Source organism: Solanum dulcamara, chromosome 3, assembly GCF_947179165.1.
Source record: "Solanum dulcamara chromosome 3, daSolDulc1.2, whole genome shotgun sequence".
In the NCBI taxonomy this organism is placed as follows: domain Eukaryota; kingdom Viridiplantae; phylum Streptophyta; class Magnoliopsida; order Solanales; family Solanaceae; genus Solanum; species Solanum dulcamara.
This window is the reverse complement of record NC_077239.1, coordinates 3,620,398-3,692,486: the sequence shown is the minus strand read 5'-3', so window position 1 is coordinate 3,692,486 and position 72,089 is coordinate 3,620,398. Positions and strand designations below refer to the sequence as shown.

Genomic DNA, 72,089 nt, shown 5'->3' with positions numbered 1-72,089 from the left:
ATAAAAAATATTCGATTGACCATCCATTACTATATCTGGCTACGCCATTGGGCTTGATTTTTATCGAGATTTGTCAACCAAGAATCATAAATTGATTCATGAATTAGTTAGATATATAAACCACGCGTCCTAACATGGAATCTAATAACGTCACAAATATGGGATGTTGCTAGAAATTAAGAGCATTTATATGAAAGGTTATTTTATGGTTAGTTTGAAGGTGAGTTATGCAAATATAAAATTTCGTATAAGTAATATTTATGTTTGATAATTAGTCAGAAGCTAAGTTATATACTTAAGTATAAAATTAATATGGTGTATTGGTTTGCAAACACACAATTAATATATGAATAAGTTATGAGAGAATTATTATATTATTTTATGTAGAATAGAACGTGAAATAATTAATACATGATTTGCATCCTTGTCATGCCAAAATCTCTTTCAAGAGACATTTGCAAACATGCACCAAAAAAAAAAAAAGTCATGTCTAATAAAAACGATTTATCATGTATTCAAATATTTAATTAAAATATATTATAATTTAAGTATCTAAATAAAATTTATTGATAAATTTAAAAGATTATCAATATATTCTCTTTTGAGTGTAGTATATAGAAGGTGACTTGATACAAATAGAGTTTTGCATGTATATTGAACGAATTGCTAAACTTCATTTTTTGATTTAAAATTCGATGAATAATGAATCGATTCATTTATTCTTCCCCACGTAAATACATAACATTTGTTTCCAATAAAGTTTGAATTCTAATTAATTGTTAAACTATTTGAAATAATAATAATTTGATTGTTCAAATGAAGTAGGAATCTTTCCTAACTAGGAACGATAAGTAAGACTTCAATCTGGTAAAAAGTTCTAGAAGGGAGAAAAACTTTTAGACTTTGAAAAAAAAACTTACAAAAGGGATATATATTCAAAAAAAACAAAAACTTTCCTTTTCTTAACAACTCTTTAATTTAATTTTAATTTTATAAATAACATATTTAAGACAATATTTTTAAAGACATATGGTACATTTTATGCCGAAGATTTATCGGAAACAATTTTTATATTTTTGAATTAGAGATTAAATCTGTGCATACTATCAAACTTTGTGAAATTAAACTAAATATATTGTTATTGATACATTCGATATATTTTAAATTTAATATTATAAAATTCAATTTTATTTTATTTTTTAAAACTCCGTATCATATCGAAACGAAGAAAGTGCATATTAGACGCTATAGATAGAATGACCTCTTATTAATTAGAAAGAAAGTAGGCAAAAACATTTGGAGGAAAAAGTAAATAAAACGATGAAAAATCTTTTTTTTTCAATTACCAAAAAAGGTGAAAGTAAAATGGAAAATTATTGGGCACAGAGCATAGCAATGCTTATGCTTCACTTGTTTCGTCCTTTAAGCGTAAGCCACACATGCCCTTCTCCTTCTGTAGGTCGTTCTCCGTTTCATATTATTTGGCCTTTGTTGATTTAATTTATTTTTATAAAAAAATTAATTTAAAAAATATTTATTTAAAATAATTTTATTAATCATATTTTAAAATTTTAAATTTAACTATTATTATTTCATATAATTATGAGAAAAGTATTGAAAACAATCTTGAATACTGAACTTAGTACAAATTATTAGTTTCATTTCTGAATCATTGACAAACTTAAAAACACTCTTCTACTTGACTAACTAAACTTAGATCCACCCCCAATATACAACATGACATATCAAGTTGTCTCAAACTCTTGTAGGAGCATGAGACTCTTAATAAAAAGTCGAAAAAAGTGTTGAAAACACTCCTAAACTTGACGAGAATTTAGGAGTATGTTTCACTCATATTACAAGATCGGTGGTGTATTTAAGTTCAGGTAGTCAAATAAAAACGTGTTCTTAAGGCTGTCAATAATTCAAGAATAAAACTAATAATTCGTGTCGAGCTTAAAACAGTGTTTTCAAATACTTCTCTCTATAATTATTAATACTATGGATAGTGTAAGAAGAAGAAAAAAACTCTCTTAATTTACTGAAATAAACAAGTAAAATAAAATATTATCTATTTTTTTTTTATATAAAAGTCAAATAAAATAAAACCTAAAAGTAAGTCTACACGTAAAAAAAAAAAACAGAACGTTGAGTTTTGGTTTTCATATGCCTTTACTAGTGGCATATATAGCCAAAGGCTTTTTGTAAGAAAATTGTATAGAGTTTAGTAACATCACGAGTTTTTGTTTGATCTAAACAAGTGGTTGATGGGAAAACTTGTGTAGGACGTTCCTAAATAATGATGCTCAGGGGCTGATGGAGTATTGGGACGTAAGGGTATTCTGTCTGTCTAAATAGTAGACACAGATAATAAATAATAAGTATGATCTTAAATTTTAAAAATATAATGAGATTAATATTAAAATTCTTAAAAAATTGTGGATTGTTCGAGCTTTATAAAAACGTTCTACCCTTACTCTCGAACCCAAACATTCTTCTATTGGGGACGTTCATAAATAGGGGGGATTTTCACCCACACAATTGTCTGATTTTTTTCGTTCCTACATTGGGTCATACCATGTTAAATTAGGTTTTGAGCACTCACATCTCAAAAGTTAGTATAAAGTAGGAACGGGTCGACAAGTCTAAAAAAAAAGGCATTAGCCTTAGGTCCCCTAATTTGAGGAGCCTCATTTTTTAATCAATAATAGGTTATAATATACGTTTTTTTAAAATGTTGAGTATTATTTATAAAAAAAAATATAAACTTTTCATATAAGGGAGAAATAATCATTAGAAGATTGACAAATCTATAATATTATATGTCTCAAGAAAGATTAAATGGATCGACTATAATAAACTTCATTAAAAAAATTTAAATTTAAGACCTCCGACAAATTTGACTTTCGACCACTGATATGTTTGAGTCGCCCCTGATTCAAAGGGAAGAAAATTATTCAAGCCTTATAAGAAGGCTCCATAGACCCCCTTTTTACCGATATCAGAGTTTCTTCCCTTCATCATTTGACAGAATGTCTTAGAAAATATAATGCATGCATGCGTTAGTTTTGTGTATTACTAATAATTTCTTATTTTGTACATTTTTTTTTCCAAATAATGTATGACTAATGAGCACTTTGAGCCTGTTTGGATGGGCTTATTGCTTTTGACTTATAAGCCGAAACTCATAAGTTAGGATTTTTATGATATTAATAATGCAATGGCTTTAATGCTTCTTTTTTTTTTTTTGGGGGGGGGGGGGGGGTCATCCGGTGTCCGGAGCTCGTAGAGTCCTGACTAAATCTAGATCGCGATCATTCGGGGGTGACGCATCCAACAAATTTTTTTTCATATTCAGGGCTCGAACCCAGACCTTTGGTTAAGGAAGAAGTAGTCCCACCACTGCACTACAACCTATGTTGGTGGTTTTAATGCTTGCACGAACATGATCAAAGACACAATTGTTCCTTTAAACTTTTTTCACATTCTTTCAATCGTATTTTTGAAGGATATTTTCATAAACAAATATTTTTTAAATTTTTTTTATATATTAATAGATATTATTTTTATTACATCAAATAGAATAAAAAATAAAAAATTTATATAAAGGTCAAATTTCGATTTTGTTCCGAGAGTAATAATTTCGAGATAAAATATGGTATTATTACTCTGAGGCCTAATTAATAATAGTAGCTACATATAGTAGCTGAGGATACATTAAACTCTGATGTTACAAATCGATGGGGGTCTTTTTTATTTTTATTTTTTTTTACAGCAAAATAAATCGAATACTTTATTTATTTCCAAGTGATTAGTGGCGGAGCCATTTTGTAGTTAGGAGATTCGGATATAGAAAATTATACTATTTATATATGATTAAAATAATATTTTATATATATATAATAGATATCGAATTCCCTTCGACTAGTATTTACTTTTCAAATTTTGAACTTCCTTAATTAAAATTCTCGCCACGGCAAATGATGATTAAATATTATTGGCAAAGTATAACTGTAACTGCACTGCAGCCCCCATATATGCATCTCTATATAACTAGTATAGAGTACATCTCATAATAAATACCCACAGTTAATTTTTTTAAGTTTTAAACTAATTAAGTTTTTTTACCATGTTAATTTTACAGGTTATTAATTCATGTTTTTGCATGTTGCTCCTCCATTTATTTTTATTTGTCCACTTTACACTTTGATGTGAGAATTTCACATAATGCCTATATTAATTGATTTTTGATTAGTATTAAATTTTAAAAAATAATTTGAGGAATACGTAATTAATGTTAAGAATAAATATAAAAAAATAATTATTTTTTTAATGTACAAAAGGCAAAAATCTATTTGTAAAATAGTAGATAAGTAAAAATGAACGGAAGGGGAAGGAGTATAAACTTTTAAATACCCTAGGCGTCGTTTGGTTATAAGTAAATACACTAGCTTTTAATCAGTAACAATTTCAAGACAAAATATGACAAGTATTAAGTATTTTATTTCGTTGAATTTGATATTTAGGTATTATAAGAAATGTTGTAATTGTTTACATTATAATGTGATATTATTTAATTTATATTTTGGGCATCTTAGGAAAACAATTTTTAATGTTACTTATCTCATGTTAAAAAATTTTAAAAAATAAATGACAGTCTACTCTAAAGCTCTTCTCCCAAAGTTTTTTAAAATATTAAAATTAAAAACAATTATTGGGTATAGAAGTCAAACATGTTTTATAAATATTATAATTGCTTGTGTATCTCATTTTTTTGTCCCAATAAATTAAATATCTATTCATAAATATATATTCCGTCATTATCTAATCCTTGTACTATTATAATTCCACATTTATATGACTCTTTTGGGTAGGCTAACTAATCTATGCCTTGTTCTTAATTTCAATTGCCAAATTAGGCTAAATATTAAAACAAATAATTGCTCTAATTGTTGGGTAAATAGCTAGTTTGCCTTGATTTACTTCGTTTTTCATATTGGATTAATTGGATCGGGTATACATATCGGATCGGATAGAAGAATGATAAAGATATAAATATGTAGGTGTCAGCTTAAAATAATAACACCTTGTTCGGATGGTTGTTATCCATTGTATTATATTATAAGTTTAAATATATACAATGTTTGTTTTGATTGTTATTTAAATTTTATTTATCGTATTTTTGTAACGACGAAAAGTTCCGACGACTGATTTTGTGTGATCACGTTGTTATCTTAATGTTTTCTTCTCATTTTGTCTTAATTTATTATTTAATAATCATATTTTATCCTTTATCCTATATCTTTTTATAATAACTTTATCATATACCTTACTTTTCTTGTAGGCTTATCATTCAAATTGTAGATGTATGACATTATATATCGATGAAGAATGATATAATATATCCAAATATTGTATTCAATAAAATAATACAATATGATACATTATATATTTAAACGATATGTAACGACCATCCAAGCAGAGTGTAAGGGTGAGCATATGAGAATTACTAATATTTCAAGAGTAAATCTATGTTCAAAGTTGAATGATAAAAGTAAATATACCAAAATAATAATAATATAACAATCAGGGGCGGAACCAGAATATTTGATAAGGGGTTCAAAAAAATTAGAAAATAAGGGACTGGATGAAAAAAGTAAAAAAATATGTCATTGCCGAGAATCAAACCCGCAACCATGGACTCAATCATAAGCACCTTATCCACTAATCCACAATCTCCATTTGTTAAAGGGATGCAAAAATAATATTTGTACATGAATAAAAAAATTCGCAGTATATATATAGTGCAATTTTCCGACGAAGGGGGTTCGGTTGCCATCCCTCACACCCCTCGCACCCTGTAGCTCCGCCCCTGATAACAACAAATAAATATAACCTTATACTAGTATAAAAACAAATATGACCGAAACTCAACATACATTTTCTAATATTAATTACTTCAAAAGAGTTACATTGAGTTGTCTTTCAGATATAAACAAGTTATACCTACTTAGCTATTATAAGACAAAATATGGAATGTCATAAATATATAAGCCAAGAAAAACAATTGGTCAATTTCCTTCAAAAAGTATAATCTCTTACTTTATTAGACTCTCGTCGTATAATTTGTTGTATATTTTTTAGGAAACTTACGTAAATATATAATATTAAAAAAATATTTATCATTTATAGTAATAAAAAAATTCACTGAACACTTATAATATAGTTTTAATATATATTGCAGAGAACTATTTATAAAACATATAAAATAAAAGTTTTATAGATGGATAATACATTTATCACATACTTTAATAGACTTATAATACATTATGTCGGTTTCTTACTACACAAACATAATATATATTTTAAAACACTTATAATACATTTATATTGTATGCATAATTCACTTTTAATATAAGTGTAGATTTATCATAATATTGCTATGTATTGCTATAAACGATAATAAATAAAAAATATCGCTAAAATCAATAATTAATTTTTAAAAAGCACTCAATCAAGTAATTTTTCCTGATTTCATTTACTATTTTGTCCTCATTTACGTCTTAAAACATAATATTTTTTTATTAAATATTTACTTTATTAAGATGTTTGCAATCTTCAAGAAGAGTGGATAAAATAAAAAATAATTATTTTGTCTTGAATTTATAAGATGACAAATAATTTGAGGTAATAATTTTAAATCTACGATAATTAATTTGAAATGAAGGTCTAATTAAAATCAATAAAAGTGAAACCCCACCCCAATACCAAATATTTTGATCAAGAGGAGTTATCAAACTTTGAAAAAATATTTAATGCGCCAATACTTAGTTAAGAATTAACGTAAATGGCGTGGCCAATTTTGGTTGGTTGAAGGGATTCTACAAAATCATGCCAAAACTAACCTAACCCATTATTAGTGTTGACAATTGACTAGAGAAGTCTTTTAAAAAAAAAAGAAGAAAGAAAGATAGATTAATGTAAAATTAAGATATGTTATTAATTATTTATTTGGATTGACTTGGATTACATTACATAATAGCACTCATAACGTAGGGTGGAAACCCTTGTGACTGCAATAATACGTTTTCGTCTTAAGATAAATAACTTTTGAATACGATAAAGTAATACTTGGATTTTTTTTGAGTGTTTCATTATTTACCAACTTTATGTTCTTTTTTTATATATAAAATTAATTTCTTTCAAAAAAATAAAAAATAAAAACATTTTGTTGAACTTATCGAAAATCTTCGACTCAAAAGTGTATTTCAACTATACAAATATGTATGTATCATCTATATATGCTTCCATGTCCCCTTCCTCCTATTAAATATTTATTTGAAATTACAATTACCGTTATGGTGATAGACTCTAAAGAAGATATTCTTGCTCAAGTCCGATCGTTGATCGAAGGTGAATGATTTTAAGAATTTAATTAAAGGTGTTTTTTTGTTGTTCGTGATAATTTTCTGAATTTGTGTGAATAAATAAATAAATCATTAAGTGGGTGTGCTCATTGCTTACTCCAACATGAGCGAACCCTTCCGATTGACTCATGTTTGAACGTAATGAATCACTTTGTGTTGACCTGTTTGCAATGATTGGAATACAATATTTCGAAAACTCACGTGAACCATTATTGTAGATCCTCCTTTACTCGTTAGCAAGGGATTTCCGATGAAAAATCAGTAGAAACTAAACATTACCAACGAATTAAATTCCATTGAAAATTAGCAATTTTCTCATAGTAACCGCACATGAGAAGTCCAAAATTACTTGGGAGTTGTACGCTCGTACCACAGCCTTTTGGGGCTCATGAATATCTTTTCAATATATATATATATATATATATAACCATGTTTATGTTGTTTTTAGCTTATTAATAAAATGGGGATTACATTAATTTTTCTTTCTAAAGTCATTTTCTTGCTTTGACTTTTAAAAAGCACTACCTTAAACTTAAGGAATATCGAATGTTGCTTCAAACAGTGGGAAATAATCAAATAATAATAATTAAATTCCATGATAAGACTTTTTAGCACTTAATCAAGGAGTTTAGGATACACAAATCTCATGTCCTCCATATATTCCCTTAAATGACAAAAATTCCCCTAGTCCATCATCAAATGACTAAAGGAGTGACAACCAACTATAAATCACAATAATTAACAATTTAAAATATAATAATATGTATTTTAAGTATAGCAAAAAAAATATTCTTCATACTATAACTAATTTAACGATAATTTTAATTACTTTAAAAAAATAATCACTTTATGAAAATAATTTAAACGAAATACAATTTTAATTTATGTAAGTTAGATCTATTCTTTCAACACTAACTTAATTAACTCAGTCGAAAAAATAAAAGAATATAAACTAAAACATAAAAATAAAACTAAATCAAAGTAAAAACTATTTTATAAAAAATATTTTGAGGTTGGGATGTGGTGGGGGTGGAAAGAAGGAGCAGGGGCCCACAAGTTTTTAGGATAAGTCGCATGGCCCCATACGACTTGTAAGCGCATGGAGTTTGACTAACGAATCGGACGTTAAATGAATAAGGGCAAGTCGCATAAAGTCATACGTTTTTGCCCAATCCAAAATCATTTACCTTTTCTAGAATTTTTGCAAATAAAAAATTGTTCTTTTGGCTCCTGACTCACCTTCACAGGACTTTATACAATTCAAACCTCACTTGTGAGATGACACTGATTATGTTATTATTATTTTGTTCATTGGAATTTAATAATATTCATCTAACAAATGAGAAGATTTTATTTATTAGTATATTGGATCTTGAATGATGCATATCAAAGCACTATGTTAAAATTCATGAATGCCTTTCAACACGTATATAAAAGGAAATACAATATACAATGAAAAAATAATTAAATCCTCAAATATATATATCAAAAATTGAAATATTTTTTGTCTGATGCTTAGAGAGGACCCTCCAACATATAATGTGAATTAATATAATTGTTAGTGTTTATTAAATAGTCTAGTCCATGAGTTTAAACTTATTAGTCAGAAGGAACGAACCAATATTTTTTGGAAATCAATTCATGGCCCGCTTTGATTGGTTTTAGTTAATTTTAGTAGTCATGCTTAGAATAAACTAATCCATAATCACATATTTCTTGTCTACATTATATTGATTTATAATTAATTAATAAGCAATCATGTGTTAATTAAACTGCTTAATTACCAACTCAACTAAAATCAGTAATTAAAAATAAAATAAAGATAGTTAATTAACTTGAGAATTGTTCCCATGTGACAGGAAGAATTGTAATGTCTAAGTTGGTTCTCCACTTTTATCATAGACAAAATACTTTATTACTGAAAATTAGAAGGATAAGAGGAGAATTCATTAATTAATTAATTAACACATTGATTAATCCCCTTATTAGTGATAATATATTGTGATGATAATTGATTAACTTCCGTCTAAATTAATAAATGTTCATATAAAATTCATAATCGATCATTTTAAATGCTATATTTCGTGGATGGAAGCTAAGTGGATTAAATTATTGTTCTAGAATTTGTAATTATTAAAGGAAGCTTCTCGTTTAAAGATCTTAAGCAAATATGAACACTAGTGACATTAAAAACAATATATCATGTTTTCCACATAATGCTAGCAAAATATCTAAAGGTGAAAAAAAAACATTTAACGTGTGTTTTGTCCTTAGGGAGTGTTTGATATGAAGGAAAAGATTTTCCTCCAATTTTCTCATATTTGATTGGATTAAATGTTTTGGAAAATATTTTTCAAATAGACCTATTCTCCTCAAATTTAGGAAAAATTATTGCCCTATATAAAGGAAGGAAAATATTTTTCAAAATTCTCTTACAACCTCACCACCTAACCCCGATCTAGGACTTGGTGATCTAACTTTGATCAGGGACATGAATCTCGATGTTGAACTGGAACCCAAGATTCGACTTCAACCCTACACGGGTTAGGGTCGGGTCTCAAGTCGGGATTGGGGTTGGGAGTTAGGGTTAGGTCTCAAGTCCTAAGTCAGGATTGAGAGTTGGCACCTACATTGGGGTCGAGTTTTGGTCAGGGTCGAATCTTGAATTGAGGTCGAGAGTCGATCCCAAATCGAGGTTTAGAGTCGGGTCTCGGATCTCAAATCGAGTCCCAAAATGGATCGAGTCAAAATAGATAGTAGGTACTATATAGGAGTCAAGATTCACGTCCCGGGTCAGGGTTGGTGTTGGAATTGGGAGTCGGGTCGAGTTCAGATCCTAGGTCTAGGGTTAGGGGTCGAGGTCAATAGTTGGGTCTCGAGTTAGGATGGGACTCGAGTTTTGGGGTTGTATTTGGAGTTGGGACTTGATTCGGGGTAGAGGTTGAGAGCCAAGTTCAAGGGTCGGGTCTAGAATCTGAGTTGGGGTCAAGGTCGGGAGTCGAGTCCCTTATAGGGATCGAAAGTCTAGTTCGGAGGTGGGGGTTAGGAGTCAGGTCCTAGGTTAACTCATGAGTCGAGTTCGATGGTCAGGGCCAGGTACCGAATCGAGGTCGAGAGTTAGGACCCGAGTCGGGGTCCTGTTTAGAGATTAGAAGTCAAGTTCTGAGTTAGGGTCGGGAGCCAGGTCCTGAGTCTCGGGTCAATGATGGGAGTCTATCTCGTTGAAATCAGATTTGGGGTCGGGAGTTAGGGTATGAAGTCAGGGTCTCGGGTCAGGTTAGATCCCGTGTCGTATTATTTACCCATATTATACCTAAATGCTTTCGGGATAATATTTTCTTCTTATTAATCAAACACTAGAAAATAAGTACGAAAGAAAACCACTTATTTCCAAAGAAAATATTTTTGGGGAAACCAAACACATTCTTAATCTACAAACATTTGCTAAGCAAGACGTAAAGAGTGTTGTCCCTTTATATATTGAAAATCGAAGATCTACATAAGTTTATTTTGAAAGACGAAAGAAAAAATACAAAATTATGTTGGGATGATTGAATCATTTCACCCTAAAATGAGTAAGTGCACGATATTCAGTGATTACATTAAAAAAAGGAAATTATTTTCTTAAACTATGATTCCTAATGACGGGGCATTGATTTTAATTTAATTAATTAGTTAGTTAAACTGTAGTTAAGTGCCGAAAGAATTGGACAAAATAACTATTCTATATGATATTAGTATTACTCTTTTAATTGTCTACTAATTAAACTATGTTTAATTTATAAATATTAAAATCCCCAATGCATGTTTTTGCCACTATAAATTGGAAGGATGAATAATATGTGGGAAGTCTCCTTTCCTTTTATTGCTCTATGATCTGTCAATTTTAACTTTTCTCAAAAAAAATATTCATTGTCTGAAGCAGAAAAAGAATTAATTAGTTTAATTATTCATTAGTTAAATAATGCATGATTGTCATAGCAGTAAATTATTAGCTAATTAATTCCTTTAATTTGTCTTTGGTATATATGAGAACATGTTTCATGTGATCAAGAGCACTTTGTTGATGTAATGTCAAAATGCAACTAAAATTGTTATTTCTTTCTTTCTTTATTTATTAATGAAATTAGTTATAATTATTTGTCTCTAATAAATTAAGCTTTCACGACACTACCAAAAACTTACAAATATTTAATAATTAACTACAAGCTGAGAAAGGAATGTTGAATTGGTTTCTTTGTGTTTTTATTTTCTTCTTTTAAGGGAAGAAAAAGAAATGTTGAACCTTTTGGCTGCTTATTGGGAAGATAATTACGCTTAATGATTTGACTTATTGATTATAGTCTTATAGGCTTTTAAATATATTAGTCTGGTAGCCAACTGCATACCAAGTTATTGGTTGGTTTGATTTCAAGTTAGCAATTATCGGACTGTATATAGTATAAGCTAACATTCATTACAGAATCTAATTAATAATGTGTTTAAAATACTCTTGAGGTATGTATGGATCAACACGAGGGTGGTAAAGTATTTAGAACATAATAGTATATATGAAGGCCTAGCTTAGGACATCATTAGTTCCTCACCTGGTAGGGTTGTGTCATGAGAGAAGGCCTAGCAAAGCTAAAATTAATTTTGATGATTAACAACTTGTTTTATACTAATTCAGATTAATTCACCTTTTGAAAAAAAGGAACTTAAAAAGGTGAGATAGAAGCACAATTAATTATCGTATCCTCTTCCATCCGTTCTACCTTTTAGATAACTAATCCAATTAATTAACTACTTCAAATCATAGAAAGCATAACAAACTATTCCATTAATCATAATTAAGTTGAACCTAAACTTTATATGATAATCATTGTTCTCACTTCTCACAATGATTGGATGAAAGAGCCATAATCATTTCTCTCCAAAATAGTACTATAATGGAACCCCAATTTGTGTGAGTGACTGTTGGGCCTCTAACGTTCAATATATCCACAATCCGATATTAGTAGATCGGAAAAATTATTTAAATACATAATTTATTTTATTATATTTTTTAGAATTTCTTATTATTTAAAAAAATTATAAAAATATCTACTATTTTCTATTCTCGGATAAATCTGATGGGACACATCACTTTACGTGATGTATCGGAATACATCAGGACATCTGATACATCACTTTACGTGATGTATCAGTCGGATACATACTTACTTAATGTATCGAGACGTCGAATACATCACTTTATGCGATGTATCGGTCGGATACATTACTTTATATGATGTATCAAGACGTATAAGATGTAATTAGCTCTTAACATTATAAGATTTGTGTAATCTCTACTTACAATATGCGAATTAATGTTAAAGATAAATGTGCAATCATATAAAATTGGATAAAATAAAAAATGTGTATCATTTTCAAAAGGAGGATAAAAAGAGAGAACGTCGTTTGAAATGATATGGACACATCTTACATAAACATTTAGATGCACCGATTTTTAGCTATGAAAATTAATATTAAGATAAATGTTAATGTAATTTCTCTCAAAAGTCATTTTCATACTTGGACTTTTTGGGACAAATTAACCTTAAACTTGAGGATTATATTGCTTTAAAAATTAGGAAATGAAAAATAAATAAATTGGTAGCATTAAATAAAGGGGTTTTGGGTAGCCAAAATTTGTCATCAAATCTTGAAGTAACAAATCGACATCTTCCATATAATTAATAACTATCTAACACCTAGTCTTTCAATTGACTACTTGAGTAGCTCAACTAACTAACATGACTATAATTACAACAATATATCAATATGATCCCGCAATTGAGGTCTAAAAAAGGTGGATTAACTTTGACGAAGTAGAGAGACTCTTTTTAATAAATCCTCAGCTCACGACAGATTAACTCGATGACTAATTAAAGAAGGGAAAATGTCAAATTTACCTCCATATATCTCTTATTACTCCAAAATAAATGAATATTTAGCACTTTTTCTTTAGTCCAAAATATTCATCGACCAATTAACCTTTACAATGATATTTAAAAAAGAAAAGTTACCAATATGTACGGTTCAATCAAACTTATTTACCAATATGAACAAAATATATAAAATCGATACGTTGATTATGTATATTATATGTATAGGTATGTATATTATATATATATATATATATATAGATTATACTTGAATACGAATATACAAAGCTCATATATATATATTTATTGGTTATTTTGTAAACTAGATTACCCGAGACATTGAACTATAGTTATCCTTATTTAAAGTCACTAATAATTTATAATTTCTCAACTATAACATATAATATAGATTAATTTGTTCATAGAAAATTAGCACCACAAAATCCTCAAGTGATGTTTTAAAGGCAACATGGGTTGTCTTGAAATTCTTAGCTTTTGTGACAAATGTACGTTAAGAAATAGCCAAATTATTTTATATATATAGTTCACCTAAGAGACTATATATAGGCCGGTAAATTTCACCTCCTAGATTAAGATATAATGTTAATCATAGAGAATTCTAATACTAATCTTATCTGTATGTTTAATTAGTTGCTTAACACATGTTCCTGTTTCCTCTAATTATCAGATTTCAGTTTTTGATAATTACATTCAAGGCTTAATTCATTCCCTAAAAAAAACACTAGTCAATTCTTTATATATCTATATGTATTATAAAATAAATTAACTTAGCAAAATAAGAAGGAGAGAATAAGAGAAAGAGAGAAAGACTATGAGAGAAAATTTTAGTGTGCGTATCTCATCCGTTATTGCCAAAAAAATTGACAATTTATAACCAGAAGGAAGAGAAAACTAGTGGAAAACTTGCCCACTTTCAGTGGGCCCCACTTAAAGAAAAAGGACCATCCACTATTGTAAAGTGGATAGTCACTTGATTGATAACACTCCCCCTTGGATGTCCACGTGAAATGTGCCTCATTAAAATTTTTACAAGAAACAATATACATAGTTATTCTGAACACCGATTGATGTTGTGCCTCGTTAAAACCTTGCTAGAAAAAAATCAGTGGAAAAATCCCTAATGAAGGAAAAAGAGTACACACATCTGGTAATACGCCTTGAGTTCTTCCTCATTAAAAACCATACCAGGAAAACCCAGTGGGACAAAATCTTGATTAAGGAAAAAAGAGTGCAGCGCGTATTTTACTCCCCAGATGAAAACTTTATTTGATATTTCGAAGACGTCGCATCCCAATTTTGTATCTCATTTTCTCAAAAGTTGAAGTCGATAATGCCTTGGTAAATATATCTGCTAAATTGTCACTTGAATGAACTTGTTGGACATCTATTTCACCCTTCTTTTGAAGATCATGAGTAAAAATGAATTTTGGTGAAATATGTTTTGTTATGTCTCCTTTGATATATCCTCCCTTCAGTTGAGCTATACATGCAGCATTGTCTTCATACAAAATTGTTGGAACATCTCTTTTCAAAGAAAGGTCACATGTTTTTTGAATGTGTTGAGTTATTGACCTTAACCAAATTCATTCTCGACTTGCTTCATTGATGACTATTATCTCTGCATAATTTGAGGAAGTGGCAACCATAGTTTGCTTTGTTGAACGCCATGATATAGTTGTACCACCACATGTAAATAAATAGCCTGTCTGTGATCGATATTTGTGGGGATCAGACAAATATCCCACATCTGCATAACCAATCAATTGTGATGTGGATTCATTTGAGTAAAACAATCTCATATCAATGGTCCCTCAGAGGTATCAGAATATATGCTTAATTCCATTCCAGTGTCTTCATGTTGGAGAAGAACTAAATCTTGATAACAAGCTTATAGAAAAAGCTATATCTGGTCTAGAATTATTGGCAAGATACATTAATGCACCAATTGTACTAAGATATAGTATTTTAGCAACAATAAGCTCCTCATCATTTTCATGAGGTCTAAACGAATCTTTATTAATATCAAGAGATCTCACAATCATTGGGGTACTCAATGGATGTGTTTTATCTATATGAAACCTCTTTAAAATATTTTCAATATATGTTGACTGATGGACAAATATCCCATTTGCAAAATGTTCAATTTATAGATCAAGACAAAATTTTATCTTTCCGAAGTCTTTTATTTCAAACTCCTTTTTCAGACATTTTACTGCCTTTGAAAGCTCTTCTGAAGTTCCAATAATATTCAAATCATTAACATATATTGGTATTATGACAAATTCAGATCCAAACCTTTTCATAAAGACACAAGGGCAAATTGGATCATTTTTATATCCTTCTTTTAGAAAATATTCGCTAAGACGACTGTACCACATCGCCCTGATTGTTTCAACCCATATAAGAATTTTTGAAGCTTTATTGAGCAAATTTCTCAAGAATACTTGTATGCTTCGGGCACTTTGAACCCTTCGAAAATTTTCATAAAAATATCTTGGTCCAATGAGCCATATAAATAGGCAGTGATCACATCCATTAGGTGCATTTCAAGCTTTTCATGAACTGCCAAATTCATTAGATACCTGAAGGTAAATGCATCCACCACAGAGGAATATATTTCCACATAGTCAATGCCAGACCTTTGCAAAAAACTTTGGGCTACAAGTCGTATTTTATATCTTATAACTTTACTTTTTTTATTTCGTTTGCGCACAAAAACTCATTTGTACCCTACTAGCTTGACACCTTCAGGTGTTTGGATTATTGATCCGAAAACTTCACGTTTTTCAAGTGAAGTTAACTCTACTTGAATTGCATCCTTCCATTTTAGCCAATCATTTCTCTGTCTACATTCATCGACAGATTTTGGTTCAAGATCCTTATCTTGTTGCATTATTTCAATGGCAACATTATAAGCAAAAATATTATTGACCACAATATCATTTCGGCTCTATCGTTTTCTTGTCGAGACATAACTTATTGAGATTTCTTTATTCTCATTATTTTCAGGTACTTGGACCTCCTCGGTGGTATCATCATTTGTTGTGTCTCTAGGCTCTTCTTGAGCAATTGCCTCCAAATTATGATTATCTTAATCATTTATTCCTTTCCTTTTTCGAGGATTTTTATCTTTGGAATCAATTGGTCTTCCACATTTTAAGCGTGGCCTAGACTCATTTGTCTGAACAAGTTGTCCTACCAGGACATCAACTCGAACTTGAGTATTAACAGCTGGGATATGCGATTTAGTAACCCGTGGAAGGTTAGTAAATGCATCCAGCAGTTGATTTGCAATATTCTGCAAATAAATCATCTTTTGAACTTCTTGCTCATATTGATTTATTCGAGGATCTAAATGAGATAATGATAATGAATTTCAATCTATCTCATTTTCCAATTGCTTATGTTCTCCCCTAATGTTGGGTATACTGATTCATCAAAATGACAATCAGCGAATCTTACCGTAAATAAATTTCTAGTCATAGATTCCAAATATTTTATAATAGAAGGAGATTCATACCCAACATATATTCCCAGCCTTCTTTGGGGACCCATTTTTGTGCGGTGCGGTGGAGCAATTGGAACATATATCGCACACCCAAATATTCTAAGATGGGATATAGTTGGCTCCCTTTCAAAAGCCAACTATAATGGAAAAAATTCATGAAAATTTGTTGGTCTTATGCGCATAAGTGCTACTGCATGCAAAATAGCATGCCCCCATACCGAAAGAGGAAGGTTTTCCCTCATTAGCAATAGTCTAGCTATCAATTGAAGGCGTTTAATCAATGATTCTGCTAGACCATTTTCAGTATGAACATGAGCGACCGGATGCTCAACTTTTATTCTAACCGACATACAATAATCATTAAAGTATTGAGATGTACATTCACCAGCATTATCAAGACAAATTATCTTTATTGCATAATCTCGCAAAAATCATGCTGCGAGTTGATAATAAGCACATATATGACCATCTTGTAGATGCATCTATCAAGACCATATAATATTTAAATGGTCCACATGAAGGGTGAATTGACCCACATATATCACCCTGTATACATTTCAGAAATGCAGGGGTTTCAATCCCAACCTTAGTTGCTGATAGTTTAATAATCAGTTTTCCTTGGAAACAAGCAACACAAGAAAATTTTTTAGATTGAAGAATTTTTTGATTCTTCAAAGTGTGTCCATGTGAATTCTCAATAATTTTGCGAATCATATTATAACCGGGATGGTCCGATCAGTCATGCCAAATGATAAAATTATTAGAACCAGTAAATCTTTTTTTACTATGACATGTGATTCAATAGTACCAATATTCGTATGGTACAATCAAGAAGAAAGTGCAGGTAATTTTTTGTGCATAATTTTCTTCTTCATATTTATTGTAGTAATATAAAGGTATTCAATCTTTCCTTCATTCGCAGTCTCAATATGATAGCCATTTTGGAGAATAACCTTGAAACTTAACAAGTTTCTTTGAGACTTACTACAATATAATGCATTATCAATTATTAATATCATTCCTTCAGGTAGTAATAAGGTTGTTCTTCCAGAGCTTTCAATCAATTTTGTACTATCGGATATTGTATTGACATAGGTCATTTTCATAATCAAATAACAGAAATATTTCTTTCTTTTAATATCGTATGAGTTGTGATACTATTCAAAAGGCACATATCTCCATTACTTATCTTGGATCCAATTGAAGAATGAGAAATTTATTTATCTTCATAAAATAAAAATACATTATAAGATATAAAATAAGTAACAATATTGCTAGAAAAACACAAGTCATTTTTTCTTGTTTTCTTTTAAATAGATAAACGTAAAAATATGATAATAAAAAGTACATAAAAAATGAAAATATATTGTAAATCATATAATGAAATTAAACATCAATTATAATCCTTAAAGAAGTCTTCAACCTCCAAATGAGTAATATCATTGAGGTCATTAAAATCGTCATCCTTCAAAGCCAGATTTGCATCAATATTATCATTATGCAAAGGTCTTGCATCAACATTATTTTTAAACGTCAAATGTGATTCTATCCGAGCATTAGAAGATGAGGCATCACCTCTATTTGCCTTTTTTTTAAAGAAATTTTGATAAAGCCTTACAAAATGCTCAGCGTCCAACATTCATTTTTTCAGTGACTTTTCATGCTACAATGATGACAATTACTTCTTGAAGGGCAACTTTGAGAACTCATATTTGTCACGATTCGAATCCGGGCGTGATGGCACTCATCTCAACCCACCGAGACAAGTCAGCCTAATACCCATCATAAAGTAGATACGGGAGAAAAAGAAATGAATCAAAATTTAACTTAACCAGAAATACGTAAAACAAACTCAAACTTTTCCAAGATTGGTTGTCATGTGTACAAACCACTAATACATTACCGAAGTACGAAAAAAAATATAGTCACAACATCTTTGTCTCTAGAATAGGACTAAAACATATAAAAATAGTAACAGATGTCTGCTAGATGGATGTAACAGATACCTCAACATTCGAGATGATAGCCTCGAATATGGTAGAAAATATTAGGAGATCAAGAAGGTCGAGCTCACAACCTACACAAGTGTAGAATCAAGGGATGAGTACCAAACAATACAGTACTCAGCAAGTGGATAACTACAACTAAGCAAAGCTCAATAGATACAAGTACTCCTGTCATTCCAATCGAACCTCCTTAACTACAACCTGTATAAAACCAGCCCAATTCTACACTCTACACAATAATAATAATACAGTCCACGAATACTCATCAGTAGTCTCATCAAGTGAATCATATCAATTCAAGTTCAATATATATAGAGCAATAAGTGTTAAACACGAATTCACAAATGTCAATAAAATGTGATGCAATGCAATGAGTTGATGCATGTCTATTCTATCGGTACACATCCTCTGAATTATAGTCAAGAACCCATGGGGGACATTTCTGTCCATGTTACCTACCACGGAGCGTGTGGCCCATTTCCTCAATATATATATCCTGCCACGGAGCGTGTGGTCCGACCCTTTTATTTCATAATACTTGCCATGGAGTGTGTGGCCAGACTCCTTTATTTTATATCATTTTCAATTTCAACACAGTATGTCAAAATCAATAAAATCAATTCAGGTTCATATGATTCACGATAATAACATGAAAACAACAATAATTTTTCCTATCTCACACGTCCAAAATAAATTCATAATCTCATCACATCAATTTCACCAATACATGTCATTAGATCATCATTGTTTATCCCTCATCTCTATATTTATGGTCAGTCATACAGTCAATAACCCAGTTCAATTCTCATTACTCCCCAGTGCACATAACAAGGAAATAAATAAATATAATCTAAGCCTTCCCCTTTTGTCGGACTTCCAAATCAATGTAATCTAAGCAAATAAATAATCACCATGAGATTTTGAAACCAACAACACTTATATTTCTATAGATCTAGCCTAGTCTCAAAAAAAATATTTGAATTCAGATCCACAAGGACAAAACTTGAAATTTTATTAAAACTAAATTATCCATCTCGTAGACCCAAAATTTATATTACAGAAATAATTTATTGGAAGCAAATTGCTTGACACTGTCTTTGAAAACATACGATACGAAGAAAATTACACCAATTTATCATCTCTGACCTTGAGCATGTAAATTTCTAGATCCTAGCCTTGAAAAACTTAACAAGGAATGGACTATTATTTATTAGAATACGACAATTAAAAGAAAGAATCTGCCATTTCTTTCTTATCTACTCCACAAGAACAAAAAGAATTCTTTACAATAGAATTAATGATGGAAGTAACATCACAAAATTCTATACTATCCTAACTCTAAACAAACCCAACACTACTACCCAACATAGTTGATAATCTTTATATATATATATATATATCTTGTTAACCTTCATTTATCAACCAAATCAACATTACCACGTTAGAAACAATGATTATAAAAATTCAAGAAGAAATTATAGTTTTTCAAATTCACAATTTTTGTTTTCCATAAACAAAAATCCTTACCTCAATTACCCACGATGCCTCTTCGCAATTGTCTGCCCGCCGCAGTGGTTTTGTTTTCTTTCGCAACTCAAAATAATGTCAACCCTATTTAACTCTAATAATTTTTATACATGGACCAAGTGGTATATGGTGTTAAGTAAATTATCAATTTAGTCCACCAACTAATTAATTATCTAAAAATCACCCGTCAACTAATTAACTATAATTATCGAATAGTCAAAAATTTCCAATTTAAATATACGGAAGGAGTCTTTTATGAAGGAAAGATGACTATTTCTCAAAATGACCTAACGGGTCATTACATTATCCAACACTAAAAATCATGTTCGTCCTCAAACATAAAGTAAAAAAATATACCTAAAGCCTCAAAAAGATAGGGAAATCTAGCACGTATATCAGCCTCCATCTCATAAGTCGCCTCTCCGACTGAACAGTGCTTCCATTGTACCTTCACTGAAGCTATCTCCTTAATTCTAAGCTTACGGACCTTCCTATCTAGAATGGCTATAGGCTCCTCCTCAAATGTCAGGTCTGGACCCAACTCCACTGAATCAAGTGGTAACACATGGGACTCATCCGAAACATACTTCCGGAGCATAAAAATATGAAACACATTATGCACAGCCGATAAGCTAGGTGGTAAGGCCAATTTATAAGCTACCTCTCCCACTCGCGCCAAAATCTTAAATGGGCCAATGAATCGAGGGTTTAGCTTGACCTTTCTTCTGAACCGCATCACACCCTTCATGGGCGACACTCCAAGACAAACATGATCACCCACCATGAACTTCAATGGTCGAACTCTCCGGTCTGCATAACTCTTCTGCCTACTCTAGGTTGTCAAGAGTCTACCCTGAATCATACGAACCTGCTCTATAGCATCTCTAAGCAAGTTAGTGTCTAAAGAGTACATCTCAGCTAAATCAAACCATCCAATAGGAGATCGACACCGCCTACCATACAAAGCCTTAAATAGGGCCATCTGGATACTGGAGTGATAACTTTTGTTGTAGGCAAACTCCGCTAGGGGAAAGTACTGATCCCATCTAGCACCAGAATTAATAACACAAGATCGGAGCATGTCCTCCAATACCTGAATCATCCGCTCGTACTGAAAATCGGTCTATGGGTGAAAAGCTGGACTCATGTCAAGTCTAGTGTCAAAACCATGCTGTAATTCCTGTCAAAAGTGCAAAATAAATACTGAACCTCGATCCAAAATGATGGATATTTGGACACCATGAAGCCAAACGAGCTGACTAATATATAATTGGGGTAGCTTATCCGCTGTGTACCTTACCTTAACTGGAATAAAATGGACGGACTTTGTCAGTCTATCAACAACCACCCATATAGAATCATAACCACCCACGGTGGGAGGCAAACCCACAATGAAGTTCATGGTGATCATTTCCCAGTTTTAAATGGGAATAGGCATCCTCTGACTCACACCCCCAGGCCGCTGGTGCTCATACTTTACTTGCTGGCAAGTCAAATACTTGGACACGAACTTTGTAATATCCTTCTTCATCCTACACCACCAATAGTGCTGGCTCAGATCGTGATACATCTTGGATGCTCCCAGATGGATAGCATACCTTGAACAATGGGCCTCTTCCAAAATAAGTCTAGTCAAGTCACCCATCTTAAGCACATAAATTATGTCGCCAATCCTCAATACACCTTGCGAATCAAGTACTGCCTCCTCAGCTTTACCTCTTAATACCTTGTCTCGAATGATACATAACTTCTCATCCTCAAACTGCCTCTTCCGAATCTGCTCAACCAAGGAAGAACGTGCCTCCACAAAGGTAAGAACACTACCATCATCTAAAATCTGTAATCAGACAAGGCTATTGCCAGCCTCTAAACATCTCTAGCCAATGGTTGCTCCTCAACTAGGATCGCGGCAAGACTCCCCATACTAGAAGACTTCCTACTCAAGGCATCCTCCACAACATTGGCTCTTCCTAGGTGATACAAGATAGTCATGTCGTAGTCCTTCATCAACTCAAGCCATCTACATTACCTCAAGTTTAGATCCCTCTGACTGAATATATACCAAAGACTCATGTGATTGGTGAAGACCTCGCAATGCACACCGTATAGGTAATGACGCTACAACTTAAGCACGAAGACCACAGCCGTTAACTCTAAATCATGAGTAAGATAGTTTTTCTCATGGGCCTTCAACTATCTCGAAGCATAGGCAATTACTATCCCATTTTGCATCAACACACCGCTTAAACCAACACCGAAAGCATCACAATATATAGTAAGCCCACACCCTCCTCGGGTAGTGTCAAAATAGAAGCTGAAGTCAATAAGATCTTAAGCTTTTGGAAGCTCGCCTCACACTCCTTGGACCAATGAAAATCCATGGTCTTCTGAGTCAATCTAGTCAATGGAGATGCAATAGTAGAGAAGCCCTGCACGAACTGTCTGTAGTAACCGGCTAACCCCATAAAATTTCCAATTTAAATGTACGGAAGGAGTCTTTTATAAAAAGAAGATAACTATTTCTCAAAATGACCTAACAGGTCGTTACAATATTGTTCTCCCTTTTATGTTGACCACCACCACGACGATTATTATATTGTCTTCTACTATAGCCATGTCCACGCACATTATTGTGGCCTTGATTTTTATTTTATCTTTCTTTCAAATTGAGCATGTGCTTCTACTACATTTACTTTCGGTAAAGAAGCAGTTTCAGTGGAACGGGCTTCATAATTTTTTATTAAAATAACATTATTTTGCTTAGCCACCAGAAGACATGAGATCAATTCAGAATATTTTTGAAAATCTTTTTCACAGTATTGCTTCTATACTATCACATTAGAGGCATGGAAAGTAGTTAGTATCTTTTCTAACATGTCTTCATCATTTATTGTTTCCCCACATAATTTTAATTGGGAAGTTATTCTAAATACAACAGAATTATACTCAATTACAGTTTTAAAATCTTGAAATCGTAAGTGCATCCACTCATAACGAGCCCTTGGCAATACTGTTGCCCTGAGGTAGTCATACCTCCCTTTTAAATTTTTCCACAATTCAAATTAATTTTTCACTATCAAGTATTTAACCTTCAGACTTTCATCTAGATGATAATGAAAGAAAATCATAGGCTTTGCTTTATCCTGACTTAATGCTTTATTTTCTTTGATTATAGCATTACCAAAATCCTTAACGGTAAGGTGGATTTCAGCATCAAGTACCGATGACAAATAAATTTTGTCAGAAATATCAAGTGCCACAAACTTCAATTTTGACAAGTTTGACAAGTTTGACATGATGAAAATTAATTTTAAAATATCAAAAACAACTAAAATTAAAATTTTCAGTATATATACCTGATATTGAAGTTAATTTTCTGGAAAAAAAATTAAAGTTTCGTGTTGATAACGTTTTATAAAATAAATTAATTTAGCAAAATAAAAAGAAAAGAATAAGAAAAAGAGAGAAAGACTATGAGAGAAAATTTCAGTGCGTGTGTCTCATTCTTTATTGCCAAAAAAATTGGCAATTTATAGCGAGAAGAAAGAAAAAACTAATGGGCAACTTGCCCACTTTTAGTGGACCCCACATAAAGAAAAAGTACAATCTACTATTGTAAAGTGGACATTCAGTTGATTGATAACAATATGGCACATATCATATACTGACAGAATATTATGAAGAATTGATTCTTTATTTCTTCAAAAAAAAATCGATCATTTATGATATTAAACTGATATATATATTAAATATTAATAAAGTATTACAGATGATTGTTTTTTTTCTCATACTACCCTCTCCTTTATAATGTCTATATGATATATACCATATATTGCCTCAATATTATAATTGATTGATTCATTCCTTTAAAAGAAAGACAATTTGTGTGGTAGGGTTTGGATGCTCAAATTCTTTCACATGATATCAGAACTAGCAAATACAAAATATATAGAAACCCAAAATATCTCTTTTTCATTCACTAAAAAAATGCAGTTGATAGAAGGATGAATATACATTTGATGAACAATTCTATCAATCAAAATCCCGAGTTGGAGGTAGAACATCATGAGAAATCATAGTTAAACAAAATGGTAATTCATCAAAAATTGGCTCTGATATAAGATGTGTTTGAGCAAAATAATTTTTCAAACTTAAATTTTTAAATGAGATGATGATCTTAAAACTGCTAATATGTAATGACCCATTAGGTTGTTTTGAGTACTATAACTATTTTGATTCTTCCCGTAAAATTTTAAATAAGAATTTAGAACTATTCGTTTAACTATGGTTATTTAGTTGAAGGATATTCTTTTACATAATTAATTTATGTGATGATTTATTTTTTTATAATTAATTATTAATGAAAGACAATAATTATTTTAAATATGAAGTGAATCATATCGACTACTTCTTTAAAATCCATGTAACTAGGTTAGATAAAATGGGAGTGGTTATTTTATAATCTGTATTTTTTAGGGGAAAAAAGAAGAAGTAAGAGAGTGAGAAACTACCTGCGGCGTGTATCAGAGAATGCTTCAAGTAACATTAAACTTGATGTATATTAACTATTTCTAAGGATAGAAAGTTCCTTTAATACTATTTGAAATTTATCTTTTTTTATTGAAAGAGTTAGTGGGGATGAAGATGCGATCATGACAAGGTAGGAGTTAGTATCCATTGGGCAAACAAAAATTACTTTCTGTTGTATAATTGTATGTCAGAATTTTAATTTTCTTTGCAAACCTCCAATGGATCAATTTTATAGTTTTCGTTAATAAATCTTTCTTTAACAGTAGGGGCAAAATATAAGGTTCACTTATAAACTACTCGTTAGCTTGTTGGAAATTTGTGAGTATTTCATAGTTAAATTAGTTTTGACTTGTTGATATATATTAAAATATTAAGGGTATTGTATTATATGAATATCATTAGATCTATGATATTTGGAGAAATTGAGACTTAACCTTAAAGGGCTTGAGATTTAGATAATTGATTATAGATTTGAGGTGAATTTTTGGGCCTAGGCTAAACATATAGTAATATGGATGTCTACAGATTCATTTACTTATGAATAATGCATATTTTATAGATTGGGAACGTTCTGAAGCTTTGTGAAAGGGAAAGGAAAAATCTTGAGAATTCGTGACACGTGTTTAGCATTTGAGGTAGGTTAAGACTTCGTTGAGGGACGTTTTCTCTAATTAAAGACTAAAATTATTATAGATTTGGGATGAGTTTTGGGGCGTGGACTAGACATATAGTAATATGGGTGTTTATGAATTCATTTGCATATGAATAATGCATATTTGATAGATTAAAAACGTTCTGAAGATTTGCAAAAGGGAAAGGCAAAATCTTGAGAATTCATGACACGTGTTCGGCATTCGAAGTATGTTAAGACTTTCTAGACTTCGTTGATAGGGGTCTCATACCAATGGTATGACGGGCATTGATATGAGTACTGGTGTTATAAAGGAAAAATTTATTACTATAGAATGAGGGATTCTAATCCGAGAATGCCAAAGCATATGGGTATTCGCTGATGTATTATTGATTTGGTTTCTTTTGTGTGATTGTGCTCTTGTTTGAACCCATATAATTGTGATAGTTGAGGTGATTATATGTCATACTAATATTTAATTTATTGAGATGCATTATCATCTCCTATGTTTTTGATATTATATTGTGCACATGCTTGACATGAGATTGAGTATGAGTAAACGTCTAACACGTAGAGTTCGTCTATGAGAGATTATTTTATGGTTATAAGTTGGGCACGTGGAGATCGTCCGTGTTGGGGATAGTTTGATTTTATACTAGTGCATTGAGATCGTCTGCACAGACACTTGAAGATCGTCTCTGTTGGTATATGGACCTCGCGAATCCCCCATGAGTCACAAATTCTCAAAGAATTTTCGAGAAGTATTGTGTATATACGGTTATGAGGTTATTTGGTATTGAGGTATATCATCTCATGGTGTTGCATTGCATCTCATTATTTTTACTTGGTTATGTGTTAAATTGATGATAGAATATTTTGTTATATTTGATTAACCCTATTTTGGTGAGACTTGACTGATAAGTATAATGTAGAATTATAAAATATGAGAATGATTTTTTATATATATACTCCTGTCACTACTTCTTCATTGTCGGTCAATGAGATATACTAGGTACATATTTTTTTATACTCATACTACACTTGTTGTACTCTTTTGTGATGCAGATTCAATTTTGAATACAGGCGCATCTTATAGAGCTTTTTGAGTCCTACCTTGGAATATCTTGGAGTTGTGGTGAACTGCTTGGCTGTTTTGCAGCCCACACCTTCCTCTATCTTTTATTTATTCTGTTGTTTTAGTATTCAAACAGGATATTTATTATGTGTAGACTGATCAGTTTAGTTTCATATTTGCATCTTATTTAGAAGCTCTTGTACTTATGACACCAAATTTTGGGTGATATTTTAGCTTTCCGCATTTCATACTTATGACAAACTTAGTGTGTGGAACTTTTTACTTGTCACTTGTCTTCTTACTTTATTTATTTTATTAAATTGATAAAATATTTGGGTTGGCTTACCTAGTGGTTGAAAATGTAGGTGCTATTACGATTTGTGAATTCGGATTGTGACATAATATGGGCCGACTCAATCCATTCGGGATAACCAACACAGACTTTAGAATTTGACGGATTAAGCCGAGCTATCCCATTATTTTAATGGGTTAGAAAATATCAAGAATAACTCATCACCATGTGGGATGCGGGCTACGTCGGACTTATCAATTTTTTAACAAAAATTATATTTTAGATATTTTATATTTAAATCTTAATTTTAAATATTAACATAAATATGTATATTACATGGTGTTTATATGCAAATATCTTACGTATGTACAATCGTACAAGAAAATAATTTCAAACATAAAATTTCTGTGAAATTTAAAAACTTTTAACATGATATCACTCAAATTAAATAAAGATATTAATATACAAACTAGACAGTTAATATGTAACAATAAGACTAGCTAAATCAAAATATTAACTTGTAGTAATACTTATATATGATGGTTTAAGTAGACTTTGAGTTTGGACTCATTTTGTGATTTACTTATTTTTTTTATTTGCCTCAGAGATCTGTCCGGCCCATAAAGCTCAAATCTAAGGGACCAACAAGTTTTTTTCGGATCAAGTTAAAAATTACTATTCTTAAATAGACTTCAAAAATCTTAGTTCAACCCTATAAAATAGTGGGTTGAATTGAATTGCTTCAACAGACTTTATTCATATTAACGACTCTTTATTGACACATGACTTCAACAAGGTATCAGAGCTAAAATTTGATCAATTTTTTCTGCACACTCACTTTTTTTTTGTTCATCATATTTTATCATTTGGGGCTTCTTTTCTCTTTCAATCCAGTCAATTGAGCCATAAACTTTGTTCCAACTATACTTTTTAACATGTTGAGTCAGTTCTTCTTTTAGTTTTAAGCTCACTGTTTAGTCTATTAGCATTGTTATTTTTTTCGAATTTCAAAAAAAATAATCAAATTATGTGATCCATGTGTCATGCAAAGAATGAGTAACACGTGTAGGAGCATATTAGAAAAATACACTTTTTTCTCATTTGTTATGTAAGGATCTCAGAAGAAATTTATAAATTTGAGTAAATAATTCTCCAACTTAAAATTTTAAATGAGATGAACACATTTCGATATGATATTAGAATAGATAGAGGTCGTAATTTCAAGTTTTACTACTATCTATTTATCAAAAGAAAAATCTACTTGCTTGACTCATAAAAAAGAAAAAAATCAAGCTTGCACATTATAAAATGAGATAAGAATATAACTAAGTAAATAAAATATGTTATATTTAACAATTTAAACTTATTATAAAAGAGATGTCCATGTACTTCAATAAATTATTAACCAATCATTCTTACAACAACAACAAAAAAGTATTTATATCCAAAAAATACGTGCATAGTCAACAAAATTTTGTACTTGAAGTGAAATTATTGTTGCAGTTTAAGTCCATTTACATTCTTATTAATAGTATAACTTGTACTTTTTCAAATCACTAGATATATTGCTAACCAATATTTTTATCAATCATTAGTTATACATATTAAAGTTGATTGTTCTCCAAACGTTTAGAAGTAATATATAAATTATGATGGAGGTCCAAAATAGCAATAGACCCCAAAGAATTATAAGTATACAAATAAAAGTTTTAAATTTAATATGATGTCCTTTAATTTATTTGTAGCTTAAATTCAAATGGATTTGGAATCAAAAGCTATATGGAATCTCTAATTGTCACAAAACTACATAGTCTATTTTATATTATATTTTATTGTTAGTTTAAATATAATATTTATTTTCATTGCTTAAAAAATATAATATAGTATTGTTAAATTTATTATTATATAACAACGAAAAGTTTCATTTTATATAACGATTGATTTGGTGTAATCGCATCATTACTTCTTCTTTTAAAAAAAAGATATTTCATCTTTTCTTACTAACTAATAATTTGTTTTATCCTTTACAATACCTTTCAACTCTACCTTATAAAAATTATTTTTTAAATTACTGATGTATGATATTATACAACGAAAAATATTAAAATCCACTCAATATTGTATTAATCAGAATAATATAATACAATACAATATATACTACGATACATTAAAATAATATGTACCAACCCTCTAAACAAAGTTTTAGGGACATATTTAGCAATATCTATCATGATTAAAGTTGTTCATAATTATTGTTTTTTTTTAAAAAAATGACATAGAAATCCATTTTTTTAAAACTGCTTTTCTTGTTGATCAGTCTAAAGAGGAAAAGTGAATTGCTAATTATGCCCTTAATTTGTAGCTTTTATAAGTTGTGTCTCGTGTGTGTCTTTGGTGTACAAAAATCCGATGACTACACAATATTCCCAAAAATCAAAGAGGCATTTTTCACTTTAAAAATGAATTTAAAAGAAAAAAAATTAAATATATTTTTTATGAAGATTCAGAATTTGGACTTTAGGAATTCGAATTTAGAATTTTGTCAAACTAATTAGATTTACTAAATTTAAAATTAATTATTTGGTGAATGTTTTAGTAACATATATAATCTTCAAGCCAAAGTTATAGTTTTATAGAGTTCAGATGAACTCCTATGTTAACCTGTATATCAGATTTTTTATGTAAATATAGAAATTACAGACTGTTTTTATTTTTTTAGTTAAGCGGGGTTTAGCTTGATGATTTTTAAGTGACAAAAATTAGAATAGTACTCCTCTGTCTCAATTTGTTTGTTTGATTTTGGTTTAAAAGTAAAAAAGACTTTTGAATCTTATGATCTTAAACTAAAAATATGTAGAATCTATCAAAATGTCTTTTAATGTTGAAGCCTAAAATATATCATGTGAAAAGTTGAAATTTAAGATTTATAAAAAAGAAAAGAAAAAGGAAAGTAACATACTTTTTTAAAAGAACTAAAAAAAAACTAAGGCAAATAAATTGAAACGGATGGAATAACTTTTATATCATAAGCATTCACTTGAATTGACCATCAACAAAATTTTCTTTTTAAAGTCACGTTATCATCATGAAAGTTTTAGGTTTGGACTTTTAATCACCCCTTTAAACTTGATTCAAAAAGTGGGAAATGATAATAATTAAACCCCATGATAAGACTTGTTAGCAATTAATCAAGGAGTTTAGGGTAGACAAATTAAATCTCATATCCTTCAACATAATTTCTTAAAATAAATAACTAATATTCCCCTAGTCCATAATCAAATGACTAATTAAAGAAGTGGCTAACTAACCAAGATAAACATAAGTTAGATAAAACATCATAATCCTCGAGTTAGAATTATAATCTCATGAAATAATTTAAATGGCGAATAAAAATAAAGTAATGTTTATAATAATCTGAATAATTATGCAAGTTATTCCGAGCACTACTGTTAGTTACAAATAAATGAACTTTATAACTTTGGTTCAAACTCTTTATTTATGTCGAGAAAAAAATATTTAATATATACAAATAATATATTCAAAACTCAGTAAATTTAAATAAAAAAATATATGGTCTAATTCATAAACTAAAAATAATACACGATTATCAATCCTAGAAGGTAAAGAGAGAAACATATACTCAATTTAACCTGAGTAAATAAAATTTCATGCTCGATCTCATAAATACATATAATATTCTAAGAAAAACGAAATTCGATGAAAGCCATATAAAAGATGTTCCGTATCTTTCGAGGTCCACCTAAAAAAAATGATTTTCTTAAAATTCTTTTAAGTCTCATGGCAGATGTAAGTAAAAGAAAAAAAAATAATAGATATTTTTATTTTTCACCTAACATTATAGTCTGGTGACTTTTGTCTCCTATAAATAAGAGAATTATAAGACTAAATTATTTTTCACCTAACATTATAGTCCGGTGACTTTTGTCTCCTATAAATAAGAGAATTATAAGACTAAATTGCAGCTTGTTTCCTCTAATTGTAACAATCAATCAGATTTCAGTTTGTACATAATACTGATTTTGACATTAATTATTTTATAATCAATGATTTAAAACACTTAGAGATAAGGTAGCCTTTTTTGGCCGATGATTCATCTAAATTCATAACTTTCGATGCACAAAGTATAAAACTATAAATATATACATATATATGTAAAAACCTATTATTAGAGTTGAACTTGTGATTATAACCATACGATGAATTCAATATTGAGAATCTTAAAAATTAAACTCATCAAACTTAAATCTTGAATTCGCTTTTGTTTACCGCGACTCATAATTAAATAAAAAGAACTTTAAGGGCCGGTAAAAAATAATAATATTATGGTTATTATATATAATAGTATGATCTAATTATCATGCTTTCCAGTTACTCGATTAGGTCAACAATTTTTTTTTACCTGACTTTGGATTTTCTAATTAATAAGATGATGCTATGCTCTTTTGGTTTTTATTTTAATCATTATCTTTGTTGGTATACTTTACTCCTTTTTACCTTAAAGTATATATAATAATGAAGTACGAAATAAATCTTCCATCTGGAAGAATTGGCTTTTAAGAAAATAAAGTTAGAGGCATTATAAAAATGAGTTCAGAATCAATCATTTTAAGGTATTTTTTGGGTTAGATCTTAAAAAATAAATTCGTGCATGATTAGACCTAAAGAGGACAGTATCTTAACAATTGAATCAGAACCATTACAAAGGGTATCATATGAGGACTCTCTCTCAATACGATTGGGGGCGAACCTTTAGCGAGGACGCTAAATCTCAAACGGGAGGGTCAGGGGTATCCCATGATGGAAGGCAAGTCGCACATTCCACATCAGAATGAAAGAAGAAAGTTAGGGACCTTATAAGACTGAGTTCAAAATCAACTATTGAGAAATTTTTTGGGTTAAAATTCAAGGGACAAATTCGTGCAAGCCTAGACCTAAACGAGCAATACCTTAACAGTTACTATGTGATAGATTAATTAACATATGTCACAATTATTATTAGATTATAAGAATAAGATTAAAATCAACTATTGAGACACCTTTTGGGTTAAAATCCAAGGGACAAATTCGTGCAAGCCTAGACCTAAAATGAACAATACTTTAACTGTTACTATGGATTCTTAATTAGTGAACTAGTGTACTCATCCGCGCTTCGCGCGGTAATAATAAGTTACAATATTAATGTTAAAAAATTAATCTTTAGTAATTTTTTTATTGGAAGAATGTTAAATATGAACCTGTCTAAAAAACTGTTAAATATGAACAACTCGTTTAAATTAGTGCAAAACTCTCCAATTAGTTTTTTGTTTGTTAACATGAGTTAGTGACACTTATTATTCCCAAGTTGTTATTGTAAGATGCACTTAAAGATGTTGATATTTGTAAATTAGAAAGAATTCAGAGATGATTATATATTTCATGAGTAGCTTAATACAAAAGCTTGAAAATAGAAGATTGATATTGACTTTTAAAATGAATAATATTCACAAGTCCGCTATCTCATTTTAAATTAATTTGTGGTCAATTGAAATACTCCACCAAAACCTCATTATCTCTCAAACCTATTTGTATTTCGATGTATCATCACCGTCAATTTCCTTAAAATTCAAAGAACATTATTGTAATGACCCTCAAGATCATTTTTTTGGAATTTTTGTAAAATGACCATTTTACCCATCCCTTTAGATGCCCCGAATCATTTCTAATTGTTACCGGGTATTGATTTTTAGAAAATCCTATAAAAAGTTATGTCTTTGGAAATTTTGAGTTTCATAAGCTTTAAGTATTAAAAAGTGGTATTTGGGGTCAATCGGAGCTACGGGTCTCGGAATGAAATTCTCTCAATTCAAGCAACTCCGAAATGTCGAAATTGGCTTAGGAGACTTTACGGAATCAGTTTTGGAGTTGTAACGAAGTTTTGAGGCCTTGAGTTGAGAAATTGAGGAATTTTAAGCCAAAGTTTGACTTTGGTCAACTTTTGGAGTTCCGATGCTCGGAATGGAATTCCGACGACTCCGTTGGATTTGGGAGATGGTTTTTGGTCTAGAAGAAGTGTTGGTTGAATTTTGAGAGGTCCCGAATCCATTTTGGTATTTTGAAGGCCTAAGTTAGTTTAGTTGCGACTTTTCGAGTTTTGGGTCAACGAAATCTCAAATTCAAATTCTGATGGTTCCATCAGCTCCGGAATGACCAAATTAGACCAGTAGCACTATTGGAATGACTATCGAGGCAATGGATACGAGTTTGGGGCCATTTGGTGCTTTTGACTTTGAAACTTAGCCTATGGTTGACTTTGATCAACATTCTTGGAAAATGCGCTCGAATGAAAATTTTGACAGCGCAATTAGTTCCGAAATATTGATTTTGGTCTAGAACGACCCTTCGTTCATTTTTTGAGGCTTCCGGACTAATATCGAGGCTCGTTGTGGAATGAGACTTAAAATGACTCTTGGGTGTGGGACCCACTTTTTATTAAAATGATCTCGTATGGGAATTCAGAATACGCCATTGAGTCCAGAACGTCGAATTTAGTGTGTTAGCATATTCATTTTATTTTTCTCGGGTTCCGAACGAATTCGTTCAGAGACTTTAAATTGTGGCAAAAAAATCAGAAAATCGGCAGCAAGAATGCAGATTTTTTTTCAGATTTTCTCCTCAACTTTGAACCCTCATTTCTTGAGTTCTAGAGCTCCAAATTGGGTGATTCAAAAGGCAAAATTGTGAGGTTTTTCGTGGAGAACGCATTGGAGAGATTGAAAACTGATTTGGAGTATTCGATTCAGGTAAAAATCATGATTTTATTTGCAGCAGTATCCATTTTCGGAATGAATTTTTGAAGAACTTTGACAAGTTATATCTTGACCAATATAAATCCGATTTTGGTGATTCAAGGGTCTAAATTTAAAAGAATTTCGTGAGGAATCTCGTGGTAATCTTAGAAATGCTAGGAGAAGCTTCGTTTGAGGTAAACATGCATTTTTAGTTACTGATTTAGTCATTTTTGGAATGAAATTTTGTGGAATTTTAAAAAAGTGTATCTTGGTCAATATAACTCCATTTTGAGTGATTCTTGAGGCTAGATTGTGGGGGTTTTCGCAAGGATCATCATAGTGCAATTTGTTTGGGTTGAAAGAGTCTCGTATTTCCAAAATCTACTGATTTCGATGCTGCCATTTTTGGTCCTTTAGTCCGAATTTATGAGTTTTGGTTGTTTGATCGTCTTGCGTAATTTCCCACCCCGAATTATATTATAAATCTGATTTTTGATCTTGGGGTGACGTTTAGAACCTGTTTTGGGGGTCAAATCCGGAATTTCGTATGTGGGTCCCACAATTCCCGTTTTCGACCCCAAAATTGGTCCGTCTCCAAAAATTATGAAATTAGTGTCTAAACGACCGTATCGACGTTGTGGTTCTATTTTTGACAGCTTGGCAGTGTTCCGAGGCCGTTTGAAAGGGAAAATCTCCAGTACAATGATTTGGAGTCCGCGTGTTTGGCCTACAGGTAGGCTACGGTTTACCTATCTTTAGATTGAGCTAGAATGTGTGAAAGCATATTGAAATAGTTGGAATTTGGGTTGGGTAGTTTGATTGTATATCTTAAGTGGTAGAAATCATGCTTTAGGCTTATTATCGGGTTTTCGGATATTTAGAAGCATGTGTATCTTGTCGTTATTTGTTAGTATTATAAGGAGAGTTGAATGAGCATGTTGTTGATACTGTGGGGTATGTTGGCCTTAGTATAAGATGTAAACTTGCTTTAGATGTCCCGGCGTCGTTCCGATGGACTTAGATCCTTGTAGAATGGTGTAGCGGGCTAGTGCCTGGTAGTTTGGCCTTAGCTAGGCATTTCTCTTGCTCTTAAAAATACCATCATCCATAACTCGGTATAATCGTGACTTTCGTGATGCATCGGCAACACTAAATTTCGTGATAGTTGACTTTGGATCCAATTTTAGTTTTGGCGGCCTATTAGTTGATTCATTGGGAAGGAAATTTTAGGTACTATTATTTTTTTTGTTGGAAAGGATAATATTCGGCACCATAGGATAAAATATCTGTGAGCATCGGAGTACCCAATCCCGGCCTCCATTCTGAATTATCGGGGAGCATCCGGGTACCCAGCCCCGGCCTCCGCCGACTTGCTAGTATGAGGAGCATCTGGGTATCTAGTCCTGGCATCGATCATATCAATGTGTTACGGCGAGCATTCGGGTACCCAGTCCCGGCCTCGACCGCACTTATGTATTATGGCAAGCATCCGGGTACCCAGTCCCGGCCTTGACCACTTTGAATATTAGGGTGAGCCTCTGGGTCCCAGTCCCAGCCTCGACCCCTAAGTCACCACTAGATCGATTGACTCTTAGAGATTCTGGGTTTGGAAATGATATAATACTTCGGCTCCTAACATCGCAGATTCTTGGTTCCTAGCCTTGGTAGTTGTAGCTATTTTGTGTACTCGGCGGGCTTATGGGAGTTCGTCCGAGTTTTTATTTAACTTGCGCACGAGTGTCCTGGTTGGGCTTATGGGGGCCCAGTTGGGTATAGTTAGCTGTAGTTTTCATAGGTAGTACTTTTTTCCCTTTTGATGCTTATGTTGACTCCTATTTAGGCTATTCTTCTTTTTCATATTGTTTTTACCTTTTCTGCTCAGTCGGCCTATGATGCCTACTGGGTACCTGTTGTCTTGGTACTCATACTACACTCTGCATCTACTTTCGTGATGCAGGATCGAGCACCAGCTATCGCCGTGGATAAATCGAGCCTGTTGCAGTCAACTTCGGAGACTAGGGTGAGTACTTGGCGTTTTTAGATCATTCCTGTCTCCTTCAGCATGGATGGCCCGTCTTTTGCCTTCTGAGACTAGCCAGTTGTTTTATATCTTTTCGGTCCACTTTTGGGACTTGTACTCGTATTTTCTGTTGTAGCAGCTCTGTACTTGTGACTTCCAGGTTCTGGGAGGGATCTTTAGTTGTTTAAAACATGTTTTGATTTACTTCCGCTTACTCATTCTGTTTACTTTTATAATTCGATGCTCTTATATAGTTTTTGCCCTCAAACACATTACTTGAAGTTCCGAGTTGACGGGTTGGCTTACCTACTAGAGGGTTATAGTAGGTGTCATCATGACCTAAGAAATTGGGTCGTGACAATTATAAAGAGACAGAAACAAAATATTCAACTTCTTTTTTTATAGCTTTCTCTCAAACTCCTTCAAAATTAATGTATGAAAGCAATAATCTTTTAAAATCTCTTTCATTTATAGCATTATAATTTTTTGATGGAAAGAGACACATATAATCAAAGTCAATCAAGAGAATTCAAAAAAAAATATTTTAAGTTCTTCATTAGAGTACATAAATGAAAATAGAGAAGAAGAAGGAAAAAAACTAAAGAGATAAATTATTACAATAATAATTTTATTGTAAGATTCTACATCATCTTCTTCTGAAATTCATAATTTTCTCTACTTTTCTATCTTCCTTGGCTTTCTTCTTCATACCTACAAGCACAAATAAAGAATATACGTATACAAAATTGCTAGTTATTTCATGATTTTGTTGATCTTGAGTTTATTTAGTTTAAGTTTAAAGATTAGTCAAACTGACTCTCAAAAAATAAATAGTACCACATAAATTAAAATGGAGAGAATATAATTTGAAAAATTAAAAACAAACATTCATATCCATAGATTCTTTACGACTTTGCCAACCATGGTTCTTAACCGTGAAAGCAATCATATGATGTGGCGATTAATATTTTCTTCTTCACCCTTATGTATGACATGCTGATGGAGAAGTGAAAGAATAACCTTGAATGAGAATTTCCTTGATACAAAATATGAATTTATATAGGCAAAGTGAAGGAATATCATAAGGTGTCATAAATTTACATATTAAATTTTAGGAGTTATGAAAATAAAAAATAAAAAAGAGAGTTATGAATATTATTAAGAGTATAAATTGAAGAGGTGTGAATTATAAGTAGTTATTTTTATTAAAGAAATATTAAAAGGGAGAAAAATATTCAATCTTTCACCTTTTAAAATGCTTGTTCCCCCGCAAGCATATTTTCCATACCATGCTAATGACTCTTCTACAATTATTTATTCTTTATTGTCTTCACAATTTTTCATTTTTGTTACAGTTACATAATTCATGAATAGGAACTTAATTGTCATTAAGGTCATGTTATATTGATTGTTTTTACGAAGGTTGATAAAATATTGGTCCCTACGTGGGTTGATGATAAATTGATTTTTATTGCAAAGAATATTTAAATGCATATTATATGTAATAAAGAAGATATATTATAGTGGAAGGTGAAAGTTGAGTAATTAAATGTAAAGACTTTTTGAGATATTATAAATATAATAAAATTTTAATGAAGGAAAAATGATTAAAAAAAACTAAAAAAAAAGAAAGATAAATATGAATAAAGGCCATAGAGAGGTGACACATCACCTCCTCTATAATTCTGCTTTATATATATATTAGTGTACTCGTCCGCGTTTCGCGCGGTTGTAAGAAGAATTAAAATAAAACTTGAATACTATGTCATTATTTTTATTTAAAAAATAATAATTTTGATTAATCCAGCATATTTTTATAAAACTCTGAAAAGAGGATCCATAAAAGAATATAGACTAAATATGAAAATACTCATTGAAGAAATGAGTATTTGTGAACTTAAAAATAGATTAAATATGAAAAAACTCAATTAACTGCACCATTTCATTGATACTCATGGAGCATTAAATTTCCTGATTAATATTTAGTATTGTAGGGTTTTTTTTTCTTTTTCTTGGCACACCTCAATTTATTTTTTTTGTTTGTTCTCTTCATATTTCAATTTTAATAATTTCAAACTTCATTTCCAAATTTCACTTGACATATATTCTCCTTTTTTTTGGCCCATATGCAAATATTGTAGATAAAAAATATAAATGGATTAGACTTAGATAGAAAACTTACAAAAATCAAAGGACTTTTTGTAACTTATGGATTTAAGAATTGTCATTAATTTATAATAAATTTAATAAATAAGCTAGAATATGATTAATCCCTCAATTAAAAAAGACAGAAGAGGTTATATATATAAAATTTGGAGATGAAATTTAAAGTCATTGAAAATTTAAATATATTTTTTTCTAATAGTCATCTTTGAAAATGAAAAGGATTTCGATGAACTTTAAGGTACGTAGGTACTTTAGTGTAGACGAAAACTAATATATATATATATATATATAAAATCAAGTTAAACATGTAATTAACTAAAAAAAAAAAAGAAGAGGAAGTTCAATATGGTTAAGTTTCGAGCTTGTTTAATTGACCATCTAACCAAACGTGGCAAATATATAAAGATTAATGCATCCTTTAATATATTTATTTTTTAGGATAAATTTAACTAATAAATTATATTTTAAATCACCAGCTCAAGCTTAAAATTAGTATAATACAATAATAATATATTCAGTATAATCTTACGTAAAATCTAATAAAAATAGTGAATAAGTAGAAAGATTGTTTCAAATAGGGTGCAACTATTTTCTACATTCTATGTGGCAATTGGCAAGACATTATTTTTCTTTAATATTTCTTTTTTGATTTTTAGGTAGAATGTCTTTATTAATTTAGTAAATCATTATTTAAAAAATTATCATAAATCTTTGTGATATCAACTTGTCCATGTGTTAGATTTAGAAATGTTTGTTGTATGAGTAGATAGAATTTGTTTTAGTTTCTTCTCTCTTGATTCCTAACACTTTGTTTAGATGGTTGTTACTTATTGTTTTTAATATATTGTATCATATTATATTATATTGTATTGTATCGTATTATACTGTATTATTTTAATAAATATAATGTTTGGATAGATTGTATTCATAATTTGAATGATAAATCTACAAAAAAAAGTAGGGTACGGGATAGAACTACTATGAAAAGGTAGGTAAAAGATAAAATAAAATTATTAAATAATAATTATTAAGTAAAGACAAAACGAAAAGAAAATATTAAGATAACGATGCGATCACACCAAATTGATCGTTACACAAAATGAGTATTTACGTTGCAAAAAGTTAACTCAAAGGTGAGAATTGTCTAAAATCATATAAAGAGATTTAAATCCCAAATGATGCGGCACTCAATTAGAAATATTTAAAATCGAATCTTAACTAATAACTCAAACTAAAAAGGTGTTATTGGATTATTAGTATCGAATTAATCATTTGGAAATGATCTAAAAATTTACAAATAACGGACTATCGATTTGGGAACGAATTGTCTAATTTTTTATATCGGCTAAATCGATAATTGACTTTAATTTGTTATTAATCATATTAATGTTGATCATTTTTATGTCCTAGCAGGTCAATATTTTATAACGAAGAAAAAACTTTACAATATGATTACATAATTGACATTAAAATTGAAAGAATTAGCTAAGCGATGACGCTCAAATCTTAAATCAACCTCAAATGATTCATAAAAGATACTTTCTCCGCTCAATTTTATTTGTCACGTTTCACTTTTCGAGAGTTAAACCGTATGTACTATGACCAATCTTTTCAAATGTATTTTTCATCATATAAATATGAAAATAATTGCAACTTAAAATATTTTCGTACGGCAGGAAACAGTTCAATAATTTCCTCTTGTTTTTAATATATTTTTTTTTCAAACCTCATTCGTGAAATTTTACTCAATTTATTATTGTGGATGTTCTTATGAGTATTTGCTAAATACTTCAATTATTGAAATCACGAAGTTACAATTGGTCAAATGATATGAAAGGGATTAATTACTAGTCTCCTTTGAAATAAGCCTATTTTTTATCCAAGTTTGACCAGTGAATCGAACGAGGATTCAAGTTTTTAATTTCCTGAAGTAAAAAAGCCTTGGTTGTTCTTAATATGTTGTTAAATGCGAAATATAAGAAACTTTGTTGTGCCAACCATAGCTCAACCAGATGCAATAGGTTAATTACCATGTTTTCAGATATAACTCCACTCACTATAAACCAGTTATAATAGTTTCAAAGTTTGATCAGGTAAGGCTGGGAGGTCGATGGTTAAGGCAGGAGGTTAGTAGTTACTCAAAAGTTGTCGCACTATTTGTGGGAGAGGTTATTAGATACTCTAAGCTTCGAAACAAGGTCTTGCTTCCCTAAGGGTGTGTTAGTAGGAAGGAAAATGTTTTTTTGAAAATATTTTCTAGGAAAATAAGTGAATTTTTTACTTATTTTTTTTGTGTACGATATATAAGCGAAAATTATTATCTTAAAAGCATTTGAATATAATATAAACAAATATTATGAGAGGTAAAGGTGAGGGTGAGAACGAAGGCGGGGGCGTAGGGGTGGTGGGAATGGGGGCTACGGATGTGAGGGGAAGATGAGGTGTACTGGAGAATAGAGAGGACACAACCAATTGGAAATGTCACTTATTTTCCCTACATCCGCTAGGAAAGTCATTTTCCTCACCTTTAAGGTACTTGTTTCCCCAACAACCGAACAAGACAAAATTGAAAAACGTTTTCCAGACAATGTACCATACCGAACAAACCCATGTCTGAAACTTAGTTTTCCAGAAGAACATTTGACTTTGAGTTTCATTTGAAACTCACTTTAAAACTCAAAAATGAAAACCACCCACAACCAAAAAGTTTAAAGCTTACCTGAACGATTATTGGTGCTTTTGACAAGTCAGGCATGGGGTTAAGCAAATTTTATAATATTTGTACTGGGAAGAACATGTCTAATGTCTGAAACTTTCTTTTACTAGGGTGGACATTATTTCAATAGCTACACATAACATAGGTGTGTATATATATCCATCAACATGTAATCTCTGTGGAACACTGAGCAATTACATTAAGAGATTTTTAGTTACAACCACTTACTTTACATCTCAGCATTTTACTTGTTGGTGCAAACTAGGTTAGTCAATGGCCTGGGCTTGATCTTATACATGGTATGTACAGGTCTACATCTAATGTAATTCGCCTAAACTCAACACAATCCATTTGTTCTATGAGTGATAGAAGAACGACCTCCTCCGTTCAGTGGTGATAGTTGTACACCTTTGAGGAGTCAATATGAAACTAATATACTTTCTCCGCCTCCTTGAAATGACTTGAATGGGAGACGGTAAAAGTTCACAGCTTTGAGAAATCACAGCAAAAGAATATAGAAAGAAGAAAAAGAGTTCGATTTGAGGCAACAACGATAGTAATCTGGTTTATCCAAAAATCAATTCTTCTGCTTTTCTTTCATTTTCCAACTAAGTTGTCAAACATTTGGAGCAAATTCATGAATTCTAGAAGGTTCAAATAAACTTACAGAAAGGACAAGTACAAATAAACTTACATTTAGGGGCTTAAAGAGGAACTGACCCATAAAAAACTATCTCTGCTGGCCCCGTCATGTAGATATGGTTGTCTTTCTCACTCCACTCAATGTCAAGTGGTCCACCAGGCAAATCAACAGTACAGCGCTGCTTCGAAAAGGGGGAAGAGCAATGATCAAAGGAGCAATCAGTAACGCAACAAATGGGAAAGACGGTCACACATACTTGACATGATTTTCGTTTTTCCCAAGCATTAAAACCCAAAAGTAATCAACTTCTTACCCTTGCAGCACGACCCTCGAGCACGGCTGCAACAACTACAGCACAAGCTCCCGTCCCACAGGCTAGTGTCTCGCCTATACTCATCAAGGATAATTTCACAGTTACATTTAGCAAATTATTTGTAGGGTAAAGGTTTCCTTTGGTTCAAAAAAACAAACCTGCACCACGTTCCCAGACACGCATTTTAAGGTGTGTTGGGGAGAAGACTTGTACAAATTCTGCAAATCAAACAAATATTTCAATGTTTACCCAAAAGATGCAAGAAAGGAGTTCATCAAATAATAACAAATGAAACAACACGGCCATAAACACATTTGGTAATCCTTCTTTATCTTTATCAAATAGCAGCAAGTGTTTGAAACACAGAAATTGAGTGCACTCTTAATCAGGGAGCTACATTTCGAACACAGACAACAACTTAAAGATTGCATCATCCTACACTTATAATGATACTGGAAAGTGGAAGCGCATTTAAAGCCCTTTATTGCCAGTCAAAAAAGTGCTGCTAAAAATGCATACCAAATGACAAGCACTGAGTCACTTTAGATAAGAAATGTTAATCCAGGTCAATAACCAGGAACGGCTTGTCAAAGTAGAGTACATATAAGTAAACTGATTAACTAAAAACAGAATATCACTTTTGTTAACGTTCAGTCTTAATTTTTTTGCAAAGCTACATTATAATGTAGACCAGTTCTACTGCATTTACTACATTTCTAAATACTGAAATTACATTTCGTTTAAAACACCCAAAGAAACAACCAATAATGTACACTGGTTACGTAGGCTAGTTGCATCCTTATATTTCATTTTTATTTTCTCTAAAAAAAAATTGTTTATTCTTGCTTGCGTTTACTTTTAGCCTACTTGGAGTTAATTCTCTTTTCACCTTCCTTTATCTTCCTTTCCCCTCTTCCCATATTTTTTCTTCCTTCCCACACCAACTCAAATTTTCCATTTCGTTCTAGTTATAAGTATTGCATTTAATTGTTACTTTTGTTTCCACTTGAACATCGTGAACGGCTATAATATTTTTTAATCAGCTGCTATTAGTAGAAAAATGTGCAATTACTGTCCCAATCCATAAATCAGCTTATTACCTTCAACAAAGTTGCAGACACCACCACATGCTATTACAATTACTGATCACTATGAGACCTGAATTGATTATTCTTCAATTGCAGACATCTCTTTACTCTCTCTAGTGTGAGGTTCCTCTTGTTGCATTTAGTGAGGATCTTTGACCAATATTTTTCAATTTGGTATTAGGTAGTTGGTAAAATTCAACCATAGATTCTCTAACCATATGTTTGAAATGGTCCATTTCAAGTTTTTATCTATTAATGCAAGTTGAGCACGAAGTAGGTTTTTGGTGAAAGCCTCCCCTCCATAACCAAGTTTGTCCCGACATCAAGTTCCTCTCTACATGTTTGAAATAGTCCATTTAAAGGTTTTATCTATTAATGCAAGTTGAGCGCACAATAGTTTTTTCTTTCAAAATAATTTTTTTTAATCTATTACAGCAATCACAGGAGAAGTAAGATAAAGGGTAATGAGAACAAAAGAGGAGTTCCATTAAGCAAAACAAGCAGAGAAAAAACAGTAGATAAGAAATAAAAGACGATCTAAAGAGATAGATTTAGCTACTATGTTGTGGGTGGACTTGTTGATGAAGGTGCAGATTTTCAGTTTGCTAGTGTGTTGGGTATTTTGGGTTGTAATCATTTTGACCTTCAAATGTTCATGATCAAACTGTGTCTTCACTGCCGAGGCAAAAGGGGCTAGTTTCGTCATTGAACGATCTTGTTAGTTTTCTTGGATTTACTTTTTTCTTTCGGGGGTGTTGATGTGGGGCTTCAATGTATACATGTACAGATGCACATATTTTTCCTCTCGAGGATAGAGTTAACATAAAAACTAATCAAACTCTGAGGATGACACTCCCAAATTATACTTAATTGAGCAATGTCACATTAACACATTTCAAATTTCTGAACTCTGAGGTGTAGACTTGTTCCTTCAATGGATATAATGCGCAATTTTCTGGATGATACATGGTGTCAATGCAGTAGTGTCAGTACGAAAAAAGTAGTATGTAGCCTGTATGGAATGAGCAGGAGATGTCTATATTCTTGAAATATAACCTCTCAAAACTCATGGCGCTGCAGCAATGGACGGATTTCTTGAACTCGGACATAAGCCAACCAAGGTGCTGTAGCCATTGATTTTCGTGGCTGCAGCGCATCCTGAAGGGATTTTCAACCTTCCATTTCCTTTCTAGGCAAATTTCAAGGGGTATAAATAGAAATCTTCAACTTTTTGGAATGAGCAAGAGATACCTATATTCTTGAAATATAGCTTCTCAAAACTCATGGCACTGGCCATGGGACAGATTTCTTGAACTCAGACATAAGCAAGGTGCTACAGCCATGATTTTCCAGACTGCAGCGCCTCCTGAAGGGATTTTCAAACAACCATTTCGTTTCTAGGCAAATTCCAAGGGAATCATGGCCTTATCATTTCATCATCCTAAGGAAGTTCTACCTAATAGCAAAGGCAAAGGAAAAAGAAAAGGAAGTGCACATCAATGAGTTATGATGAATTTGATTAGCAAAGTTTAGACTCAGTGTATGACTCCGTTAGTCACCAAAAACTTGTTCTGATAACAAGCTTGAACAATTTGATCAATATGTGAACCCAAATTCTGCTTCCTCGTACTTTACATAGAGGAAAGAAAATTCCCCCCCCCCCAGCTACTTTTGGATTAGGGAGATTTCCAAATGAGATATCATGCTAATTCAGCATAGATAGGGATGAGATAGAGCAGCCAAATATCATGGTGTGCAGTTCAAAAAACTTTTTGAAGGAAACGTATCAAGGCTTACTTGAAGATCAACTCTGCGTCATTAAAGATATTAAATTTCTCCATGCTGAGATTTAAACTTACCTGTGTTAGTGCGAGCAGGAAACACCTCATGATGTTCAAACTTCGGGCCAATGTCTGCTAAATTTAGTTCATCTACTTGCAAATCCTGTTGAATGATAAGCAAAAAAAGAAAGGACTCAAAATCCGATAAATGGGAGAGACATAAGCTTTCAGTGAATTTTTTCTCTCTCTCCACAAGCAGAAGCTTACTGTTAAATAGTGAAATAATTAATCAGATAACCACTAAAGTGGAACAGGAAACAGAATGACTAGTATTCGTTGGGAAAAAGATGAAATTAAAATCCTATGAAATACCTTACTCCATTTCATCTTAAGAAAATAATAGAATGATTAACTTGAATTCTTAAATAAAACATATGATATTTAAGAGACCGGTTTACAGAGAGAACAGCTTGGTACAATGTTTAGCACTCCTATGTCCAACTTACAACCAAAATATACGGTAAAGAGGAGAAGGCATGAATAAAAGAATTGTACAAAAACCGAAATAAGAGAAGTCATCCATTTTTTTCATAGGCTAGAGTCCTGAACCTTAGAGATAACAGAATATTTTACTATCCCTATACAACAGTTCAAATCAACTGGAGCATCATCTGCCTTTGATTCCACAAGAATGGTAGCAAATGGAACTAAGCCAAAGAAAAATACCTGGCTTTGTTCTGTACCAAAAGTGACACAATGAGGATTCCCCATGCTAACGCAGGTTACATTCCATGCTCTTCCATCTACATCTAGTCTTGATTTAACGACAGATTGATCTCTATTAGGGGATAGTTTAGTGGGCACGTCTGATGCCTTCAGAATGGGCTCACCCATGTCAACCCTAACCTGAAATTAAAAACAAATATTAAGTTTATTTTTAAAAAAAAGGAAACCATGTGATTGCCTTCCCAATTAATTCAAAAATAATCTGCCATCAAACTTCAGCAGACGAATAAACTTCAGTGTTGAATGCCTAACAATGTGGAGCTCCTTCAATCAATCAACCAACTAAGTGTCAGTCCCAATCTAGTTGGGAGGCCTACATGATCTTATGTATCCATTTTGTTCTATACACGCAATAGAACCCTTAATCTAGCTAAATGGCTGAGAAAAATGGAATTTACCTTTCCATCATCTTGGATTTCAGGAACAATAAGTCCAGCCCCAGTATGTATGGTGAAACTACAAGATTAAAAAGAGATGAAAGCCAGTCAACCAGAATAATTAAGGAAATCAAATTCATTAGATGCAATAATACTATTATTGAATTAAACGAAACATCGGGATTGGTGAGTCACAACAATCATATCAATAGTTATTCAATCAATTAGCCCTATCAACCAGGATAGATTACATGTACTGAACAACAAGGTGCAATAAATGATCCCTATCACTGTTCAATCATGCAGAGACTTGATGGTCATATTCAAGCAATTGTAAAAATTTCAGCTGTCCCAAGATGCATTTATATTCTGAACAAGGGCATATTAAAACATTGAACCATCCAAGCCACTAGAATATGTTCAGTTATACAGATATTGAACCATCAACCAAATAGCATCTGCCATCTGGTGCTTAGGATCTTTATGTAGAGCTTTTCATGATACAACTTCAAATGATGAGTGGCACAAATATTCTATAAAGAGGGAACCTTAAACCTTAAGCAGAAGAATTGAGAAAAGAAAAACAAACTCTGTTGCTTCGCAGTCCAATTTCTCAGACGTGAACAGCATGATCAAGTTATGGAAGCACTATTGATGTTTCATGATAGTTGCTAATCTTAAATTCATCAAACAAATTCAATATGTACCCCACCAAAGCACCAACTAAGTTTAAAGAAGCTTCAAATCCCCCCTAAGTTCTCAATACAAAGAAACAAGTAAAAGAAAGTAATTCAAAAAACATAAAGCAGTAAATATCAGGAAGATGTTTTTTTTTTGGTAAATAAATTGTATTATTATCAAAGTAAGACGTTTAAGTACAGAAAAACCTTACTACTGGACACAGTGCCCCAGTAGTTAGTTTAGGCTCAGTGTCAAAGCAGAAACAAAGCAACAAGATTAAACACTACTGTCTCTAACAGGATAGAAGTTGTATAACTCTAGCCACTTGGCAAGTTGGATGCAACTACTAGCTTTAAAGATTAAACTATCAGGAAGATGTTTGAGGCTCCATAAAGTAGATTACTGTACATAGAGAAAAAAATAGAGCGTAAACACCTTTTCTTTCCATGGAAGTTCTCAAGCTCAGCTATAAATTTGGCAAGGCATCGAATTCCATTACCACACATCTGTTTGTAGACAAAAGGAAATATGTGTTAAACAATCAGAAAATTTCGACTTCAAATGGGACTAGGAGATAAAAGGAGGATGAATGAAAGAGGGCTGAGTAGATGCAGAGAGGAATTTTTTGATATAAAAACAATGTACACTTGGAGGACCCTACTGGTTTTCTGCAGAGAGGAATTTATACATGTTCAATCAGGCTTCCTTTCTTCTATGTCCGAAAATGGAAAAGAAAAGGACGATAACAAGAAGAAATGGCCAAATTACATATTAAAACAAGTTAGTATTTTATGAAAATAAAAACAACGCATGTTCTTCTCTTTATTCCATGAGGAAAAGGATCAAATTTTGAACACAATTTTCTGTTCTTCTGAAGTCCTTTTTATTTTTCTTGACACCAAACAAGGAAAGAAGGGCATGTTTAAAAGAAAATCAACAAAAAAGGAAAAAAAGTGAGGAATCAGAAAAATAGAGAGACACCAGACGGAAAGCAAGATGAATTTCAACACGTTCTATCCTTTTCTCAATCATAGATGTATGGTAGAAAGGCGTCAACTACAACTGCAACATAAAAAGTCAGAACCCAATCAATCAAGGAGAAAAAAGTCCAAGAAGGAATCAGAAATGGAAAAGTTAAAGTTCCTGGTGAATTATGAAGGTGGTTGGAAGTTCAGAAAGATAGGGCAATAGCAGTGAAAGGGCAGGATTCACAAACTTCACTCCGAATGAAGCTACGAATTCTTAGTTGGAATGTAAAGGGGCTCAACGAGAGCAGGAAGAGGGGAACTTTAAAATCTTCAATTCATAAGTGGAAAGCTGACATAGTTTGTATTCAAGAAACAAAAATTGATGAATGGCCTACAGATCTGTCAGAACAATTGATGAGTACTAGATGGGCCGGTGGGGCAGAGCTCCAAGCTAGTGATACTAGAGGTGGGGTGGTAATAATGTGGGACAAAAGATATTGGGAATGTGTCTACTCTTATCAAGGGTATTCTAGAGATTCTTGCATGTTGGAGAATGGAGAGTGTTCAAGAAGATTTCAGGTGGTGCTTCTCTGGGGTTTATGGGCCACACACCGACTCTGAAAGAAATATTCTTTGGGAAAAATTAGCAGCAATAAGGAGGTTATGGAATGATCATTGGGTGATTGGAGGGGATTTGAATGTCTGCAGATATGAGTATGAGAGGCTCAATTGCACCTGGAGGTCAAGGGCAATGAAAAACTTCTGTGACATAATTGAAGATCTTTGCCTCATCGATCTCCCTCTCCAAGGTGCCAATTTCACTTGGTCTAGGGGTGATAATTCTCCACAGGCTTCCAGGATTGACAGGTTTTTAATCTCAAATGACTGGAGAGAAACACTTAAGAAGGTATCACAGAGGGAGCTCCCTAATGTTATCTCTGACCATAAACCTTTAATATTGGAAAGTGGAGATTGGGAGGTAAACCCCTCATATTTCAAATTTGAGAATATGTGGCTACAGGTTGAGGGTTATCTAGACAAAGTCAAGGGACGGTGACAAGGCTACACAGTCACTGGCAATCCAGATTTCATCCTGCCTCAGAAATTAAGGCTGCTCAAAAAAGACATCTCTACTTGGAATAAAGAAGTTTTCGGCAAGGTGGAAACTCAAAGAACCCTGGCACTAATGACCTCCTGTCACTGGATCAGGCTGCACAGAGCAGAATTTTATCTCCACCGGAACTTTCTAAGATGATAGCCCTTAAAATAGAAATCCAACAACTAGCATTGGCAGAAGAAACATTTTGGAGGTAGAAATCCAGATGTCTGCGGTTAAAATAAGGTGATAGGAATACCAAATACTTTCAGAGGATTGCCAACTCCAACAGGAGAAAGAATTACATTGATAAACTCAAGGTAGGCACTGACATAATTGATGAGAAGAATCAGATTAAGGTGGAAATCTTGGGTTTCTACCAAGCTCTCTACTCAGAAAATGAGCTGTGGAGACCAACTGCCAACTTTGAGGGTCTGCCCAGCATCATAGAACAGGAGAAAGCTGAACTAGAAAAAGAATTTACTGAAGAGGAAATCCTTTCCACCATAAAAGCTTGCGCTCCAGACAAAGCCCCTGGGCCAGACGGATTCACTATGGCCTTCTTTCAGAATGCATGGGACACTATCAAATTAGATATCATTGCCACTATGAACCACTTCCATCATACTGGCCAATTGGTTAGATCCTATAATGCTTCCTTGATTGCCTTGATTCCTAAAAAGAAAGGGGCTATAGAACTCAGAAATTTCAGGCCAGTAAGCCTTATAGGGAGTGTTTATAAAATTGCTGCTAAAATCCTTGCCGAAAGATTGAAAAAGCTCATCTGGTAACTGATATCTGGGCAGTAGATGCATTCATTCAGGGAAGACAAATCACAGATGCGTCTCTAATAGCGAATGAAATCTTGGATTGGAGAATAAAATCAGAGGAAGCAGGTCTCTTGTGCAAACTAGATATCGAGAAAGCATTTGATCAACTCAATTGGAAATTTTTGTCCATGATGCCGCGGAAAATGGGCTTTGGAAACAAATGGATTAAATGGATCAAGTATTGCACCACCAATGTGAAATATTCAATCTTGATCAACTCTAGCCCTGCTGGCTTCTTTTCTCCCCAGAAGGGACTCAGACAAGGGGGGCCCCTTTCCCCATTCCTCTTTATCATTGCCATGGAGGGCCTTAGCAATATGCACACCAAAGCCAGAGATTTACAATGATTCAAAGGTTTTGAAGTTAGTGCTAGAGTTGGGAACACTGTGGCAGTTTCACACCTGCTTATTGCAGATGATACACTCATTTTTTGAGGGGCTAAAGAACTCCCATGTGCTGCATTTAAACCTAACTATGCTTATTTTTGAAGCTCTTTCAGGTTTGCACATTAACATGCTGAAGAGTGTCATATACCCCGTTAATGTTGTACCTAATCTGGAGGAGCTAGCCAATATTTTATGTTGTAGCACTGGAAATTTGCCTACAAGGTATATCTTGGACTTCCAATTGGTGCCAAATTCGAATCTGCAGACATATGGAGAGGAGTCACAGAAAAAAAAGAAAGGAGACTGGCGAACTGGCAAAATGCAATACCTCTCCATGGGAAGTAGACTCAATCTCATCAACAGTGTCTTGGACAACTTGCCCATTTACCTTATGTCACTCTTTCCCATCCCAAGGAAGGTGCTAAAGCGGATTGATAAACACAGGGGAATTTTTTTATGGGAAGGAAATGGCAAGACACATAAATTTCATCTGGTCAAATGGAAGTCTATCACTCAACCAAAATCAGAAGGTGGCCTGGGAGTCAGAGACCTAGCAGCTCATAATAAGAGCATGCTTATGAAGTGGCTTTGGAGATTCTCCCAAGAAGATAACTCACTCTGGAAAGAGGTGGTGATTGCAAAACATGGTAGTAAAAATCGCTGGAGCACCAAAGTGTCGAGAGCACCATATGGAGTAGGTCCTTGGCATGTTAGGGGAGAAATTCCAACACAAATGCAAGTTCAATGTTGGCAATGGAGCAAATGCTAAGTTCTGGGAAGACAGATGGATGGGAGATTCGAGTCTACAACTGATTTTCCTAATCCATTCAATGTCTAGAATTAAGCATTCAACCATTTCACAAATAGACGTGGCAATGCATGGAATCCCCAATTCAGAAGGAACATACAAGATTGGAAGCCACAGGGTCTTCTCAGTCTACGGGAGAGGCTAGAGTCTTTCCAATTAATGACCAAGTGTTTGATAGGCTAACCTGGGGTGATTAAGAAGATGGCAGATATTCAATAAAGGCAGGTAACTACGCTTTTTGTTCTCAAAATGATATGATTGTAAAATGGCCCTGGAAATTAATTGCATCTCCTTGATGCCTTCAATTCAATTCATTATTTTATCTAAAAAAAATGCAATCAATTCTAGATTCAAGGAACATGTAATGTTACCTCTGGCTCACTTCCATCTGAATTGAAGATTCTCATGGTATAATCAGTGCCATTGACACCCGGCATTGCAAATATTACCCCATCCGCACCAATACCGAAGTTTCTATCACACAGCTTCACAGCTTGATCAGGACTGACCTTAGGTTCTGTTGTATCTCTATTGTCAACCTACTCAAAACAAGCAAATAAAGGATAAGCATCTAACCAAAGAACCATGGCTCTTCCCCACCCATACTTTTATGTGTATTTCCCCAAATATCAAAATTGAAAGTATGGACTGCTATTCGTGATTCATTAACATAGGATTTTGGTCTCTAGACCTTAAATATTGTGAGCTTAATCAAATAAATAATATACCAAAGTTTCAACATTAAAAGCGTCAACTGTTAATTAAAAACCAGCAATATTCCAGCAAAATAGACTCAATCTTTTCAGTCCCAAACCAGCATAGGATTTACAAATCCTCGAAAAGGAATTAAAAACTCTTGGGTTATCTTCCGCAAGACTGCATTTTTTCCAAGACTAATCTCTAAAGAAGCCCATCACTAGGGTAAAAATCCATCCATTTTCACATTTGATTGAACAAGAAGCAGCATTTTTAGCATATTGTAAAGACAGGAAAAGAGAATGGCAAGATGGATAAGGTAATTAAAAAAAGAGTCAAACAAAAAATAACAGAAAGCTCCAAGATATATTAAAGTAAGATAATTTCACCAAATTCAAACTCAAAAACACGAGGAAGATAATTAAATACTACCTTCGTTCCAATTTATATGCAACTTTGTTCATTTTTTAATGTCTCAAAGTAGTTTGCGCAATTCTATTATTACTATTTTATACAATTTAAACCACTTTTCAACAATTCAAATGGGTTCCTTTGCTTTCATGCCTTGCTTTCAGGTGAAGTTTCAGTCTAAAGGTTAGGAATTAGGAACATTCCCAACTAATATACAGCTTCTTCTTCAGCAGGGTCGAAGAAGACATGTAAGATACCGAGGGGCTGGGGTTTCTTTATTGTAAGGCGTCTAGAAGCCCAATTTTTGGCTTTTTTGTAGTGTCTTATGGGCATGTTCACAAAGGAAAAGGTTCTCCATGGACAGCGTCTACTTCAGCTCAAACCGAATAAGCTGGCAGTCTTCACAAGAGAATTCTTCAACTGTTCGGTGTGGCTTTAACTATCTAATTTTAAAGTTAAAACTTTGAAGCAATGCTTTCTGCATCAAATAAATTTTTCAACTGATTCCAATTATTTTCTTCCACTACGAGTTTACCAAGCTTTGTATTATGTCAAACACCAATACCAAAAAAATTCAGTAGATAAACTGTGAATTTGATCATTAGTGGAACTTTACATCAGAAAATAGCTATTGACCAAGATAACTAGAAACGAATGCAGCAAGTTTCATCTTTCACTTTTTTCACACCATACTTCCAAATTCCTCGTAAATTAGAAAAATCAATATTCGATATTGAGCATTGCATATATAAAATATTGTGTATGTTCAGTATTTTACCAATATGAAGTCGTTGCCCAGGCCATGGTACTTGACAAAGTGAACATATCCGCTTTCCTTACGATCAAGGAAAGAAACCGAAGAGCTATTCTCCGGAGCTTCAATTTTCATTGAAGATGCTGCAGAAATCCGGAAAGTAGGGCACTGTATGCCTCTACCGGTGGCGAATTTGAGTTTGTTCGATTGTAAAGTAACCGGAGAAGAAAATCGAATGGTATTAGCAGAAACGGAAGAAAGAGAGCGGCGGCTTGGAGTTGTGAGAGGCACTGTAATGGCGGCGGTTATCGCCATTGGAGGAGACGTTTGGTTTAACAGGGGCAGACCTATAATGCAATGCAGCAACTTCGTTACGAGATGCTCCTTTCGTTGTCAATTTTTTTTTGCTATTTACATGTATAAATTCATTGTGAAATGGTATATGTAAATAAAATGTTTTTTATCCACTAAACGACAGAGAACAAGCGTAGCTCATTGGTTAGTGGGTTCATTTACTTGTTTTGACATCCAAGATCGAATCTCAGTATAAACAAACTCTTTTAACTTTTTTGTTTTAAAATCATTAATGAGCGGGTCTATGCAGTAATTAGTAGTAGCATTTAAATTATTAGTTCAGTTTTGCTTTTAAGATTGTTATTCGAAATTGTTATAATTTAGGTTATAGATTTATATTTATAGCTTTTAAATAGTGCGTTATATTATACTTAGTTTAAATTCTTTTGTAATCTACAAAGTTATGTAATTTTTTTCTTCTTTCTTGGGATACATGAAGGTTAGGTTACCATATTTTTATTTATTTATTATTTACTAAATTATTTTCTTAATGTATTTGTGTTTTTCAAAATTAGTACATTTTTATTGTTATGTAGTAACATTTTCAAATTAAAGATATGTGGAAATTTTCAATCTTATTTTAGTTAAAAAATAGATATATTTTTGTTAGGAATTTATATTGTTTTCTTGTATTATTTATTTTCCTTTAAATTGAACAACATCTTAAAATAATATCTTATATATATAGGTAATGTTGGGAACAGAAAAAAATATGATAACTACTACTATTATGATTTATCGTAACTTGAACCCACTTAAATAAAATTCTGGATCCACCACTGTTTGGTTATTGAAAGCTCTGTACTGTCGTCACGCATTGCAGGCAGCGTTTGGTAACTAGATTACGAGTTATATTAACACTGCTTTCTCCGTCCCATTTTAATTAGCATGATAAAATTTTACACAATTCATAAGAAATTATTAATTAGGAACATTATTTAACTAATACATTCCTTATTAATTCTTTGATCTTTATCTATTTAGGTGCCTCTTAATACTAGAATAATTAATGTTAAGGATAAAATTAAAAAAATATAATTAATTCTCTCTTGATTGTCTATTTAGGACAACTATTTTTAATATAAATAACAATTAATTTAAAATGAAGAGAGTAGCATTTTAGGTCCTATAAGTTGAAATATATATTAATTGTGTACTTTTTATCTTATAACCTACTTTATTTTCACTCCTATTCTCATCCTTATCGCCATTTTCGTTAAGAAAATTCAAAATATGAAATAAATAAATATATGAATTAATTACTTATTTATATATATATATATAGTGTAATATTTTGCTGAGAAGATTTGGATAAACTCCCTAGGCCCCCCTTTCACCTCCACCTCTAATAATTACAGTAGATGGTCATTCAGTCATTTTAATTATCGAAAAAATGGTCATTTGATATATGTTCATATATATTTTGGTGTATATTTCATGTATAAAGTGTATCATAACGTATATTCAGTTGTATAGTCACTGTATATTTCGGATGATTTTGGATATTTTTTATATAAATAAAATATGGTTATATTTGTTGTAAATTACTCCATACATCTCATTTTAGTTGTCATGGTTTTCTTTTTGAGAGTCAAACTATATGAATTTTGACTAATATTTTAAGATATATTTTTTTTATCATATTGATATGAAAAAAATTGTAACTTATAGTACTTTTTGTATAGTTTTTGAATATATAATTTTTTTACTTTATAATATTGAGTTAAAGTAATATAATTTAACTTTAAAAATTAATCAAATTGACTTTCGAAAAACGTAACATGAGAACTAAAATGGAACAGATGGAGTAATTAATATATGGTATATATTTGAAATTTGAATAATTTTTAGGATAATATTTTATATATATACAAAAAAACACTTATTTTCTCAAAAAATATTTTCATAACATTTTCTATTAAAAAAAACACCTGTATCACTAATGGAACTATTAGTTGCAGATTTTTTTAATCTCATAATATTGTCCATTTGACCATTTGTGTTTCAATTTCTAAACTAGTGGGTTCTCCAGTTACTTATATGAATTCATATTACTCGTTCCGTTCAACTCGATTGTCCTTTTTGTATCTGCCAATATACGTAAGAATACACCGTTTGAATTTTAGATGCCCTATCCAAACTGAAACAAATGCATACCAATTGTTCGATGAATTGCCTAAACGAGATGTAGCATCAGCTACATCTTTGATTAGCCGTTTTGCTAGATTGAATCAACACAAGAAAGCAATGGATATCTTCTCAAGAATGTTTGAGTTTAATATTAGACCCAATGAGTTCACTTTTTGTGTTGTAATTCACTCGTCCGTTATTCTCGATGATCCAAATTTAGGAAAGCAATTTCATGCTATGTCAATGAAACTTGGTCTTCAGTCGAATGTTTATGTGGGTAGTGCGCTTTTGGATCTTTATGTAAAGTTAACCAGTGTTGAGGAAGCTCGAGTTGTTTTTGAGGATACCCATGAACCAAATGTGGTTTCTTACACTACTTTACTATGTGGGTATCTTAAAGAACAGAGGTTTGATGAAGCTATGGAGATCTTTCGGATCATCCCCGAGAGAAATGTTGTTTCTTGGAATGCTATGATTAGTGGGTATAGCAAGAAAGGACGTAATGAAGAGGCTGTTAATCTTTTTGTTGAGATGTTGAGACGAGGTTTCATACCTGATCAATCGACGTTCCCTTCTTTGTTAAGTGCAGCTGCAAATATGGCAGTATTGGGAAGGGGAAAAAGTTTCCATGCTTGTGCTGTGAAGTATTTGGGTGAGTTTGGTGTGTTTGTAGGCAATTCTCTTGTTAGCTTTTATGCAAAATGTGGGAGCTTAGAAGATAGTCTTCGCGTTTTCAGTAGGCTTCCTGAAAGAAATGCTGTGAGTTGGAATGCTCTAATATGTGCTCATGCTCAAAATGGGAGAGGGGACGTAGCGATTGAATTGTTTAAGAGAATGGAATGTATGGGAATTAAGCCAAATAGTGTCACTCTTCTTGGTTTGCTATTGGCATGTAGTCATATTGGTCTTGTTGATGAGGCTTATTCCTATTTCGAGCAGGCAAGAACTCAGGACGCTAATCTGCTGAAATCTGAGCACTATGCATGTATGGTTGATCTGCTATCGCGTTCAGGGAGGTTTCAACAAGCTGAGAAATTTTTTCGTGCTTTGCCCTTTGATCCAGGTATAGGATTTTGGAAGGCATTGTTGGGAGGTTGCCAGATTCACTCGAACACGAAGCTAGGGGAGTATGCTGCTGAAAAGGTATTGGCTTTAGAGCCTGGAGATGTTTCATCATATGTGATGCTCTCGAATGCACATTCTGCTGCTGGAAGATGGAAGAGTGTATCCATCGTAAGGAGTGAAATGAGGGAAAAAGGGTTGAAGACGATCCCTGGTTGTAGTTGGGTTGAAATCAAATGCAAAATTCATGTATTTGTTACTGGAGACAAGAGACATGTCCACAAGCCTGAGATTTATGAACTTCTTGGGTACTTCCTCGAGCACGCAATGAAGAGCCAAGAAACTGATTTTCTTTGAGAATTTTGATGCAAAACTCCACACTTCAATGTTCAATGCCCAGCAGACCTGTAAAGATGTCAAGTTTATTGAGATTGTGAGGTAAATTGAGCAGTTAAACGGGGAGGTAGAAGGAAATTGCCAAATCCTGGAAGCTGCTATGCGAAGATATGCCAAAACCAGCTATAAGGGTATGTCGTTTAAGTTGTGCAGATAATGCTATGTCGTGAGGAACTGAAGATATCCAAATAACTATACGAGAATGCCTTGAGAAGTATCTTGCATATGGCTATAATCACGGAATGCGTACAATCTACCTTCCCAGAATCCACTTGTTCTACATTGGATAACTGAAATTCGTATAGACTCATAATTTGCCTCTTTGGAGGATTGATATTTGATGGGATCATTATAATTAACTGCCTTGATGCATATCGGTCCCGTGGAGTTTCTCTATTACTGGCTTCACAGAGCTCTGCACCACCATTTTCATATTCACTTTTCATTTGATATGATCTTCTTTAAAAGTTATTTCAAGTATCACATGAATTTAATTGAGTTAACAATATTATTTAAAATAGTTGCCAGTAAAAAGGAATTTACTAGAAACTTAAAATGTTAATTTCATACATAGTCATTGAACTTTAACACATAACAGTAAAGTTAACTTTATCCTAAATAACACAAAAGTCACAAAACTATTTTTGTCACATTATTTAAGTAATTGAACTTTACCCACTATAATGACAAAACTTACGTATCAATGACCACAAAATGTTATACCCATGGAGGAAAACAGAAACAGAAATGTTAGCACAGCTGTTTAATTAAAAGTGACAAAGAGAGATGTAACCTGTGTACTTCTATACCGCCAAAGTTGGAGGGCTCAGTGATCAGAAAATGCATATTTGCTTCCAACTTTAAAGTACACACAAGTCTTCTTTCAAAAGAAAAACTTCCCAGCTTCACTTGAGCCGAGGGTCCTTCAGAAACAACGTTAATAATCATGACTACTTATACGTTCTGGGTTAAAGTAATTGGCCTAAGTTTTTATTTTGTGCAGTACTTTATGCAATGGCAAAGAGATGCCACTAACAATTTGATTGAGGAAGCCGATCAGAAAGGCGTCGAAGTTCTGAGCCTGACTCCTAAATCAGGCAAGTAAAACTACAGAAGATCAAATAATGCCTCATCCTTTCTTTATCTATAACAGAAATGCATGATGATCCCAACATAAAATACCGATTTTCTTGAGAATGGCGTCCCCTTTAGCCAAGGCAGATGTTTATAATGTTCTGACTATCAATGAAACTTGGAGCTAATGCAAGACAAACATTGGGATCATACTCTTCACAGAAATTTAAGAAAGGAAAACTGAGCATAAGGTTGAATTCTCTTATAATATGGAACAAAACGAGTCTCTGAAAGGCAAAATTCAAAATTCAAAACACAAGGCACTTCCATTCAAGTGTTTCAAGAAACTTCAATCCAATATTCTAAATTCTCCCAAAATTCTAAACAGGAAACTAATTTAGATAATCCCAATTTTGTTGGCGACATCCAAAGCATCATAGTCTGGAGTCAACCTCACATACGCCTTCTTACTCCCATCAGGCCTGAACAAAGAAAACAAAGAAGTAGCTTAGCAAGGAATGTCAATATGCAGAACAACAAAAGTAAAAAGAAATATAATCTTTGTGCAGGTTGACAACAACCAATTTTCATTATATGAAAGTATTACATACATGATACACTTTTTGAAATTTATCATTTTAGGACAATACTTGAACGAAGAGCAGCACAGAAGGAAATATACCTGATCAAGGTATTGATTTTCTTTGTCTGAATATCATACATCTTCTTCACAGCATCCTTGATCTTCTTTTTATCAGCTCTGATGTCCACAATGAAAACAAGGGTGTTGTTGTCTTCAATCTTCTTCATTGCAGACTCGGTGGTGAGAGGACACTTTAGGACAGCATACTGATCAAGTTTGTTCCTTCCGGGTGCACTAACACGAGGATACTTGGGGTTTCTATCCTTCTTCAAAGTCCTAGGTCGGTGGAATGTAACTTTTGTCCTTATCTTTTGTGACTTCTTCTTGAAGGTTGATCCTGACTTGACAGCCTTCGCAGCCTTGACAGCCTGAGCCTTAGGGTCGGATTTTTTGGTCGAATCAGCTGCGATTGCAATTTAAAATTCCAGTATCAGGACTGTATTAGCAAAAGGCAGCAAATAAATCAACATCCGTCCTTCATACCATACTAGCAAGTAATAAAATTGATTTTCCCTCCTGGCATATTTAGAACCTATCAGATTACCTCCTGCAGGTCTCAACCTCTTTAGGTAGCAGGATGCTAGAACTTAGAAGATCTCCCAGATCAAAATATTGACCCTAACCTTAGTGATCCCATAAAATGATTGTATAAAGCAAGCCAAGTCAAATAATTCGAGCCTAGTTAAGAATGTCTTTCTCAAAGACAAAAAGGAAATTCTCAAAATTGCATAATTATCCAAAATATACTAGTCTCTCATTTATCAAGATTCCGAAACCTATTAAGGGTCCATCCACTTGCTATAGATAACAGTAATCATGGCAATTACTCTATTTTCAAAAAATTCCTGAAATGCACCAATCATACAAGCCCCTACTACCGCCTCTCCTGCACTAATTAATCAGACATTTTTTTTGCAAATATTAAAGCTCCAGTTGTTACTCAAATCAATGACACGTTTATTAAGATTCCAAAACCTATTAAGGGTACACTTGACAAAGACAACAATAATCAAAGCAATTATTCTATTTTCAGTAAATTCCTGAAATGCACCAATCATACAAGTCCCCTACTACTGCCTCCCCCATCCAAATAATTGGGCTTTTTTAAAACAAAAATTATAGCTCAAATTTTTCCTAAAATCAATGACTCATAACAGGTTTTCTAACAATTTCGACGAAATGCAGAAAAACACCATGTGATATGACAATACACCAAAACAACATAAATTCCATTTTCTGCGTGCCAAAAACAATAAAAACAAAATAAATTTTTAACAGTTTCAACCAAGCATTATCTTATTATAATAGTGAAATCCTCACAACACTAATAATCCTCTACTACTACTACCACCCCTAAAAACAACAAGAAAAATACTGTTTTTAAAATGCATTATGAACACCATTTGTATACTAACAAATAGTATCACAGGTTAGAGCTAAGTCCAATAATTAGTTATATAATTGCACACATAAAAACCATAACTATTCACATTCCCAACAGCACAATAAACATAATAAGCACATATCTTAAACAACTCTCAAAAAACAAAAGAGTGAGAAGTGGAGAAACTTTCATAAATAGCTATAGTTTTTTAGCGTAATTACAAAACATAACTATACCTCAAGTATTTACAAAATCCTCAGTATATTCATGCCTTCACCATAATTAATAAGAAAAATACTGAAATCTTTTTTCAAATGTGTTATCAACACCAATTATATATCAAACATTATCACATATTAGAGATAAGTCCAATAATTAGTTGTATTATTGCACACATAAAGACAACAAAAAATAACATTTCCGACGGCATAATAAACATATTCAGCACATATCTTAAACAAATCTCCGAAAATCAAACCAAAAAAAAAAAGAGTGAGAAGTGCACCTTTAGGAGCCATTTGAATAGATACAGTTCTGAAACCCTACGAATAGTTCACCAACTTACCTACAAACAGATGAATTATATAAACAATTGTAAGATCTAGGGTTTGATAACAGTAGAAATTAGGTTTTGAGAATTACAGAGGAGAGTACCTGAGAGAAGAAGAAGCTGCTTCTTCCCGTTAGGGTTAGTATGTCTTATTTATAATAGGCTTAGCCAGCCTTAAATGTTTGAAGCCCAATTTCAACAAATATTTGACAGGCCCATACTGTAGTGGTTGGAGAAGCCCAAATACAAAAACTATCATATTTTGTATTCGCATTGAGGCTCAACTAAATTTGAATTTAATGTGAGGTAAAATGCTTCCTAATAAAGTAACAAAGAAAACTTCTCCTCCAGAGGGTTTCGAACCCGAAACATCTGATTAAAGATGAAGAAATATTTATCATTCCATCATATTTTTTGTTGGTCAGTTTTGATGGCTAGTTTTTTTTGGAATGCTTGTTATTTATTTAATTATCGTTTAATTTTAAAAATAATCACTTTTAAGGTAGAAATAATATTAGGATAGAAATATTCTTAACTAAAACACATAATATTTGTGCTGAAGTTTAAAATTTTAACTAGTCGAACTCCAATATAGAATACGGCGAAGATCTACGTAGAGGACAACATAACAAAAGAAATTTTAGGATTTTTTTTACTTCTCACATTTTGTGAGAGTAATACATCATTTTTTGTCACATTAATGTGATGACCATTACAATGTGTTTGGATGGTTGTTACATATTGCTTCATAATGCATTTGTACTGTATTTTATCATTTTGTATCGTTACATAATGTCACACATCAACAATTTGGATAATAGACCTACGAGAAAAGTAGGGTACGTGATAGAGTTGGTGCACAATTGTAGGGTAAAATCTAAAATATAATTATTAAATACTAAATGAAGATAAAATGGAAAGAAAATATTAGGGTAGCGACGATCACACCGAATCGATCATTACACAAAATGGAATTATTCGTCTTTCCTAATGATGAATTTAAATAATATGATACAATAAAATTTAAGTAACAATCAAAACAAATATTATATCTAAACTGACAATACAATACAGCCGGTAGCAACCATCCAAACAAGGTAATGTTCAAATGAGATTAATTTAACTTTATAAAAATTCATATAAATAAAAAATTGTAGCTATAATCCCGTTCTAGAGCCCGTTTGAATTGACTGAATTTAAGTAACTTTTCACCACTTTTTAAATGTTGAAACTTAATTTATATTGAATAAAAATAATTATTTACGATTAAAAAAAAAGTTAACGGATCAATCAAATCAAAACAATTGTTAAGGTAAAATAAGGGAAAAGCAATAAGCTGGACAATCTTAAAAATCACTTAAGAACTATTCTAAATTTTGCCAAACTCCAAAAAACTGAAAAAAAATTAAAACCGGCTTTCAAAAACATCCAAATTAACATCAATAGTATTAGGAGTTGGCATAAAAAATTGAATTACTAATACGATTCTCCAATTTCGATTTAATTTTTAAGAAGTTTGATTTTGAAGTTTTGATATTTAATCGAAATATCAAACTGTTTGATAGTTGCTTTAGGTATTTTGCCTTGCGTATTTTTTTTTCCTCTACGATTGAGCCTTACTTTTGGAGAGTACTTTTTGTTTGATATTTGATATACATCAGTGAAAATTTAAAATTTAAAATCGAAGTACCAAATCGAAATTTTGAAGAATCTTACGTCCACCCTATCTATTATATGTTCTTAGATGAGAAAGTGCGTGAATACTCGTTTTGGGATCATTGTTTAGGTTGTGCCCTGAGTAATTTTATTTGTAAATTTATCTATGTCGAACATAACTTCATACATATATTACTAAAGTAGCAAAATTCACGTATGAAGTCACAAAATTAAATTAATTTGAAATTGGAAAGTCACAACATATGACTGAAGTGATCCCCCCTTTTTTTTTTATTTTCCACCTGGTGTTCGGAGCCCCGACTAAATCCGAATCGTGCACTGCGGGTCCATTCGAAAGTGTCGCTCCCAAAAAAAAATTCAAATCCGAGAACTCTGATTAAGACTAAAACAATCCACCACTGCATTATAACCATGTTGGTTAAGTGCACTCATTTAGCATTTAGTACAAATAATTTTTTTTCAAAACAAAGTGCACAAGTAATCATTTTTAGGGCCCGTATATAATTTGTATGCTAATTATTTTTTTTTTACAAATTTATTCACTCTGGGAATAACAACAAACTTTTTAAACTTTTTTGCTTGCAATTTTAGTATGATTTGTCAAGATTAGCTTCAAATATTTTTAACTGAAATTGTGACCTTAGGCAAACATTAACTTACGATATTTTTTATTGAATTTTTGAGACGAAACTCCATATAATTAGCCCGTATACATAAACGTGCCGGGCAATTCGGGGCAACCCAGCAAACCCGCAAGGCAACTATACCTATAACTAAGGTCAATGACGAACTAACTATGGTTACTTCTCTTCGCAATTAGCTCTCTTTCTCTCTCATCTCATTTCAAAAAGATCTACTGAATCCATAGGGTTTCGACCCGCTAAATTCCCAATTTTTTCGCATAAAATCCATCAATTTTTCAATTCATTTCATCTTACTGATTACTGTATATGGAGACTCAACCATAAATGGAATTTCATCGGAGAAATATTGATAAGCGACCTCGGAAACGGCCTCGTTTGACATGGGATGTAGGGCCTTCAATTCAGCCTCCAATTCCACTAATTCATAAGGTTTGATATGAATTTTTTATTGAAAATTAGTTAAATAGTATGTATTTTAATTTATTTGTCTGATTTTGACTTAATGTAAAGTTTAAGAAAGTAAAAAAAAAAACTTTCAAATTTCGCGATGTTACACTAAAATACGTAGAATGTATCAAAATATTATTTAGTCTGGTGGTTTTAAATTAAACATGCCCCGTTGAAAGAAAAGAAGTAAAGAGTCGTTCTTTTTGGAATAGACTAAAAATGAATGTAAGATGAACAAATTGAAACTGGGGGAGTATTGGCTTGTGCTGGTAGTTTAGTTATTATGTTTTGATTTTGTGAAGTTTGTTTTTATCAACTAGGCCTCAATTTCAGCTAATAAGAATTCGTGCAATTTTTGAAGTTTGTTTATGTCTAGATAATTGCTATTATATGTGAATTAGGAGTTCATTTGTTTTGAGCAGGATATGAAATTTGTAATGTGAGAATCATAAGGAAGTTGACGATTTGAAGTTTCACCTTGTTGGTGAGGGTCCGATTCCCCACCTTGTAATCCCCTCCCCCCCAATTGAAAAAAAACAATCATAAGTAAGTTGGGGGGTACTTGTGAAAGACGAGCTAGACATGAACGTTCATCAAGAATGTTGATAAAAGCCATCTTATGCCTAGAAGCATGAAGTTGGAGTGCCTTCTTATGAAAAGACGTAGGTGGTTAGTAAGGCAGTTCATTCTTGCCATTAAAAGAGTGCTAAATTACGGGCCTGGAATAGCTTATTCCAAAAAATTATGGGACTTGAGTGATGTAGATTTTGGACTAACATTGCATTCAAAGTCAAACTTTTTTTGATGGGAGTAAGGATAAAAACTCAATATGAAGTTGTATGGTTCAAAACAAGGTCGTTTTCATAATATGGTAGCAGGTTTAGAGTTTAAGTTTTGAGGTAAAATTGCTTGAAATGGTTATTTATTGTGACAACATCCTCAATGTACCGATCTTTGACTATACTTTTGGCACATATACCTTTTAAAGTTGTTTTTTGCCTTTTGCTGGCTTTTCTACATTATAGTTAAAGATAATTATGTTGTATGGGATGAAGGTAAATATGCATTTCCAGATGTGTTATAAAGTGAGTGTCTAGAAGTTGTTTTAGAAAACTTAGTCAAGACGGAAATATAAATGAATGAAATCCTTAAAAACCATGTTTAAGAGGAGCTTTGGGTTAGTGGTTGGTTGCTTGTCTTCTTTTCATGAACCCTAGCTTTGGAGAAGCTGCTTGAGCAGCCTAAAACTGCTGTTGGAGAATTCTTTTTGAAAGACCAAAAACCAAAAGTTATTCTCCAAAAGTTGTCTCAGAAAGGATATGTATGTCTATGTAGTTACAGTAGAATAAACATATGCTTTAGGAATTTTTACCATGCTTTTTTTTTTTGGAAATTGGTAAATTGTATTCATCAGCATTAAGGGTATGCTGTCCACCTCCAAAAGAGAGCAATTACAAGCTTCCTATCAAATCTACAATTTGAGAAACCAATGTCACACCGTCCTTATCCTTTTCGCACTGCTCTTCCCGTGACTATGGACTGGAAACTATTGTCAATTTTGACACTGCTAAGGCTTGCAAAGTCTCCTTGGGAAAAAAGAAGAAGATGAAAATAGAATTCAGGAAATGATATAGTGACGATACTAAATGTTCATTAAGCTTGTAGTTATGCATGAAATATCTGTTTGAGAAGAAAATGCTTATGTGTAGAATATGTTTGGTTTTTCTCTTCCATCTCGTTGAAAACTTGAATCAATCCTTAAAATTTCTGAAAGTCTAAATAGACCTTACATGCTAATTGGAAATGAATGGTCCATTATGAGTTATCTCCATTTTGGACGCGCTGGAGGCATTCAGAGGTAACATGCGTACTTGAAGGTTAAACGTAGATGGAAAGTTTGGAGGCTATCAATGGAGCTTAAACGTAGATGGAAAGTTTGGAGGTTAAATTTCCTTTATGATGAGTGTATCAGTTAGCAAGCCTCAATATTCTGGAACAGGATGCAGTCATTATATTCCTATATCTTATCAAGCATTTGAGGTTGTATGTTCATGTACCTCATTGAGCATTTAATAACATTACTGTCTTATCTGTCAAGGGTAAGTGCTAGTGAGATACCATTTGGAATGTCAATTCTGTGCCTTTCTGTTTGCCTAGTTACTAAATACCATACTTGTATCATTTCCCATGATCACACATAGGTGTAAGGTGTTGACATGCTGTAGACATACTGTTGCAAATCATGATGTAGTCCATATCAGTACATAAATATGTGGTAACATTTGCTATGTTATAAATGAAATCTCTGAATTACGTCATTCTGAGAAAATGACATTGGAAGAGGAATGGGGTATGATATTTTTATACAATTTAGGTTCTTCCAACAATATACTGTGGGAAAGAGTTTGGAAATGGAGCAGGGCTGAATTATGCTTATTCATCAATGTATTACAAAGGGATCCCTCATAACGGATCCCCTCCTCGGAGGCTGGATGATAAAGATGGCCACTATGTGTTTTCCATTGGGGAGAACTTAACTCTTCGCTGTAAGTTGCCTTTTTGTTTTCGTAAATTATTTTATTTTTACTGGTAATTCCACATTGCAAGTGTACTAGGATTTATAATGTATTATGTTCGGGCAAGTGATTTTGTCTTCCTATTTTGAAAAAGCCTTTCTATTATTTCTAAACAACAAATGCCTTTTTATTATTTATATTGGAAGTTGCACTTTTAGATTTTGACTATTCGTACCTAAGATCTACATTCTTACTTTCCCTTCTATTAAATGAGTTAGAATCTTAGTAAGAGCGCAACTTGTGATGTGTTGGTTAATAGCACATCACGGGTTCGAACCCTACGACAAATAAAAGCTTGGTATTTAGGTGGAGAAAAGTAATAGAGGGATGGCTCCATTATCCACCGAGTTTCGAACTGTGCGCAACCGATCCTCGATGATTTTTTTGGTTATAAAAAAAATTAGAATCTTAGTATCTAAATTGTATTTTTCAACTTGATTCTAGTACTTGACAAATTGCACAAGCTAGCAGTATTTCAAGTAGTACTAATCATTCTAGATGTCCATATGTAAGTGTCTCAAGAGAAAGGAGATTTACTCTTATATGTGAATGTGAGTTGTAATACTGCAAACTCTGATTTGAGCTAGCAAAAGTTGAATTAACCTCAGACAAGGATATAAGGTACCAACTGGTCATTAGAATATTTTTCATTTTTTTGAAACAAAAATCATCTCCAATTTCTGTTCTGGTAGAGGGAAAATTCTTAGCTTTCTAGGCATGGATGTTGGGCCTGGTTTTGTTTCGTGGTGATTTTTATTGAATATTCTCTAGTCCAAAATGATGAAGGATCGAGGTCATCATTCTCTCCATTATTTGCATGATTCGCCTTACCCACAGCTGAGATACTAAGTATACTTTAGGGCATAGTAACATATTCCCATGAAAATTGTTTGATTATCCGCTTGAGGATTATTATCCTTGTGTTTTTGACATTTTGTTCAAGTACCATCATGTCAACAATGCTTTCCTATCAGAGTAAATACACGATGACACAATTTCTTTTCCCAATTGTCACCTTAACCTAGATTTGGCATAGTGTACTGACATCGACAGTTAGCGGGATGATTACATGCAACTGCACCAACATGATTATCCTGTAAAGTATTATGTTCGTAAAATTTGCTTCTCTTTCCTAATCTACTCCTTTTTGTATTTGCAGATAGGATACTTAGCAAAATGGGGGAAGGTTAGTTATTTCCCTCTCTTTTTTTCTTTTCTTGAATCTTCGCCCCCTTTCCTTTGTATGTTTTGGTGAAGGGTTATACAAATATAATGTTGTTGTACTTTTTGTTATTGAAGCAATATTTATTATGTTTAGATAATTCCTTCTTCTTTTTTTTTTTTTTTGCAAAGCCAGCTTAAGATCATTTTGCCAAACTGTTTTTTCCCTTGATATCTTGGCTAAATGGTCACATATTTTTGTTGATTTATTCCTTCTATTTTTCTGTGTAGTCAGAGATAAAATTTTGGTTGAAAAAAGAAATGGCTTATCTAAGTTACTCAGTATTTTACTATTCAGTTTCACTGAGCATTGACAGAAGCATGACTAAGTGTTTACTTATCAAGGTTGGTACTTTTGGTAGTATCTATTGACAGAATGCTTGAATGATACAGGAATATTAAATTACTTCTTGACTTTTGAGAAACTTCTAAGTTCTAATAGTGTACTTCTTGTACTTCTCTTGTGGAACATATTTTAGTTCATTTATTCAGCTGTATCTATTTGGTAACTAATTGCAGGGACTTTTGGACGAGTCCTTGAATGCCTTGACAATGAAACGAAGGAACTTGTGGCAATTAAAGTTGTTCGTTCAATACATAAATATCGAGAAGCAGCAATGATTGAGATAGACGTCCTACAGAAACTTGTCAGGCATGATCTTGGTGGCAAACGGTAGGAATCATCCTTCATTTTGTGTTCCTTTACTGACAGCCAAAATTGAAGTGATTCTAGTACCACTGCTTTTATTCTTGCAGTTGTGTGCAAATAAGGAATTGGTTTGACTATCGTAATCATATATGTATTGTAAGTGCTTATTGGTGCTTATTATTTGATTGGATTTGGAGGGGCAGCTGAGCTCCTTCTTGTATGATGTTCTGGGTGTAAAAACTTGAGGATGGATTTAATTGGTCTTAACAGGTTTTTGAGAAGCTTGGTCCAAGCTTATACGATTTTCTTCGCAAAAACAGCTATCGTTCATTTCCCATTGATCTTGTCCGGGAGTTTGGAAGACAACTTTTGGAGTCTGTAGCATGTGTGTGAACTAATCTTTACCACACTTTTCTGTTAATTTTCAGAAGCGTTGTGAGATTCAGATCGTGTTACCTTTTTAAGTTGGATTTTATGTTGCACATGTGATAACTATTGGAGCAAGGGAGCATCTCTACTTATATGCTTGCGAATATTTATTCTAGGAATATTGATGTTCATAAACTCTAGCAGTTTGCTCATTCCTATTTCTTCTTGCAGTTATGCATGATCTGCGGCTGATTCACACTGATCTGAAGCCAGAAAATATTCTCCTTGTTTCGTCGGAGTACATTAAAGTTCCAGATTACAAGGTAATGCATCATATAGCATGTCTCACTGAAATTGCTTTTCAATAGCATCATTAGAATCAAGTAGGTATTTGTGTAATTAGGTTTGCTAAAGACCTGTGTATTTCAGTAATACCAAAACTAATACATGCATTATTTTCTCTAATACATCCTACCAAACGACCCCTAAAATAGTATGGAGAAAATGCTGATCTTGTAGATAGTGTTATTCTTTTGAATAACCCAAAAAAGAAAGCAAAATACTTTATGAAGTAGCCTATTCTCTGCTTTGTCAGTTTTTCTTGTTTCAACTCTGAAACAGGAGATCGAGCTAGATTGTTCTTATTCTTCTATCCGTATGCTCGGTATTTTCATATGAACTGCGTTTGTGTGTTTTGTAAACTCACCAATGGTTCCATCTACTTGGTTGGTTTGGAAGTAGAAGCCAGAATCTAGCACAGAGAATGTATAACATTGACGCTTCATCAAAAAATGTTAACAATAGTATGCTCCTATTATTACCTTTTTTTGGGAAAAATAATAGCATGTCCTTTGTTTCTGAAATGGCATATCATCTAGGTCGTGATTGTTTTCTGATTTCTCTGCTTTCTGCAAAAAGTCTTTATTACTGATGTCACTTCCCCTTCTTGCCTGCTATGAAGTTCCTGCTTCGACCTGCAAAAGATGGTTCCTACTTCAAGAATGTACCTAAGTCAAGTGCTATTAAGCTCATTGACTTCGGCAGCACTACATTTGAACATCAGGATCATACTTATGTGGTGTCTACACGGCATTACCGTGCTCCAGAGGTTATCTTAGGTAGCTATTCTCTCTTTCAGATTTGCATCTTTTAGTTGCATGTTGTCAATCTTTTAGTTTGTCTTATGCTGTTTTTATAGGTCTTGGATGGAACTATCCCTGTGATATGTGGAGTGTAGGTTGCATACTTGTTGAGCTTTGCTCTGTAAGTGAGGGTTAATTATGTGTATGGTTTTACATCCTTGTTGTTTGTTATGATTTCTTGTGTTCTTTTTTTCTTTTTGCTCCCAAGTAGAGCATCTACAATATTGAGGATTACAGCTGCCCCAACAAGCTTGCGATTGAGGCTTCATTTTTTTTGTTTATGCTGTCATGAAAAAGAAATGATTGATACGGCTGCTAGGATATATACGATGATCTTCTTCACTTACTACAATCAAACTTAGTTACATGAAGGTTGAGGCTAGGGACTATTATGCCCTCTGATGTGGCCTAATTGTGTTAAATGGAAAGACAATATGCTACGTTAGCTCTTGATGCTATTTTTTCTATTACCTAGAATTCCCAGACCGAAGGGTTTGAAGTGATTATTTAGCATTAATGAGTACCCAATTAGGTATGGAGAAAATTGTTATGGCACTATTTCACGATGATTTCTGTGAATCACCCTTCACTTGTTGAATACAGTGGGTATACTCAACAAATCCATGGTCAAATCATCCTTTCCACCTGTAACACTTGAATGTGTGCTCCATGATAATCAATAGGCTAAGCTTTTTTGGTTTGAGAAGGCGGTCATGATTCAGTTATGCACAGATGCTTTCTAGAAAAGGTTTGGACCGTTCGGTTACACATTCAAAAAAATGTTCTTTATCTGTCACGTGATTTTTTCATTTAAACGGATTAGTTATCTTCCTTTTCCTATTAATTTTTAAGAAGAGCAAGGGGCCAACTGCATGAATATAGTGAGCACCCCTTGTTTGAAAATGTAATAAATTATTTGAAAAGATTAGGTGTGACGACAATAATGCTTGAAATGGACTCTCGTTTCTCTTTATTAAGAAAGGATTCTTGTTTCGCATGCCATCGGACTAGTTAATCCTTCTCCTTGGAATTTCTTTATTCCTTGATTCGGGTCTAATCTAGGTCTAGATATCTTTTCCTTTGCCAAACATTCTTGCCATGGAGTCCACACTTCTGTTTGTTGCTCTTAAGCTATTTATATTTATTTGTGGTATTGCTTCCAAAAGCTTACATTTTACCCGGGGTCTGATATGATTACTCTGTTACATTTGGTTTTCTGATTTTCACTTAACCTCCCCTCCCCTCCCCACCCAAAAAACAAACAAACAATGCATATATAGGGTGAGGCTCTTTTCCAAACACATGAGAACTTGGAGCATCTTGCGATGATGGAAAAGGTGCTAGGGCCTCTTCCTCAGCACATGGCTGTGAGAGCTGAGTAAGATTTTGGCTGCTTTCAATTTTATTGGTAGTTTATGTTATTTCATCAAATAGAACAATTTATTTGCCTCACTTTTTGTAGCCGCCGTGCTGAGAAATATTTTAGAAGGGGTGCAAGGTTGGATTGGCCAGAACGTGCAACTTCAAGTGAAAGTATGAGGGCCGTCTGGAAATTGCTTCGTCTCCCGGTAATTCCTGAATCCAAGCTATATCCAGAGGTGCAAATCTTTTTGTTTTAATCCGGTGAGAATTTTCATGAGGCCTTGTTGCGTGTGTTGAACTTATTTGTTGCAAGTGTTTAACTTCTCAAAAAGCACTAGTGTAGATGTGTGAATTTTGCTTTAGTGTGTAGTATGTATCTCACTCTTCTATCTTTTCTTCTTTCTTTTTGGTTTTCCCTAGCTTCTAGCAACTGCATTGAAAAATATATTTGCTTATACTTTTGAGTTGTTAGTTTGCAAAGATATAGTAGGAATGCTGTGAACATTACCTTTTTCATCTTTTCTGGTATTATCTTTCTCACTCTCTGCCTTTTGTATTGTTGTTTAATTAGGTTTCTCCTGTTCTCCAAGGGAAATGGTGAATTTTGGGGTAGTATTAGTGATATCTTAATAACGAGAAGCTTCCCAACTCCCTGTACATTGTTGAATAATTTGACTAAAAGAAATGCATGATTGGATATTGTAGTTTGTTTGAGGTACTGAACCATTAGTTTATATCCTTGAGAGTTGGTTCATTGATTAATATCTGAATATGTAGTCAAATTTGCCAAACGAATAATTGATCTATGAGTGCTTTGGAGCTTAGATATTCTGTTTTTTCTTTGAAATCTCTTTCTATTTATTGAATTGTTTTTATTAGCTGTAATATTATCTCTATCATATTTCAGAACCTGATAATGCAGCATGTGGATCACTCTGCTGGAGATCTCATTGATCTTTTGCAAGGGCTGCTTTGTTATGATCCAACTGAACGGCTGAAAGCCAGAGAAGCATTACGACACCCCTTCTTCAGTAGAGACCTGAGAAGGTGTGGTTATCCAATGTAATTGACAACCTTTTATTTTCATGTGTGTTTCAGTTAAAAAGATGTGTGAATGAGCCCTTGTAATGAAATATCCTCCTCTTCTCTTTCTCTAACCCCCCCCCCCCCCAAGGAAGAAAATGAAATGAAAAGAAAAGATTACCAAGATAGAAGATCAAGTAAGGATTCACATGTGATATTTCCAGTTTGTCTGTCCTTGGGTGTGTTGCTTCTCGTCAACTTTTATTTTTCACTTGTTAGTGCACTAATCATCCTGTCTCTCAGCTATTACGTTTTTGGGTTATGGCTCTTCTGTGGTGTGATAGTATGAAATTAATGTTGGTGGATCATTTAGACAAGTGGTGAAATATTGCTCAACACTCGTGAGTGGTGAGTAGGTGGACCAGGGTGCTGTTATGAATTTAGTAGATGTTGGATTGCAGAAGTGTTTGAAAGTGGATAAGAAGGTGCTGTTTTGCTTTCCAGATCTATGAAGTACTCTTTTCTTGCTAAATACCGGTGAGTAGTTGGACCAACAGTGCAGAAATTATGTAGATGTTGTATCTTAAAGTGATTGATGTGCAACAGAAGGTGGAGTTTTTTACTTTCCGGAGTTAAATCCATTGGGAATGCTCCAACTTAGATTTCTTTTGTCATCTTTCAATAAATTTACATCAATAAAATTAATACATTTGGAATAACCATGTATTATCTGTTAGCTTACAGCTTGTTCAGTTCCTTTCTTCCTTTAGTTGCGTTATCCCTTCCCTTGAGTTTTAAAAATGAACCAGTGTCTATGGCTATGCATACTATGGGAAGAGTAGACTGTCTATTCCTTATAAATGTTTGTTTATTTAAAAAAGAAACAACTACCCTTTACCACATTGCCTTTATATCCTCTTTTACAGTCTGGGAGTCTTCATGTTTGTGTTTCTTTTTTCTTTCTTGAGCAGAAATGGCCTGGGAATCTTGTTTCTTGGGGGATGGTGATGTTGGGGAGGGTGGTTCGGCTCTACGTGTGTGTTGAGTGATAGGGGCTGGTCAAGGCTTATTGATAGTGACTGATCCAGGATTTGAACATCTCCTTAAAGGAATGTAGCGTGTGAGACTCATTACAACATCTAACATATGGTTAAC

The 72,089-nt window shown here is 32.7% G+C and overlaps 5 protein-coding genes across 6 annotated transcripts; 2 read left to right on the top strand and 3 right to left on the bottom strand.

Annotated features, from left to right (window-relative positions):
• Positions 1 to 18,847: 18,847 nt before the first annotated feature.
• LOC129881979 (uncharacterized) lies at positions 18,848 to 21,179 on the bottom strand. Its single transcript, XM_055956088.1, has 2 exons — positions 20,753 to 21,179; positions 18,848 to 18,939 (listed from the first exon to the last, which is right to left on the bottom strand). Exons 1-2 carry the CDS (start codon positions 21,177 to 21,179, stop codon positions 18,848 to 18,850), a joined length of 519 nt encoding a protein of 172 aa, XP_055812063.1.
• Positions 21,180 to 41,151: 19,972 nt separating this feature from the next.
• Positions 41,152 to 52,634, bottom strand: LOC129882201 (diaminopimelate epimerase, chloroplastic). The gene is made up of 9 exons (XM_055956395.1): positions 52,256 to 52,634; positions 50,742 to 50,909; positions 46,718 to 46,788; positions 45,623 to 45,680; positions 45,165 to 45,344; positions 44,517 to 44,601; positions 41,728 to 41,787; positions 41,570 to 41,643; positions 41,152 to 41,434 (listed from the first exon to the last, which is right to left on the bottom strand). Exons 1-9 carry the CDS (start codon positions 52,544 to 52,546, stop codon positions 41,318 to 41,320), a joined length of 1,104 nt encoding a protein of 367 aa, XP_055812370.1. The 5' UTR covers positions 52,547 to 52,634; the 3' UTR covers positions 41,152 to 41,317.
• A 1,900-nt stretch (positions 52,635 to 54,534) lies between these two features.
• Positions 54,535 to 56,591, top strand: LOC129881455 (pentatricopeptide repeat-containing protein At5g42450, mitochondrial). Its single transcript, XM_055955660.1, has one exon. The coding sequence runs from the start codon at positions 54,626 to 54,628 to the stop codon at positions 56,132 to 56,134; it is 1,509 nt and encodes a 502-aa protein (XP_055811635.1). The 5' UTR covers positions 54,535 to 54,625; the 3' UTR covers positions 56,135 to 56,591.
• Positions 56,592 to 57,488: 897 nt separating this feature from the next.
• On the bottom strand, positions 57,489 to 59,971 carry LOC129882200 (60S ribosomal protein L23a). Its single transcript, XM_055956394.1, has 4 exons — positions 59,929 to 59,971; positions 59,780 to 59,839; positions 57,930 to 58,293; positions 57,489 to 57,729 (listed from the first exon to the last, which is right to left on the bottom strand). Exons 2-4 carry the CDS (start codon positions 59,790 to 59,792, stop codon positions 57,645 to 57,647), a joined length of 462 nt encoding a protein of 153 aa, XP_055812369.1. The 5' UTR covers positions 59,793 to 59,839; positions 59,929 to 59,971; the 3' UTR covers positions 57,489 to 57,644.
• A 2,321-nt stretch (positions 59,972 to 62,292) lies between these two features.
• On the top strand, positions 62,293 to 71,285 carry LOC129882199 (serine/threonine-protein kinase AFC1). Of its 2 annotated transcripts, none has more exons than XM_055956393.1 (12): positions 62,293 to 62,574; positions 64,967 to 65,138; positions 66,328 to 66,354; positions 66,909 to 67,062; positions 67,146 to 67,194; positions 67,309 to 67,423; positions 67,639 to 67,730; positions 68,369 to 68,525; positions 68,606 to 68,670; positions 69,830 to 69,927; positions 70,012 to 70,172; positions 70,819 to 71,016. In XM_055956393.1, the coding sequence occupies exons 1-11, from the start codon at positions 62,470 to 62,472 to the stop codon at positions 70,166 to 70,168; spliced, it is 1,191 nt and encodes a 396-aa protein (XP_055812368.1). In that variant the 5' UTR covers positions 62,293 to 62,469; the 3' UTR covers positions 70,169 to 70,172; positions 70,819 to 71,016. The 2 variants fall into 2 exon arrangements, with proteins under 2 accessions (XP_055812368.1, XP_055812366.1); XM_055956391.1 differs by having other exon boundaries at positions 62,295 to 62,574; positions 70,012 to 70,117; positions 70,819 to 71,285.
• Positions 71,286 to 72,089: the final 804 nt, after the last annotated feature.

Bases quoted from the DNA above. Each gene is read 5' to 3' on its own strand.
- LOC129882201 (XM_055956395.1), bottom strand. From the start codon at position 52,546: ATGGCGATAACCGCCGCCATTACAGTGCCTCTCACAACTCCAAGCCGC. The intron at 50,910-52,255 runs GTAAAATACTGA...TGTTTTGAGTAG, and splicing joins TGGGCAACGACTTCATATTG to GTTGACAATAGAGATACAAC. The intron at 41,644-41,727 runs GTTTGTTTTTTT...TGATGAGTATAG, and splicing joins TGTCTGGGAACGTGGTGCAG to GCGAGACACTAGCCTGTGGG.
- LOC129882200 (XM_055956394.1), bottom strand. The intron at 57,730-57,929 runs GTATATTTCCTT...TTCTTTGTTCAG, and splicing joins AAAATCAATACCTTGATCAG to GCCTGATGGGAGTAAGAAGG.
- LOC129882199 (XM_055956391.1), top strand. From the start codon at position 62,470: ATGGAATTTCATCGGAGAAATATTGATAAGCGACCTCGGAAACGGCCT. The intron at 65,139-66,327 runs GTAAGTTGCCTT...TTGTATTTGCAG, and splicing joins GGAGAACTTAACTCTTCGCT to ATAGGATACTTAGCAAAATG. The intron at 67,063-67,145 runs GTAGGAATCATC...TTATTCTTGCAG, and splicing joins CATGATCTTGGTGGCAAACG to TTGTGTGCAAATAAGGAATT.
- LOC129881455 (XM_055955660.1), top strand. From the start codon at position 54,626: ATGAATTCATATTACTCGTTCCGTTCAACTCGATTGTCCTTTTTGTAT.
- LOC129881979 (XM_055956088.1), bottom strand. From the start codon at position 21,179: ATGGTGGGTGATCATGTTTGTCTTGGAGTGTCGCCCATGAAGGGTGTG. The intron at 18,940-20,752 runs GTATATTTTTTT...ACACTTGTGTAG, and splicing joins CTATCTTTTTGAGGCTTTAG to GTTGTGAGCTCGACCTTCTT.